We start from the raw sequence: 72,089 nt of genomic DNA, 5'->3' as shown, positions 1-72,089 counted from the left end.
TTAATTGAAGAATCTTGAAATCCACACAGAATTAATAGAGAATAAAACAATCCTGGTTTAAGTGGATGAGAGTTATTTTTTCCAAGTATTAGGACAGTGGTCTTTTTTGACTACTGGACATCTGGTAAGCTGTTTATTAAATCACAAAATAAATGCCAGCTTCAGCTTGGTAAGTAGGGAATGCCCCAAGATCCTGGCAAGTGACTTGCACTTGGCAGATTTTCATATTCATCAAGCCCAAATCAGGCAAATAAGAAAACAAACACCAAGCCTGCTTTTTCCCAAGTACCAACCAGACTTTCAGGAGACATAAGGTGTTATTATAAATTATGAGCCCTTATCTATAATGTTCAAAATACAGTTGCAACAAGAGATATGTGGTTGGACTGGCAAATACTCATTCAGTTTACATTTGAGAGCAGTGAGAAAACCCTATTTTCCTAAGTGTCAATAACCTCATAGCAAACTCTATAAATAAGCACCAAATGGATTTTGTGGGATGGTTCAATTTCCATTAGATTCCATTTTCAAGTATTAGTGATGTCTGATTTCCTTATTTTACTTCCAGAAAACGACATCTACTAAGAAACATAGACTTGTGTGAGTGCTGCACTTTAAATGAAAAATTAACTGAAGGTGAAACCCTAACAGCAGTTTTCAGCTTTTAGGTGACATTCAAAGCTGCATTCCAGCAAGGATCATTTTAACTTCTCTGCTGTAACAGGGACTAAAACTGTTTCCTGAAAGTCACACTATAAAGCATTTTAAATAATAACTTGACCCTTTATCTTCTGTAAATTTGCCAGGATGTAATTGGATTAGCCAAGAAAAAACCCAGCACTATTCCTGTCTATTGGAAAGATACAGGATTAAAAAACAAGCTAACAATTCTCAGAGTGGATCTGTGCAATTTCCGCTGCAACTCATAAAGCTTAATAGACAATTATTTAAGGAAAGAAGAGCATTGAATATCTACACAGAAGACACATTAAAAATTATCTTTAACATGGTCTTCTATAAATAGCATTTTTAAAAAATAGGTATATTAAATGGAGAAAATGTATTTCCATCACTTCTAATTACATTTCTTTAACTTCAAAGATGATATGCAGTATGCAATCTAACTTATTACAAAAGAAAACCGGTATATGCAATATTGAGCAGTTTTTCAGTATATACTGATTTACATGTAAAAAATTAAAATATCGATTCTGAAATATATTAAATTTCCAGTGGAGTACTTTAATAGCTTAACTACCATAACTACAGAAGATCCCTGTATGCATTACTGTCAAGCTAATTTATTTGAGTATTTTATATTGGGTAAATCCAGAACAAATAGTTAGCACTTTCAAGACCTAGACACGGTATTTTCACATCTCTTGTGGATTACCATTTGGATAAAACTGTGATTTTACACTGAAAGTGGTTGTGCAAAAATATGACTAATACTTTCACCTTATATTTCAGTTTGAGAAGAACAACATGATTTATCTTTTACTTCTCAAGTCTTCAAGTAATGCTGTGAGGCAGAACATCTGTAAATTATTTGCTTTCTTTTTTATTGTTTCCACTATAAACAATATTTTTTTGTGTATTTTACCATTTTGATAATGTAAATCCTACACAAATGTGGTTCCAGAGCCTTCATATCTTGAGTTCCTGAAATGGGTAATGTTATTACATGGAAAAAAATATCAGCAATACGAAATTTTCTAATTTTTTCCCAGATCAGTCTCCCCTAGTTGGAAACAGTTTACATATACAAAAACATATAAAAACTGAAGAAAGTATGTGGCATTTTCACTGACTACATATGTGTGCATCTCTATGTATGTACACAAACACATATGGAAATTTGCTGACAGAAACGGTTTTTCTGTTCACGAAGCTTAGGTTATGCTGCATTTGGGAAAAAGACCCCAATTGCTGTGTCCACATTATTTTGTTCAGAGATTGATGCTTCTTAAATGGATTAATTCATTCTATACAGGTAGGGGATGAAGACCACATTGCAATAATTCAAGGGAAATTAATATTAGAAACCTAACATTGGAAAGATAAGAAAGCATGTCTTAGGCTTAATATGATAAAATATTTTGCCACTTCTTATAAAGTAAATTTTAGTAGGTTGGGATGAAGCTGCCACACAGGTGTTTGGACAACAGCATTCACAGGTCTAACTTTCAGTTATGAATCACTATCTGTTGAAGTTTGGTGCAATTGACAAGAAACTCAACTCCTTCAGTGGCCAGGTAAGAAATGGATAGTCATTTAAGCTCGGGGTTTTGAGTTTTTTGGTTCACTGGTTGGTTTTTGTTTTTATGGATTTTGGGGGGGGTTTTATTTGTCAACTCTTTTACATTTATTTCTAGGTCTTAGTTTTCCTGCACAGGGTGTGCATTTGTTTTACATAATAAGATCTCAGAGTCATAGAATTTATAAATTTTTTTCTTTTTTTTTTTCTCTCTCACTACTAAAGTATGATGCATGTCACATATGCTGGAAACTGGATGAACATAACTAGATCAAAACATGAGTCACTGCATTAATAGCTTGCTTCCAGGCATTACAGCAGTATCTTGGAAATTTAAATGCATTCAATCAACCCTACCAACAGTCAAAACGTGTTTTCAGTCTAAACTGTGTTACTGTGATACTGTACTGTTAAAAGAGTCTTGAAGACAGATTAAAAATGAGAAATTTGAAAACTGCTTTTCCATATTTTATCAACAAGTCTACAGTAGTCTATATGATTACCTGTTATGGCCTACCTTGTGTATACAAAAACAAACCTTGCCATATTTACCAGTGACATTCCACATTCATGCTGGTGTAACATGAGAACAATATTTGACCCTTTAAGGAGACAGAGTAGGGCAGATGCTCTTATTTCAGAATAAATTAAAGCTACCCTACTCAAAGCTTTTTCAAACTTACACATGATTTTTAAGCTGCTCTTTGTGCTGGGTTTGCCTCGCAGTGCTTTGCATGGGTGGCTGGAAAGGTGCTGATAGCACACCAGTGCTCTGGCTGCAGCTGGGCAGCACTGGAACAGTGTCAGCCCCGCCTCTCCAGTGTTCCCCCATCACCAGTTGGAGGGGAGTGACAAAATCTTGGGAGAGGACACAACCAGGAAAACTCACCCAAACTGACCAAAGGGATGCTCCATACCACGCGATGTCTGCTCAGATATAAAAGGTAAGAGAAAAGAGGAGGAAAGGGGGGGGCAAATTCATTGTTTACAACATTTACCTTCTGGAGCAGCCACTTGTGGTTAAGTCCAGCTTCCCAGCAAGCAGCCACACATCACTTGTTGATGGGGAGCATAGACTAAATATTTTGACTTTTTTCCCTTTGCTTGCCTCACGTGACCTTCACTTTTGCTTTTTTAAGCTGCCTTTATCTACATCTACAAGGGGTTTTTCACCTTATTTTCTCTCACCCCACCCTGCATCCTGCTGAGGGAAGTGAGAGAATGTCTTGGTGGACACCTGGCATGCAGCCTAGGTCAACCCAACAACAGAGTCTCAAAAATCTGTTAACATTTGATAAGAATGGGATCTTCCCAATTGTAAGTTCCATCATGTAAGCTATTGAAAATACTACTTCCTGTTAGTGAAAGCAAAGAAACCTGAGATACATTAAGCTGAGGATAATTTTACTGTAGTCTGTGAAATGTTTACTTTTGTTTCAAAGCAATTTGATTGAAATTCTAAAGGTTCACTGTGGCTGGAGTGAAATGATCAATATTTTTACCCTCAAAAAGAAATTAAAAAATCGCTGTCCCAGCTAACAGTTAAAAAATGTTTAGAGAAAATAAAATTAGATAAAAAAACAAAGTCTGAAAAATCTTTTTGCAAAGAAAATTCCAAAACCAAGATTGGTTATTTATTTTTATGTCAAACCTGACTCTTGTATGAATATGTTTTAATCAAGTTGGCAAAAAAACATTGCAAAATCTAATCAATGCTGAATTTCAGGGGTAGTACCTGAGTGATAATCATAGGGAATTTCAAGATTTTCTGCATATATATTCAAAGTTTCGAGGACCATAGGACTAAAAATTGAGACCAAAGCAATCTTGATGAAAATAAGAAGTTCATGGAGTAAAAAGAGCTGTTTCCTCCGTGTTTTATTGGAGGATAATCTACCCAGGAGGTTACAATGTGCATCCCTCATTGTTATGGATATCTTCAGCAATTTTTCATAAAGACTGAAGTAAGAGAATAATGAAATTGTTAATGCACGAAAGTATTTAATGTGTGTAAATGTTTAATATTCATATTGATACATTTGTGTAATAATAATATTATATTATTTATTTATTTAACTGCTTTACTGGTGGACTCTACTATTTACCATGAAAAGGTTAATTGTTACAGATGATGGTCTCTTCTGCTTAGTTCTGGATTCTCTCTTGCAAAAAAGTGTTTTGATATATCAAATTGTATCTTACAAATAGATTTAATAATCTGATCAAAACATATTCCCAATTTAAACTCACTATGGCATAAGCACTGTGCATATGTGATCAGCTGTATTCCTCACCATTTAGTCTGTGCATGCATGCAGCCATCATATTCATAAGTATTCACAGCCAATGGCTTTGAATATGCAAGCAACTCTAAACTGAATAATTTATATTTCAGTTTTCTGAAACACAGAGAAAAAAGTATGTGAAAACTTAAAATCTGTAGGATATTAGGAGCAGATGTCTGATATAATGCCTCTTCTATAAATTAGATACTATATGGTATGACCAAAATTTGGGATGCTTCTCTGTTCCCACATCATACTGGTGAATTTATGGTATTTACAGTGATGAGGTATTTCCATTTATTTTTATTATGTGCCATTCCTTAGTGTTATTAATTTTTCAGTGTAAACTACATAGCTCCCTGGATTATTATACTAGTCATAAGAAACCTAGTCATGGAAAATCAATTTGCAATGTATTGACTTCTGCAGTAGAAATTGTATGCTGCTGTCACATCCTTTCTCAGCTGCTCTGTTAACACAGGCAGGATAAAATTATTTTAAAGTTTTTATTTGGATTTTAGCTGGATTTTTCTTTTAAATTCAGAAGAGACTGGACTTTCAGCAGACCTGAGAAACCAAGCATGGCCCACCTTCAGGAGCCAGAGCCAATAAATATTAGTGAGATACTGCAGCCCTCATTGGCCAGTGCTGTCTTAGAAGAGGAAGTGTCCTTGTTAATAGTGGGATGGATCAAACTGAGAGCCTAAGAAATTCCTATGTGGAATACAGGAAAACTAAAAAGAAAATGTATGTAAAAGAGTAAAAAAATATGAAGAGCAGAAGAGGGCATTTTTACACTCTTCAAGTTTCTTTTTTTTTTCCTTTCCTAAACTATCACAGCAAACTCCATTTTTAAAAGTATCATGCTGCCACATACATGATTACATGAGTACTGAAGCCCTTATCCTTTGTAAATACCAGCTGAAAGACCACTCTATGTAGGCCAGCCAATATTGAACTTAAGTTGATGTAAATTTTTGTTTGTTCACACCACAGAATCAGGGTACAGCTCAGGACATTTGGTGATCCCTGATCCATGAACAACCAAGAAGAGACAGCAGGTAGCAATCAAGGGCTGTAAGTTCACACAGACCTGTCACAAGCTTGGATGGTGGCTGTCTCCCCATTGCTTTTGGGAGAGTACATTCACTCAGGAGTAACTTAAGAACAAAACTCTCAAGCTTTCCTTTTGAAGCCAGTAGTATTTCTTGTCTTTTACATATTACCTTTCGTGAAAAACCCATTTTTTTTAAAATAAATAATCCTATTACTTTAATAGTTTCCATTTACATTCTGAATTTTCATTGTGTCAGTCTTCTGATCCCACTTCAATGGTGAAATTTGTGGGCCTCACGGCTATTTTCATGTGATGTCTTTCATGCCATAATTGATGCTTTCCGAGAAATCTCAAACCCTCAACAGACATCAGCTAAAATGTTAAGAGTGCCTCAAAGTCCCTCTGGTACTATATTTTATAGCCATGAAAGAAATGTCATTATTGTAAATTCTCAGCCTTTGTCTGAAAATCTTGTACCAGGTTCCCTTGAGCATCAGTTCAGTTAATTAATTCAAACAATTTCCCCTCTAATCTCTAAAACATTTTCATATTTAAGACAATAAATGGAACACTTAAGGGGCCCATTCGTTGTTGGTCATTAATATGCCATGGAATTAAAGGAATTATTGCTGGCCTTTGGTGACATGAATAATTTTCATATGGTTTGGACCCATACAAGGTTAAAATTATGACCTCTCAGTGCTCTGAGCAAATGAATATAATGAAATCCTTTGAATAGGATTTGCTACCCTTTTTCCTTTCTTGAAACCTAATTCGATGCTTAACCACATGATTTATGCCAATTTTGGAATCATATTATTTAATGATAACTTTAAAATTAGTAATTAATTTAGCAATGGATTGATTACATTTCTCTTGAACCAGTTCATAAGGTTAATGCAATAGGAGCCTGATGGGTCTGGTCACATTGACAGTAATTGGTTATTATGTTACATGTTAAGATAATGAGTCAGCAGTTGAGAATCCCCATGGGATTTGCAGGAGACAGAGCTGTATGCTTGCAAACCTCTTTTCCTCCCTTCAAACACTTGTTTTAAATAAATAACAGAATTATTTTTGACCTTCAGGGTGATGTTTCATAAGGCTTATTTCTAACTAATGTGCAATAGCAGATTATAGCAATGCAGCAAAATAATTCTCCCACAGGAAGCTCAACAAAGCCCCTACAGTCCGCTTGGTGCTTGAATGTGGTATTTCAGTGCAACTGTCAAAATAACATGCTGCCACCATAGAAAGCTATCAGTTTCTTGACACTATCTGATGTTCAGATTAAAAATCGTATACTAAAGTCCAAAACATATCTTAGTATCTTTCGTCATTACTTAATGGATTTTTTCTATAATTTTAAATTTTATTATTAATAATTATAAAATCCTGAATAATTGAACTTTTTGTGACTAGTAAGTTGCACTGACCAGCTTCTATCAAAGACTAAACTAAAGGACACAGAATGAATGAACTATGTGTGCTTACTATTTCATTTTATGAATAATATAGCTATTGACAATTTTATATTAAGTGACAGCACATGGGTTAACTTATATTTTCAAGATTACAAAATATTGAGAGGATAATAGATAAGCACAATACAGTGGAATCAAATATATTAACCAAGACTCTTTTCATTTAGTTTCCCTTTGAAGCCAAATCATTAGAAAGCTTTTACAGTTTATGAATTGATTTACCACACTCATTGAGATTTTTAAAGAACTCTTTAAAGTTATAACAACTTACAAGTATGCATGAAAGAAGACTATATGCAGAGTACACATTAATATCTTAATGATTATATGACCCTAGTTTATCACATCTAAACTTTTATAGTTCCAAAGAAAAAATTAAGAATTCCACTTCCAAATTTTTGAAATACTCAAGATAAATTGTTCAAGTTATTGCAACATGGAAAAATAATAAAATCCTGATTCAAAGACTGTGGAAATTAAAAGTTATTTCTGAAAAGGAATGACACCAAATACATTGTCATGAGGGACAAGCCCCTAAGAAAAGTCTGCAATCAGGTCAAGAGAAATTAAAGGAAAGGGTATATGAAAATATTGCACATCATATATCTCAAAGTACATCTTCTGAAGGTCATGTTTTCATGAATTGGATTAGGCACTGTCAGTTACTTCTGTTTCTGAGGCATAGCATCCGTCACATTCTCTTAGACAACGTGCTACAAAATGACTTGACATGATTCACTGGAATACATGGCACTTCAACCAGGAAATTTAGAAATAGTATTTGAGCATTTTCCACTTGTCTGAGTTACCAAACACCTAAAGATGACTGCCAGTCCTTACTTAAAGTTGGTCCCAAGTCTTCCAGTTGAGAGTGCAGGAAATTTGGTCTGGTTTTTACTGTCAGAGCTATGTGAGGAAAATTGCATACTAACTGCTTTAGAACAGTGCTTTCCTATAAGCCACAGACAGGCTCCATTCTAGTAGCATCTAATTGTACCACAAAATTGCAAACATACTTAAGATTAGTGGCTTAGGTACTTATCTGGATTTTCTCCCTTCTCCTTTTCTATTGAAGTTCTTCTGTGACTGAATACTGAGTACTGGTGAGCACATGTAGAAGTGAGTAGTTGAATTTTAATTTCCCTGGAATAGAAATTGCAACATAGTTGAAAGCAAAAGCCACAGTTCAGTTCTTCCAGAAATATCCCCAGGAGGATCTGAACTTCACTGCTTGCTTCTATCATGAACACCTGGCCTGAAATGAACAAAGGTAATATTACTGTGAAACACTGAGGAAAAAAAATCATCATGAAAAAATTCAAACTAGAATGGGATCACGTACCAATTTAAAGTGCATTTCTCAGGCATGTATATATAATTATAAGCATTAATATAGGACATGACTTGCCTATCCTGAACATGACTTATTACCCAAAAAGGGAATGCAAACTAAAAAGTTCTATTATATAACATATATAGTTCATAAACTATCTTTATATAGACAAATTTCCATACTATTTCTATCATGAAGACCACTGAAAAATTTAAGCACTTTAAATAAATTTGCTACCATTTCAAGTAAAATTACCCTCATATTTTCACGCCTACTTATTGAGGTCTGACAGCATGACAAGACACTTCCAGGTTCCTGACTTCATGTCTGAAAATCCTAGCACCAATGAACAAAAAGAAAACAGATTAAAAGGGCTATCTTAAGAAAAAAGAGGCTTCAATAACCCACCTTAAAGTATGCTATTGCTTTTCCTTAGATCAGGACTTTATTCTAAGTGCATAGATCTCTCACTATGTTCCAGAATATTAAAACTCTTGTGAAAGTAAATGTATTCTCATCCTTAGATCTTTTAATCCCTACAGTATTACATTTTATTTCCTGGCTTATGTCCCATGCTTTTCTGTAAAGGCATTAAGTAGAATTTGCAATCTCAGATCATATTTGCTGATCCAGAGGGTTGCCGCCAAAATATGGCAAAAAAGGAACTACCGCTTCTTCTCAGCAGTGTTTCAAAGGAATCTGTCATCATTAATTCTCTGAGACTGCAGATAACTGATAATCATAAATATTTTCCTTTCTCTTCCTCTGCCTCTCCTCTTATCTACTGGATGTTAATTTGGGGGATTTCTAAAATCATAGGATTTCTAAGACTGGTAGTCTTAGAAATATTAGTACCCCTGAGTTATCCTAGACTTTCTAAATGAAACTGAGTGCAGAAAATCTGGGCTAAATACCATAAAAAAAAAAAACCAAAATGTCCAGACTATTAAGCAGAAGACATCCTTTTAAAGGGAGAGTCAAAATCCCTATTACAGGATCATTTATTTTGCACTGGACAACATGCACAAGAATACAAAAAAATCTGAGTTGCGACAATATGCACTATTATAGTGTTTTCAACTCAAGTACCAATACATCAATGACAGAGAAATCCTGTCAAATTTTTTAAAGCAGAAATTACATCTTCATAGCTACTTCCAGGATGAAGGTTATATAAAGGTTATAGGTTATATTTGAGGTAATATATATTCATGCTGTAAACGAGAGTCAATCATTTGGGACAAAATCTCAAAACTAATTTTTTGTTTTTTCCATTAGTGTACAAAAAGAGGGCAAACCATCAGCTTTTGTACTCATGAATCCAGTCTGTTTCACTGTTTTGTTTGCTGCCTTTACCACTTCCTGTGAAACTTTCTGCGTAACAAGCTCTCAGTCATACACAACCTTCCTGCATTCCCATGACATTTCAAAATAAACCTTCTGCAAGACACTCATCTAATTTTAAAGATGATAGTCAGCTTCTGGTAAGGTTAAATGGAGAATAGTAAACTTGCATATTTATTCACCTATATTGATAATCAACATAATGAATTCCATAGGGAGACATCACAGACAGCAAACTGATAGGAGTAAGAGGAATAGGAGGAACCTGTCCACTGAAGGGCTGCTTTAGCTTGTGAGAAGTTATGGCTCAGTCTGCCTAAGTGTTTAGCAATGGCCACCAGAAGCAGCTATCTGTCCTGCAGCTGCAGCTGCTGAAAGGTTAGGCCAGTAATGCTGCCATAGCATCAGCCAGTCAGACCATAGGGCAGATGGGAAAATGAGGAAAACACTTGTGAAGAGAAGATCAGCATCATCAAAGGGATTTTGGCTCTGAAATCAAATGCAGTCATCAGCTCTCTTGCCTGTATGACCCCACATCTGCAGAGCTGTGCTTTCCCCAGCTCCTTTTTAACTGTGCTCCAACAAAGAAAGCTCTTCTATAGCCGAGTACTCACATGGGTGAAAGATGAGGTCGCTTCAAATCTTTTGGATTGACCCTGTTTGGAGCAATGGGCTGAAAATGCATCTCCTGCTTTTCCAGAGAATCAGACAGCTACTGGAATGCCAACATATTCCTGGATTAAGTTTCTGTTTCTTTATTTAATTTTAATTTTCTGGGTTTTATTTAAAATAAAAGAACAAGTTAATTGAAATGGGAGTGAAGTCAGACACAGGTGTTTATGCTAATTCCCTTTGTCCCTATCTTTGTAATTTCTGAATGACCCAAAAACCTTTATGATATCTTTAAAGCAGAAAAGCAAGTTGTGTTATGAACCTATCTTGGGATCAAAGGTCATAACTGCAAATAAAATCCTGAAATATGTACCTGATTATTATCTAATTACTAGTTCTGATTGAAGAAATCCTCTTGTGTGCTTTTTATTAGTTCCTGTTGCTTTGCAAGAGAACCCACATTGCTTTCCAGTGGAAACCCATATTGTGCTTCATATTATTATTACTTTGTCAAAGTACCAAATATTTCTTTCATATTCTAAACAAAGGAGGAAGAAGCTATTATTTACAATTCAGCAACTCTGAAAGTGCTTTTACAGGACAACAGAAAAGCAATTTTTGGCCTGAGGTCTTTCTTCCATAAATGTCCTCTGCTGTCCAACTGAGGAGAGTTTTTTTTTAGTAACAGTTTCAAACATCTTTTTACAGTGAAACTGTTTACTCAATTTATGTGTAAAAAATTGAGCCTTTCTCCTTTAGAAAACTCACTCATGGTCTCCATTTCTGTTTTATCAAGTTGACTATTGTTGAATTGTTCTTTGATTTGTCCGGTATCCCCAGTAGCAACTAGCAAATACACAGGTAAAGTGATAAAGGAGAAAGAACACTTATCCTCACCCTTGGAACTTCAGCAACACTCTCCCTTCTTATTCTGCATCTCACTGATTAATTTCTGTCATTTTTCAAGTTTCTATTTTTTATTGAGTATCTGCTTCACACATAGATTTTGCTATCACAAAAAACTTGTATATGGGAGCTTTGCACCTGGACTACAGCTATTTTTTCAACATTAGAATAATAATTAATATTATTTAATACCAGTGTTGGTTTTCCTTTACTATACTACTACATTAATGTGCTTTAGTGTATAATCTCCCTAAGAACAATGCTTGTTTACCAAATTATGTATATATTCATTTATGTTGTGCATTAGATACTGCATTCATCGTTTCTTTTCACACTTGCATTGCCCCTAACACAAAAGACCTTTTTTGGTCCAGAAGTGCTCTTTAATCATATCAGTGATTTATGTGTGAATCCTTCACTCACATTGCAAGTATTTTCTTTCAGACATCCAGAAGTATTACTGTGATATCATTTTGCTGATATGCTGAGGGCAGTATATTATTCCATTTCATAAATCTAGGAGTCAAACATCTACCTGCAATTAAGTAACTATAGTTAATTAGTTCCCTCATTCCTTCACTTCCTTCCTTTAAAGATTCAGCTTGTAGTCAGTTGTTCTTCTGAGTCTGCTGTGCACTTTTTAAATTGATTTCCACACTTTTTTTTATGGAACAAAATGGAGTTTGTAAATATCAGTGTTAAATTATTGTATACCTATTTCTTTATTCTTTTTCCTATCTCTTCATTTTAACATTACATCCTTTTCCATCTCTCTATCATTTCACATAGTGGTTCATTGTATCTCTCTGCTATCACTCTCCCTTTAGAGCAAAGATTCCTCTTGGGCATCTCTACAATGTCATTAGGATTCTTTTGTCTTTGGTGATTACATCTGCTATTCTGGCTTCTGTATCTTTCTTACAATGTAGAAAACACTTTAAACTAATTCTTGTGTTTTCTTCTGCATCCATAAATAGAAAATACATATACACTTCTTATGAAGCTCTTTCATTTTTTAATAGCAAACTTAAATATCTCCAGTGTTTTTCTGCATATTAGAAAGTGAGTAGGACAAAAGTTTGATAAGCCAAGACCTCCTGTAGTTTTAATCTACAACTCACTGTTAGATCATGTAGACACTATTCATGGAGCAAAACTTGAAGTGAACTCCTGTTTCTCTGGATGCATATCTTGATGGCAAAGTTGTGGGTTGCCATTAAGATAGTCATATCCCACCACACATCTCTGCAAGAGATTCAATTCTCTAATCCCTAACTATAACATTAAGTAGCTTAGTCCCAGAAGTACACAGGAAAACACTAATTTTATACCATCCCACCTACTGGAATATACTGTCCTCAGTAAATTCCTCCTTTCACCTCCCATTGACCAGCATTTATGGATTTCTCTTCAGGTTGCAGTTTTTTGTGAATTCCCCTTTCAATGAAATACCTGCGGGGTGAAAGCACCCCGCAGGTACATTTTGCAGAAAAGCACATTTCAGTCAAGCATCGCAAGAATTCTGTGCGCTTACCCCAAAATCATTATGCTTTATGCACTGGACAATGGGCCATGCCATGATTTCTGTCCAGACAGAAACTCTCTGGAAGAGAGAAAAGGCTAAAATTTTCTTTCCTATAGAGAATATTATGAATACACATGTCAAAGGGTCACATATCATAAAATATTCTCATTATCTGTACTACGTAAACCCACTGTATCTGTATAATGCTGAAGCATAATAGTGTGAGTTCTTAAGGAGATAAACGATGTCAAGCTTTATGTTTTCCTTGAGAAAATAAATGATATTCCGTCTTTCTTTGCCTAAGGTAATTCTGGATAAACCAGGGAAATGAAGAGAAGGATTGAAGATCTTAGTGATAAGAGAATGCAAAATGTTTACTAGTTCTTTATTTATTAATATTATTATTGTTATTGTCATTTATTATTGTTATTATTATTTATTTACTTATTTATTTATTTAAATTTATTTGACTTAACATACTATATTTCATTATAGTATGGTTCAGTCTTGAAAGCAACATTTTTGCTTACTGTTTCCTCTAAGGCTACTCATTTATTCAAGTTAAAATAGGAACATCTCAAAATATTTCTATCATCTAAGTAACTGCAAAAGGAGGAGATAACATTGTACTTTCACAAGGATTAACTACTAGTTGTCCAGTAATATATATTTATGTTTTGTCAGGGAGTCTTTAAAATTGACCCTTCTCTCATAAAACAAGATAATAGATGTGAGGAATAAGTTTTATGATGGCATCACAACAATGCATTGAACATTCTGTGAACATACTTTTTTCTTGTAATGTTGTAATGCCAACAATTTACTTATTAACAGGGAACAGGATCCATTAGATTTGGAGGAAAAGAGGAAAGGTGGAGGACAAATGATAACCACTGGAGTATGTCTGTACTTGTGAATCAGGCTGCACAATATACATTTGTAAATATAATTTTAGATACGTAATTTAGTTGTGGATACTTTTAGTTGTATTACACAAAAAAAATCTGATATATCTGAGAGTATAGCTCAAGGCAACATGGTAAATGTAGCTCTTGGCAAAGTACTAAATGAAATGCTAACACTTGTAGCATAAGGTGAGGTAACTCTGGTCTGAAATATGTGCTGCTATTTAATTTGTGTGATGATTCTTCTCTCAAAAACAAGGGCGATGGCCAACTCTTTACAGCAACTATACCTCTGACACACTTCCTTTTACGCTCAACTGAAAATAAACATAATATCCTATATATGGCAAAGCAGAACTATTGGTGCTTCGATGCCTGATGGGCAGGAAGAATGATGCGCAGAACTCCATGATGTCGGAAGGCTAATTAATTATTTTATTATACTATATTACACTAACACTAAACTATAACCTATAAACTATACACTAACACTAAACCCACTAACACTGTAACCTATAAACTATTAAGTATATTACACTATATTACACTAACAAGAACTATCACTAACTAACTAACTAGAAAAACCATGACTCTCTGCCCAGGAGTCCTGACACACAAATGGATCCAATTGGTCAATGAACCCAAAACACCATTACCAGAATGCAACCAAGTAACCACCTTGGCAAACAATCTCCAGAACACATTCCACATGGGCACAAACACAGGAGCAGCAAATGAGACAAGAATTGTTTTGATGATTCTTTTCTCTGCTTCTCTCACAGCTTCTCTCAGGAGCATCCTGAGAAAGCTAAATCTCTCTCTGCTCAGAGGGCATGTGGATGCCACACAGAAAACCAGTGAAGATTAACTTTTTACTTACAATTGTTGCAAGGAAGGTCTGTCATCTATAATGAAACTGTTGTATTGATAATCAAGCACTGAAGATTTCCGGATAAGCGTATCTGAAGAGTACACTGAAGTGATTTGCGAGGACAGCATCATGTTTTTATGATTTAATCATTCTTTACATGTGCAATTGTAATACTGTTAAATTTTCTCCACCATCCTTATCAAATTAAATGGCAGAAAACCATGGTCAATATCTTTTTTTCTGAGGACCAGGAACGAGTACCCATTCTGCACTCATTCTTTCAACATTAAAGAACTGACTCAATCGTAATAGATTACTTCAGCAATCAAAATTTTCTAAATTTTTCAGACTGTCTCTCTGAAACAAAGGATTTGGTTGAGACATGAAGTCCTAGTTAATACCATATACAAGATAAGATTAAAATTTCATTTGTGAAACTGTAGTGTGGAGATACCAATTTGCGTAAAGCACCAGCACACAGGCATTAAAATGTGCAGAAATTTGTTTTTGCAAATGCACTGGTTACAAATTACTGCATTTTTGAAACTATAGGTAGTACAGCTGTCCACTACCCTGTCCTGGCCATTATGATGCTACACCAAATCCTGCTATATGTCTTCTCCTTCCTACCCCATCATGATCTAAGATCTGATTTGAGCAGGATCTACCCAAAAATATTTATCTTCTATTATTACATGTTTTGCCAGAATCACCTCAATTTCAGAAAGTTTATTCTCCAAAGCTCTCACCAATAATCTCTGGTAAGGCAACATACCTCATACCCAAGGCACCTTTCAACTAACTTCCACCAGTAAGCAAAGGAAATTCTTTCAGAAAGGTTCATTTGTACCAGAAGGCATAATACCATGGAAATATGTCCCTGAAGAAAATAGGTATGACTTCTACATTATGGAACATATCCTGAGAAATTTCCCTTTGAAACTCCAGAAATAATTGCTTACATTATCAAGAGCACAAATCTAGACATTTTAGATAATTAATGTCTGGGAAAAAACCCAAACTTTAGGCAACAGTGGTAGAGGTTTTTTCCAATAAAAAAGTAGTTTATTTGAAGCTTCGCAGAAGAACCTAAAGTAAAAATCTTGGAAGCTGTTTTAACAAAGCAACTTCTGTATTTAAGTCACAAGGATGGAAATTCAAAATCTTTTTTTTGCATTTATCAAAAAAGCCTAAAGAAATCAAAAATAATGATTTCTACATCATGTTGCTTATAAATCTATGGAGAAAAGTTTTCACGTAAAAGCTGTCAAGGATTTGTGAATTTACCCATTATTCTGTAATTCTGACTAGAGTTATAGTTCAGCACTTACACTAATTGTAAGTATTGCTCCAAGTGAAGCGGTCCAGCTGGAGAAGGATTGTTGTTCTCAGAGGTCCCGGCTGGCTATCCAGCACTGCTAGCAGTACGGGGGCACTGTCCCAATCTCCGTGGTTCAGGACAGCACCTGATGCAAATGCTGTGCTATGACAGCAGCATGACCTTGTGGTAGGATGTGGCTTGGCTTGTGGCTACAGTCAGCAGAAAAAGAGAGTGCTCTCCAGCTGTGGTGAATCCAGCTTTATTGAACCCCACGGGAAACCAACAACCAAAGAGAATGAGGGAGGGGTTGCAGCAGCTTATAAGGAGGGAGGGAGACAGGGGAGGAGTCAGTCCTTGGACGAATAGAGTTTCAGAGGGGAGTAGGATACAAAAGATTGACTCAGGGAAAACCCCAATGGGGATAACTTGAGGGTGGGGCCCCAGCCCCTGAGCCAATCACTCGACGCTCAAGCTGGAAGTTTCTAGAGAGTTCTAGAGAGAAGGGTAGGAGCGACGAGTGACGAACAGGGCACCGGAGAAGGATTTGAGAAAGGGTACATTAGTCTCCAAGGCAACTGGGGAGGAGTTGGGATAACTGGCAGGACAAGGGAGGGAGGGGAGAAACAGGGCAGAACAATTGCATGATAGGGGGAACAGAACAGTCCAACCTATACAGACACAACACAACATCCAAGTATATATATTATTTTCCTTCATAAATTGGTCCTTTTTTTTTCTATATATGTTATAATTAAATGACAAGGATATTTTGTAGTAAAATAATGCAGTATATGCTTCTCCTTAAAAGGAGCAGTTATAGCAACTACAAAAGGGTAAGGGCTGATCATATAACATCCTCTGTAGTATTTGGGATCTCAGCTCCAGCTGGCAGAAGTGAAACTAAAGGCAATTAACACATCTTAAACACTGGACCCAAAAACCTTTACCTCTGCAATTATTCACAGAAGTCAATAATGTTACAAAGTACTCATCCAAGTACATCATAGTGAGTAAAGGTTCACAGTCTGCCCTGCATAAGAAGGTGATTGTCCCCTCTTAAGGAATATGAATGACCCATTTAATTAATCCTAGCTGTGCCATGAGTGGTACAACTCATGTTGTGGTGGTGTTATATACTAGCAAAACATTTATGTTCAGGTCAGGGTCGAGACCCAACAGCTTTGCACTTAATAATATATCTCTCTGCAGATTTTGCTGAGCACAGAAATATATAAAGATCTGTATTGCTCTAGCTGAGCAGGCACTTCTTTATGGTAAGAAGGACAGAGGAGTTTTCTGTGCAAAAGTATGTCCCCAGCACAAACTGGCTAAAGTGTGTGATTCCAGCACAGAGACCATTCCATTCCAGATTCAGGTGCTAAGGATCCCTCCTCTTCACTAAGATATCTAAGAAGAAATATGAGCCTGATTTTATAATCATAATTCAGTTAATTAATGAAAAAAATGTTTACTCAGTCTTCTTTTAAATTAATTTTTTTGTTAGTAAGGTAAAGGCACTTTCTGGCCCTGAGCTTTCTTGTACTTTGTTACTGCAGCTGATTCTTCTAATGCTTCCCTAAGCATAGAGTATGCTTCTTGTTAGTGTTAGCTTCCTGTGATAACAAGAAAAAGAAATAAGAATATATAGACAAGAGGTAGAGAACAAGTGGTATCAGTAGACAAGAGCAATATATGCTAGAATGAATATAATATTTACATTCCTCAGAACAGTATGAAACACTCAGTATCATGCTGTCTATGCTTTAGGACATAGTGAATCAAATAACTTTCAAGCTCACTACTGAAAGACCAGCTTGCCAGTCAAGCTGGCACATGAATGCTTCTAGAGTGAAAAGCAACTTTTTGTGCAGCAAATACACTATGTAGTCTCATGAATCCAGACAAAATCTAATACAGAAATCATTTAAGGTTTTGTAATTATGGTCTAAAAAGCTTTCAAAACCTCACAAAACTCAATACGTTAAGGTTACAACATGAAATTGCTTCCTAGAGCAAAACTGATATAAGCAAAGTATTTCCTTAAGAATTCTTTCGTTTAAGTCATTTATATTTCTGTCTCCAAAGAGAAAGAGTTGCAGAAAATCCAAATCAGCAGTGCTTAAAAATATGAATCCATCTTAGGCACCTGCATTCCCATTGAAATCACTGTGTGGTGTCACAAATGGCACAATTGGCTGTAAAGCTAAACAAAATGGACTTGCTCATTCTGCTCAAATAAAATGAATGTTCATTCCTAGTTCTCTTAAATTCTCACTTCTAAATTTACTTCTCAATTAGAAGGACCTAATGTGCAAGAAACAAGTTAAAGCAATAAAAGAAAAATGACTGAATCTCATTACTTTCTTATGCTCTTAATTTCCCATATTGCAAAGAGCTGTTTCCAAAATACATACGTATCAAAGCTTTCATATATGTCCTGGCAAATCTACCATCTCTTGCATAAAAAGAATCATCAAATTACAGAAATGCTGGTTATGAAACCCATGCAAATTCAAACAGGGATTGGTGTACACATAAGTTTCTATCGCCCCAAAGAGGACCCTGTAGCATAAGATTTAATGGAAAAAAGGAAAAAAACCTACCCAAAACTACCAAAAAAACCAAAAAAAACCCCACCCAGCTACACCGCAAAAAAGCCAACAAAACCCCAATTGGGATAAAGCCTTTTACTACCTGGCAACAATTTTCCAGACAATTGATGGTGAGATGTCCTGTGTGCCAAAACTCTGTCCCCTACAAATCTGCTCCCTGTGCTAAATGACTGCTATTGTCAGTTTCTTTCAGTTACTTTCCCCATAAGTGAATTTCAGCTGGCAACAAGGAAAAATGTCTATTATTTTTTTTTTATGAAGCTGATGGCATCTTTAGTACAATTGCACACAGCTGCTGGGGATGAGTGGTGCTTTGCCAAGTGCATCCCATGATGTCTTGTTTCCCTCTTTTTGTGCATTGTTTCCTTTCCATTTTCTCTGCAATAAAAGAGAAATCACCAAAGTTGAATAGAGAAAACTTGTTCTCATTTTTTGCTTATGAAGCAAGAGAATGAGCCCACCACTGAGAAGGGATGGCTGCAGACGCAGCTTTTATTAGAAGGGCCTTTTTAGGAAAGACAATGAAAATAAGGGACACAAACTTTTTAATACCAAGCCAGGTGAGGATGGTCAGGAGCTTATGGCATTGCAATAGACTTCCCAGGAAACTATATGCAACAGCAGACTGCAGCTATGGCCAGTTTGCTGTCATTTTAGGATGGATATATGTTTCATAAAGTCAAAAACTGAAATAAGATGGATGTTGATACAACCAGAATAGTGGCTCAGTATGAGTTTTTTAATGTCTGAATAAAGAAAGGGAAGGCTGCAATGGTAGTAATGAAGATGGATAGCTACAATAACCTTGGTTAAGTCAGTGTTTCCTATAAACCCATCATAAAACCACCTTTCCATTTGCAAAATCACTTCTGGTTTCTTTTATGAGTTTAGCTTCCTCAGGCCAGTTCTATGTGCCAGCTCTCCATCTTTGATATAATTTTCTACTTTCATTAGTTTATGAGGGAATAATATATATCATTAGTTTTGTCCCTAATATTGTCCTCTCAGAAAAAGCAAGCAATAAATTAAAAATAATAATGAATAAAAATCCAACCCGCATTACTTTAAATTTGCTAGAATAGGACATGTGCATTCATGTTTTTAAAAAGCAAGATGAGAAGTTTCAGTGAGTACACTACAGACTGGCAGTACTACAATATTTTCTCAAGCCTAAAGGTGCTTTTTTAAATGTAATCCAAGCCATTATGTGCATGTGAGAAATTTAAAGTTCCTTCCTAATAGAATGCATGTATGATATCTCCATCTTGTTTCAAATCCATGAAGGACTGATAGACCCAGAAGTAGTGGAAAAAATAAAATCTGAAGCTAAGAGTTTTTTGCAAAATTCTTTATTTTCTTAATAAAGTTAATACACATCTCAATCTGCAGTCCTTGACTTTCCATAATATTCAAATTTCTATCTGACCCAGATTTAAGTTTGCAATTTTGTATATCAAATGTTTTGAGAAACATCCCAAGAACAATCAGTTTTATACTCACAAGAAACATGGGGTTCATACTCTGCTCTGCCCAAGAAACTCAGTGATAAGAAAATATCTCTCTATCCCCCAGGTTTTAAAACCAACAACATTTCTTCTTTTGTTTGAGAAAAATTGAATTAAGCTTCTTCTTTCAGAGGTTTGTGCTATTTACTCAGCAAGTACTGAAATGATTAACAAGTATATAAACTTGTAAGGATGTGTGAGTTGATGCAGGAAGCCAGAACAACCACAAACCACAGCTGAAATGCAAAGAATAAATATATTTCATTACCTCATTAACCAGAGGATCCTGAGGCAGTACCTGTGCGGAGACAAGAAAATGGGAACACTGGAACTGTCAGGCTCAGTATTTTTTTCTCAGGAGCTGTTACAGTGCTGTGTTTTGGATTCAGAGTAAAAATGGTATTGACAACACACTGAACATTTGGTTTCTTGCTAAGTTGTGTTTATCCTAATACAAGAAATTTTTTCTTGCCTCATGCTCTGCCAGTGAGGAGGTACAGAATGAAAACTGGGAGTGAGCAAAGCTGGGACAGGTGACCCAAAGGGAACTGACCAAAGGGATATTCCACAGCATAGAAAGTCATGCTGCTCTGTACATAAACTGAGGGGGAATTACCCATAAAGGGCAGTTGATCTGGATCAGGAGGGGAGGTCTGGTACTGGTCAGTGGGTGGTGAGCAATTGCATTGAGCATCACTGTTTTTTTCCCTTTTCAATACCATTATTATTATAATTAACCATTGTTATTTTATCTTACTTTATTTTTCAATCATTAAACTGTTCTTATATACATATAGGTTTTATTTTAATTCCCCTCCCCATTCCACCAGGGTAGCAGGGGAAGAGAGGGTAGGGTGGAGGGAGCAGCTGCATGGGGCTTCATCTCCAGCTAAGCTTAAAACAATGACACATCTTGTCATATGTGGAAACCTAAATTGGTTGGGCTATACCTCTGTAGAACAAGCAAGTGGTAGCCTGGAAGTCAGGTTTCCATAACTGTTCTCTTTAGCACCAATATATGTGCATAATCACCCAGGTGTGCACAGACACATAGAAAAAGAGTCCTAGTGGTAATTCTGATATCATGCAAGTAGATCATTTCACATTTCATTAAAAACAGAAGAGGGATGTACTAAAGAAACTTTGCATTACCTACAGTTTTGGTCTTCTTTTTTAGTAAGTCAGAAGTACACAGGCATTTTCATATATTGAATATTTAAAATAAATAAGTGACAAAATTATTCCCTTAGGCACACTTAGAAAATATAAGCATGATTATACACAAAAGAACGTGGTCTTCTATTGACCTCCCATGCTCTTCCCAAAAGGAGCATTTTTAATTTCTCGAACAAACCATTATGTAATTAAGAAATCCTGTTATTGTACTTAAGCATGATTTCCCTTTAAAATACTCTATTTTAGTTGCTTTGAAGCTGAATTCTGACATTCTTTTCTTGTGTAATTTTCAGAAATCTAGTACATTTGTTCCAAAAACCTATTAATGTCTTTAACTAAAGGCTTCTTCACAGTCTGCTAAAGCTTTGGGAAGTTTTCATGTCGAGACATATCTATTTCAGGGAAATACAGTAAGAATATGTCCAAACAGGAAACAACAGCTAGCCTAGGAGAAAATTGATTTTTAATGTCCATAATTCACAGAAAGAGACTGTGTTATGCAGTGACTACAGGAAAAGCTTACATGGATGCTAAATCATTGTAATAGTTGCACATACAACTGTTCCAAGAGATATAAAAGGTGGTGCTTTAAAATACAGCTTCCTCCTGTTGCAAGTCTCTAGTCTAAACAGCTGCCACTTTTACATCCACATTCACTCTCCTCCATGGGGTTTTAAAGGTGATGGTAGAATATTCAACAGTCACAAACTCTCAGTATAAAAATGGTGGCTAACAAAGGCTGACTAGTGCCTCCTAAATATAGTCAGTGTTTTCATAGCATGAAAAAAGATTTTCTACAACACTTGTAAATGATACATCCTCATACTGCCTGAAAAATAACCACCATAAATGTTGATGCTCCTTTCATCTCTGAATGCCCATCATCTGTGGTACAGCTGCCAGTACCACAGTCCAAAGGCTCCCAGGCTGGAAGGTGACAGACCTGAATGCAACTGGTTGGACAAAACCCCCTCACTCTCCCTTCCCTCAAAGCATATTTCAGACACTCATATTGCATCACTGCTTTTACCTTTTTCTACAATTTGAAATGGAAATTAATATCCTTCTTTGTGGTATTCTATAGGTAGAATCCCACTATTAAGTATAATGTAAATAAGACATGTGAAATATAAACCCAAACCATCTCTTTTCTGTCTTGATTAATTGTTCTCTTTTCAACTTCTCCATTTGGCAAGGACACTGCACCTAGCCCTTATCTCCTCAAATGAATATTAACAGTTTTTTTTCCTGTTAATATTAATTTCAGGATATTTTTACTTGAGCAGGAAAACAAATGTGCAAAATGTCATGGAAAGTAATAACCCTATAAAATATTTTTGTCACCAAAAGTAATGAAATAAGTTTTTTGGTTTGGTTTTTGTTGTTGTTGTTGTTGTTGTTGTTGTTTTTGGTTTTGGTTTTGGTTTTTTTTTCAGAAAGTCATGGCACTCCAAATCTTTCCAGTAGTAGGGTAAAGGAAAGCTTAGCCACAGTAGTGACCAGCCAGCACAAGTCAGAAACAGTGATAACATCTCCAGGGGATTGTACCATCTTGTGAAAGTGGATACAGCCACACACATGGAGTTACAGGATGGATATTGTCGTATCAGCAAAATGTCAGCCATCTGCTCCTGGCTCTTCAGTCCTTGTGGCAGCCTAAGTGCCAGAGCTGGCCAGCCTGGCTTAGAAGAGCAGCAGTTTGAGGGGGACTTCTTCTCAGGGCTTTCTGGGAGACCTTTGACAGGTGCAGTGCTCACTGCTCCTGTAAAAGAGCTATACATCCATCCCTTTAGATACACCATGAAGTTCTTTTTGATGCAAGAACAGTTTGCTTTTAATATTTATACTTTTAAATATTACTTACTTTAATTTAAAGACTTAAATAACACAATAACCACATTCCTCAATGTCCCTTTAGACCAGAGATTTCTTCTTTTAAATTGAAAAAAAGCATCTAGTTTTTAAATTCTCCCTTTAGCCCCTTCTTTGCAAAGAATCCTTAAATTCCCTAATAAATCACCTGCTGTTGCAAAAGCTCCAGACATTGACTGTGGCTTGATTGTTCCTGTTCTCATTCTGGAATTTTTTTTTCTTCCCTTGCTTAATGGAGGATGGAAGACTTAATTATTTGAATTTAATTTTATATTCAAGCCTGATATAATTTTATCACTGTCACAGGAGCTCCAGCTAATGTTTAAAGGACTCCTTATAGCCTTATTATGTACTGAATTTTAAAACACATCTATATTTGCACACATCCATCTCCTTTGAAAAATAGGAATGCTGCAAGCCTTCCTGCTCACAGTTTATTCATTGTTACAAAAATTAGTGGTTTGGCATGTCAATTTATATTTTCTCTTTAGAATGAGAAATATAAAAATCCAAGATTGTGATCTGAAACTATGTCATAAGACCATCTGCTATTTGATAGCAATTCATTAATGCTTGGTCTCATACTTCCTTAGCTACTACTTTTCTGGCTCAGAACCCATTCCCAGCTACATGACAAGTGACTTCTAGTTCCAGTGCATCTTCCTCTTTCAAACAGAGTAAGATCGCTTGGAGAAACATCATTCTTTCAACTACCAACACTCCTGCTTGATTAAAAAGATGGAAATGTTAGGCATCATAACAGGCTTCCTGTCACTTTTGAGTTTTGTCTCCTTTAGCCTGAAATCCAGCTCTATTTTTGACCTCTGCTGTATATCCACTGCCACTACCAGCTCTGGATTTTTGGCAGCCCTTATTCACACTTAATGACGGTACAATGATCTTCTCCTCATCTGCTGTGATAACTGCTTTATGGAATCCAGGAAAAGTTCCTCATCACTGAATTTTTCCCTAGATTCCTTTGCTGCATTTAATGTTCTATTTCTCCTGGACTGAATGACAAAATGTCTGTGCAGCACTCACCTTTAGCTGCTTTATTCAAATCTTGGAGTGTAGCTCCATTATATTCATTTTCCTACCCTGCAGAATCAGGAGGGCTCTTTCTTTCAGAATTTTGTCACTATTCCTCTCCATTCCTGCTGTGCCTTTTCTCTATATTCTCTGATCAGTGGATACATAGTTCATGACTCAATGATTACCTTACACCATTTCCTGGCACTTTATTTTCATATATATTAGAAATATTTTTTGTAAGAAAACAATTGAAGGAATAAAAAGAAGGATCAGACAAGCTGGCACTGTTGGACAACATTTGAGCTTCAACAGATTTCAAAATAAAATGTACTGTTGTGAAATTTTGTGACAATATTATAAATACTGACAAAGCCATGTTAGTCTTTACTAAAGCACAAGATGATTCTGAGAAATGACCTCTCTCTGTTTTGTATTCACCAGCAGAGTTTGCTGAGTGCGTTGCTCCTGAGGAGCGTCACGCATCGGCAGGAGCTGCATGGAGAGCACAGTGAGGCACCCACCCCTCTCAAGCACACCCGATCAGAGCTCCCCTGCGCCAATGGCGCTGCCAACATTGATGAGAATTTGTAACACACGACAAAACCAGATTTTAGGAAATACATACACTTACATATTCAAGCTTTGTGTCCAAAAAGATTGCAGCAAATATACAGTAGGTCTGTATTTATTAGACATAGGGTCTAATGAATGAATTGACATATGAGGTTTTTGTATTGTTATTTTAAAGAGTTAAGAAGACAATTGTTACATATCCACATAGTATTCATTAATGGAATATAGATTTTCATTAATTTGTTTAGGAAAAATGAATATTATTCATCATCTAAATATTCTATAGCTAAAATTAGATGGTAAACTTTTAAAAGCTATACTTTTACTTTGGGCAGTTAGTTGTGACTACCTAGAAATAAAAGGCAAAATTCATTACACTGGTTATATAAATCAGAGATTTATAAATTCTGAACATCTTAATATTCACATTTTTTCCCAGAGTTTTTAATGCCTAATATCATAAGTATCTGAAAAATTACTTTTTGCATATGTAGATGGTAAGGTCCGTTCCCCAAGGATCTAAAACTGAATTATTCAGTGCTCTCTGACAACACTCAAGACAAATTAAATAAAATCAAAATGAATCCCGATGACTTTCCCCTTATATTCACACTTTAAAATAATAAGCCCAGACAAAAAGGGCATTATCATCTCATATGGCCCAATTAGGGAAACTAAAGGCTTGAGGCTGTATTATTTGCTATGGCAATTTCATAATGAACTGTATTGGAATGATCTGCCAGAAGTCTGGCTATATTCCCAGCCTTAAAATTTATGCACAGGGATTTGTAGCCTAAGAAGAAAAAAGGACTTCATTGGGGAAAAAAAAAAAGGTGTTTCAGAAATAGTTGATAGCAAAATTGTGGAGGTGAGTTGTCACATTTAGCACACAGAATAATAGGACACACAATGTGCCCTATTTTCTTACAAGTTTAGTGACAGATGTGGTATGAGGAAGCCCAGACTTTTCCAAGGTGACAGCTAGCCAGTAATCACCTGGGATTAAACTAGAAATATTTTTGGTTTACCCATTTCTGTTCTGATGCTATTTATAATCCTTTTTAAAAATCTTTATCTGTACTAGAACTTTATCCAATTCAATACTTATAAAAAAATTCAATTTTTACATGGGATAAGTACAAGGGAACTGTTTAGTATTTCAAATCTTGTCTATAGAAAGATATCTGTTAATTAATTGATCAAAACAGAGTACTGCAAGGCCTTGTCAACAACACACTCGTGTTCATAACACTTAATCATATACTTGAATGTCGAGTCTTTTGATTGGTCTAATGTTTTCTAAATATTTATCAGTAGAAATCATAAGGTAAGAGACACATATAACTTTCTCTTTTTATGGTTTAGACAATTTGAGTGATACAGCCAACTGTTGGTTGTTTTTTGAAATATTTTTTCCACACCTTTTAATCATAGAAGAAAAAGATATGAACATTTTCTCATGTCACTCTATTCACATATTTAACCATTTGCAGCAAAGTGCAAATATAACTTTAATTTTAGAGAATTTGCAATGAAGAAGTGAATCCACCCTGGCACTATAAAACCCTGTCACATAAATATCAGACATTCTCATAATGTAGTGTGTAACAAATGAATGCTAAAAATCAGACAGAAAACCTGAAACAATGAAATGCACATGGTGATGGTTTAGATATTAACTTAAAAGGGTAAAAAAATGTTGCCTTTAATAATTATTCTTTTTTTTCTTACATGCTTATATCTTAAAACCTTCATCCTGGTGAATGCTGACAGTAAATTCTATTATTTGTCACTCATCCTGATACAGCATCTTCATGACTTTACGTGTCATATAAAATCATAAGTACACTTTCCTCCTCAGAGTCTCCAACATAGAAAGGCAAAACAAAGATGAAGGCAGAAAATAAAGGACGCATCACAAAATAACACAAAATGCGCTCCATTTCATCTCTAACATGTATGATTACAGAGGCTACCATTTTTCCAGAGCTCTAAGTTAAATTTCTATGGATCTGCAGCAAACTAGCTGTCAGTATGGAATTAAACTTGTCAGTATGGGACTATATTGTCAGTATGAAACTAAAGTTTCTTAACTCAAAACTGCTATGTGCAATAAGGGAACCCAGTAGGTTAATAAAAAATTTGCATTCTGTGATTTGAGATTTGTGGTTTGTGTTTTGCCCTTGCTAAAATTCTAAAATGGAGAGACCAGTCACAAATTTCTCTTGATAGAATCAATTGATAGCATTTTATATCTCATACCATAGCTTCAAAAATTAGAGCAGTAAAAGACAGCTGTTTAAGGAAATGTAGCAATCTGATATGAAGAAACAATTAAAAGAAACATTTAATTAGTTTGTGTTAAAATATTTAATTCAATCAAATTAAAATAGTATTATAAAGTTAGAGTTTATAAATAAAGTTTCTCTTTTACTTTTTCTTAAGCAACAATGGTAAATGTTCTAAATGCATGAATTTAAAAGCTGAGGACTCAAGCTACTCAAGGACAGCTCAATGTTGATAAAAAGATATATATGCCTCATGGCGTTTTTTAGTTTTTCAGAACATATATTACAGGAAAAAAATATTTCCCAATGCTTATAGAAATCAGAAAAACTAATTTACAGATTTTTCCTTAGATTATCTGAATCACTGTGAAGACAAAAAATAGAAATCATGTGTAATCCTCCTTCACTATTATGCCTTAACAGCTTAATTCACCATTAGTTTTATACAGAGTTTTTTGACAATTAACTGTAGCACTAAGAGTAATGCTACTAATAGCACTAGAAGAAATTGCAATGTTCCAGTCCTGTTTACATACTAAGATTTTAACGGTTTGTACTTTATATACACAATGTCAGATGACTCTTGTGCTTTAAATCTACATGTGCTATGCAGTCCCATGTCAATTGTTCTGTAGGGAAACAGATCTTCTCCAGGTTGATCATACTTAATATGTAAATAATATTACAAACACTCCTTCTGTACATATTTAAGAATTCATTGTGGTTTAGAATGCACTTCTGTTATGCTGCCCTAACTTGGCATTGGGATGGGAGAATATCATGAGATAATCCCTCCACCCACCATGCAACTCTGTCTTACCCCTCATTAAACCTCATGCCTTGAAAAATAGATACAGCTTGCCAAGCTTTGCCTTTCCTTAATAAGTTATTTGCATACAAAATCAGAGCAGTAAACTCTGAATTTGGCGCTGTTACTGAACATGGCAAACAAGGAAATAAATTGATGGGTGAACACCTGTCAGAGTTGATACATTTAAAAAATGCATGGCCAAAATCTACATAAGACATCCTAAACACCCTAAAGAGAAGGCTGCTTGGAATACTAATTTAATGAAAAAAAAAATTAAAATTGCTTTAAAATAATCATCTCACAGATTGCCTGTAGCTGTCTCCATCATCTTATGAGATCCATAAAGGGCAACCTTTGTTTAATAGCAACATCTGACATTTATTGCTATGCCTCAGATAGACAATGTCCCTTTCAATTTATGAAGTCATAAGAGCACCATATCTCTTTTTGGGAAAACAATGTATGGTAACTGGGTTTGTTTTTCAAATATCAAAACAATGTTTAAGCCACATCTATGTAGCTACACAGCAACTGTCACACAGGATTTTTATGTAATAAAAATACTTTTTGGTATAACATATCTGAATTTGACAAGAACAAAGTACTCTCTGCAAAATAAATCCAAATTATAGAAGAATGTAATCAAAGTTTTCATAAAGGCAAAAACCCAATTACTCTATTGATTATACTGCTGCTTTTTAAAGCTAGTTGTATCTAAGATATGGAACTCCAGATGGACTCATCAGAAAGTTCTTTATATGGGTTTCTATCAGAGAATTTTTTCAAAGCAATATTTCATCTTGTGTTTCAATACAATTTTGAAAGCTCCATGCATTCAAAAGTTATATGGAGGCTTACAGCTGCCCTAAAAGTCATAGGATTTTATCAAATAGTAACTTTTCCATTTGATTTACTCTATGATTTCTGCGTTCTTAGGGTTTATTGAAATATTGTTTTCAATATTTCCAGGAAGGAATCTTTTTCTCCAAATTAATCTATATTTTAAGATGTCTAAATAGTCTTTTGTACATTAAATTATTAAGAACTGGCAATACTGAATGGATAGTAGCACCTGTTGAACCCACAGCAGGGCATTAAAGCTTGCACAGAAATGTTAGCAGACCTGGTCTTGATCCTGCCATGAATGTCACAGAGGAGGAATGTTAGGGAGTCCTAAATGTAAATGTGATCACAGAAAGCCCCACCCTGCATATCACACCAAGTGCTCTTCAGCAGCAGTCCTTGCTCTGCACAGCTTCTGCCTTCAGGCACCCCTGCTGCTACAGGCATGGAAGAGGCTCCTGAGAACCTCACCCTTCTCAGCAAGTTACTCTACATTATGTTAATAAGTTTATTTCATTTTATGAAATAGGGATTGTTTTACATTATCTCTTTCACAGCACCATCCATTTCCCAGCCCACACTTTAGTTGATTGTGTAGGTTTAAGCTTACCTCCTTGATAACATTGTACTAGGAATGTGAAGTGTCAAGTATTCCAGCTGGTCCTGTAATGAGGTCTTGAAGATGAAATCACTGTGAATAAATACAAAGTGCTTTTTCCATTTAGTTTTCTTTCTCCAGAATTCAGAAAGAAACTGAAATTAGAATGAATCATTTTTCAGCAACAATTTCAAATTGTGCAATGTCTCATGCCAAAACAATTTTGGGGTGATGTTCATCAGCTTCAGCAAGATCAGCACTGTAATGGGAACATTGCCTTTAGATAACCTTGACTTTCCTGTGAGCAGAGAGGGCACTAACCTTTACCCATTCAAAATAGGGTAGATAGACACCATCACTGTTTTTTCTTCTTTAAGCAATGCACAGAGATGAGTACAGCATGAAGTGGCTCTGGGAGTTGGGAGATTACTGCACACAGAAAATGCAAAAATTCACATGGGCACAGACAGACAGGCAGGCACCAAACCACAATAGGACTGTGGTATTTGGGTTCACTTCTGTGTATACTTCATATCAAGTATCTGTATGCATTTTTGACTAATGTTTTATTCTAATCTAGGTGTTGTAAATCAATCATAAAACTAGGTGAAGATAGAATGCTATATTTTAAACAGAACTAAATTAGGAATGTAACTTTATCTTAGTGACTAACTCCCAAAATACAGGTTCAAGAACAGAAAATATCACCTCATTTTATCTGATATTAATAAATATAGAGAATGTTTTCGTGTTTTCCACTCCATAGGAGTTGAAGGCCTCAGAATATACTTAGTATACTTATCACTTCTGCAGATCACATTTATGGATATAAGCAGCATAGCTGTTTATCTTCTGATTTTTTCCAAATTCACCATAATTCTTTCTGGCATATATATGCCAATACTACCAGACTGAACAAGCAGCTGTCTCAAACCTCCTTTAGGAAATCTCTATGATATCTCTACACCTGTTCATTGTCACACTGGTTACACACAACATCCTTCATACATGGGACAGACTGCACAAGCACACCTCAGTGATTTGCTTTTGTTTGCTGTTAATCTCATGTTTCATACCTTCCATTTGGTTCCATATCTCCTCCTACCTCCTCATGCCCTTAACCAACCAATGATTTGAATGAGGCCAAATGTATTTCTTGGAAACATCTTTCAAATTTTTTCATACTTTCTGCCTTCTCTTTCTTTCAGCTTCTTTCAGCCTCAGACATATTGCCTTGGAATACAACTTTCTAAAATACCCTGATATCTTTGTTATTCATCCTTAGTATGGCATTCATGACTGCAAAAATATCCACTCTTTGTATCAGATATAAAAATGGATAACAATTCAAATTAAAAAGGGCTGCTGTCAAGCTTTGGTAGGATTCACAGTATATTTACACTCTTACAGTCTGAATCACTTAAAAGCATATGAACCAGAGGTTTTGCTTGTTTTTTTTTTCTTCTTTTCAGTTTTTTTTTATCCAGATGCTAACCTGAAGACAGAGGAAAAAGCCAATGATATGAACATGTGTTGTAACAGGCAACAGTCTGAAAATGCTAATCTTATACTGTGCGACTGCAACATCATAAGCAATGAGACAAGATGAAAAAACTAAAAAAAAAGACCAATAAACTATATATTAATTTTTCATTTAATGTATTGATTAGTATTTAGCATTTCGGTTAAAATTTTAAAAAAGCATCAGCAGAAGAGTGGATCCAAAACATTACCCTCTTGCCTGCCTAACATGCAGACTTGTACACACCAGAGTCCCGGCCAGTCTGGGTGCTGGATTCCAGGCATGTGATTTTTTAAGAAAGAAACAGCTCTGTCATTATAGAGCGTTTCCTTCTCTTCTTCCTTGAAAAGGTCAGTAATGACAGGTCGTCCTCCAATTGCATAGTCTATTTCCCCTCTTGACCTTTTCAGAGGCAGAATCCATGCAAAACTTCTGAAATACCATGTAAGTTTGAAGAAAGGGTTAGAATAGGTTTGGAAGAAAGTGTTGGTTATCAGAGTCTTTCAAGTGAAACATCATTGTGAGACAAAAGCTATTATAAAAACCTTTTCAGTGAAGTTTATCTTTTTTAATCCACAGTGGGTTTCCTTTTAAACATTTAAGTCAAATTCTCAATATGTGTAAATCATCAGAGAAACAGAAACAAGAGTTATTTCAAATTTCCTTTTTTTTATATCTAATTATTTTGTATAAATCCACATTTTCAACACTGTTTTCAAATGAATGTTAATGAAAGGAGAGGAAGCAATATCACCTCAACAGGAAGGAAATGGCATAATCAGCATACGATTTAACTTTTACACAAGCAGTGTTAATGATAGAGTAGAAAATAAAAAGTATAAATTAAATCTAGGAGGGGAGTTCTGAACTAACACTAAACTTTGTCCAAAGGCAGGCAGTCATCCTGAGAATATTTACAAATAAATAAAAAGGTCAGAAGTATGAAGAGAGAACTTACTGTTTGCCCTATTTCTAAGGTATTCCTCAGTAGAGAAGCCAGAAAAGGATAGATTCAGGTGAAATGGAAAGATATAAAGATGTAATGTAAGGTTGTTACATAGACACAGAGAACCCAACCTGTATTATTATGCACATCACATGGCTTGTAAAGGCAAATATTCATTTTTTTCCCTCATGTACACCAGGAAAGAACAAGGAGCCCTGATTTCCTGCTTAACTTCTGCCCTTTTTATTAATTACAGAGTGATTTTTTTTTCTGGGTGGCAGGGGTGGAGAGAGAAATATTCCTAGTTTGTAAAGGGATAATAGAATTTAAATCAGGTTCAGTGGAGAATATCACTCTCTGCTCAATAATGTCACCTATTTTGGCAAAGGCATCTAGCTATTAACATCCCAGACAAGATGTCATTTGTCTGATGGACTTACTTCTTTTTTTAATAAACTGGAAGATACATGTTTGGCTAACAATATACAGATGAACTTTATAAAAATGTAATTAAAATTAGTGTTATTGAATTAGGAAAAAAAATTCTAATTTAACTGGCAGTGGATGCAACAGATCTAAATGTCAGCAACTGTTCAGAGCAACATGATCAGTGCATCAAAACTGCATATAAAATGATTTCAATATGCATGCAAAACTAGTGAGATTGTAGACACTCCTAAAGGCAAGGTAGGAATGAGGAAGGCATGATAAAAAGCTGCAATGCATTTTTTAAAAATTTCATATTCCCCAAAAATAAAACAAAGAAAGGAAATAATGAGAACATTTAGACAGGCAGATGTAAAGAAAATGATTATTTTGTTTCTTCATCCCCAATTAAGGTATAAAGGAAACATGAACTCATTATTCATTTAGAATGTTTACCACATGCTGCCAAAAGCTTCCTATTTTCACCACTGACAACATTTATTTAATTGACACATAGGCCTATAACTTGTAAAAATCTTCAACTCATGTCTCAGAAGACTTCTGGCACAGGAGCTAGTGGGACTCTGACAGAACTATAAACCAGCTCAGAAGGGGGAAAGGGACAAAACCAGGCTCACCAGTGATGATTAAGGTGACACTGTGCCAAAACTTGAGGTAACAAGTGCTAACAGGATCCCTCAATATGCTTCAGGAGGTGGTGGCTAGAAAGTGCCACATCTGAAATGTTTTTACATTAATGCAAACCACATGAGGAAAGAACAAGAGGAGATTGAGGCTTTGGTCAAGTCCCAGAGATCTGACATCAGTGGTATAAATGAAACCTGGTGGGATGATGACCTGTGACTGGAGTGCCCTGATGGATGGTTATATTCTCTCCAGGAGGTTAGGGAGGGGAGAAGAGAGGGAGAGGTGGCATTGTGAGTAATAGAGGGATGTATGGGGCTCACAGAATGCATGGAGCTCACAGCTGACTATGGCACAGTTGAGAGACTCTGGATGAAGAATCAAGGGACAAACAAATAATGCTGATATCATCATCAGGGAATCTGCTATAGACCTCCTAGCCAGGATAATGACACTGATGAATGATTCTTTGAGGGATTAAGGGATGCTTCCCAGTCAACTGCCCTTGTTCTTACTGTAGACCTGCCAGAAAAATTAACTGAGGGCATCATACAGCTGGTACAACCCAGGACAGAAGATTCCTAAGAAACCTGGATAACTTTATGGAACAAGTCCTAAGGGAGCTCACTTGGAAAGATTCCCACTTTGATCTACTTATCAACAGAGGGATTTCATGAGAGAAATGGAGACTGGTGTTTGTCTTGACCCCAGTGACCACAAAGCAATCAAGTTTAAAATCTCTGTTAGCCAGAAGAGTGCCAGCAAAAAACCTCATCTCTGGACATGAGGAGAGCAGACTTCAGTCTGCTCAGGGAATCAGTGAGTGAGTGAGGTCCTCTGGGAAAATGTTTGGCATGTGCTGGGGTCCAGCAATGCTGGTCACTACTTAAACATCACCTCCCAAGGGCACAGAAGCAGGCAATTCCCAAATATCAGAAGCCACACAGGCAAGGCAGAAGGCCAACTTGGATGAGCAGGATTCTTCTCTTGGAAAAAGGAGAAAGAGAAAGGTGTATGTTCAGTGAAATCAAAGTCAGGTGACATGGGAAGAATACAGAGATGCTGCTTGCCACTGTAGGGACAAAGCTCGTGCAGCCAAGGCTCAACTGGAGTTGAAGCTGGCCAGAATTGTAAAAAGAGTTTTTCCAAATATATTAATGGCAATGGGCTGTTGGGCTGTTACAGAGGCCACCTGCCCTCTGTAGAGTGAGAATGGTCACCTCATAAGCAGAACTGTCATTCTCTGATCTGTTCTCAGCTCCATAATAGGAGAGTTATCTCTTCATGAGGTATCCCTGGGTGAGTCTGAGACTCTTACTTTAACTTGAATCTATTTCTTCATATTGACAAAAAAAAGACCACTCTATTATAAATTTCAGGTGCCTACATTCAGGTAAGTAACTCCCATTGTAATTAATCTTGTTCCTGTTTGAAATGGGCCAAATATCCAGATCAGACAAGCTCCTGTCTCTTACCTTTCTGGAGGGGGACTCACATGAGCAGTGAGTGGTCTGAGTTTGGTCCCTCAGAGAGTGATCTCAAGGATCAAATCCAAGACAATACACTACTTTTCAGCAGAAAAAAGGTTTGTCAGGCTGTTTGAATTCTATATTATATGGATATTAAAAAGCCTTCTACATTACAGAGACCTCACAACTTTTTGAAACAATATGTTTATCCTTCTTTTTAGTACAAAGGAAATACAAAGCAACTTCTATTTATTTTTGTGTGGTTGTTTTTCATTATTCATAGTTTGCATCATAGAGCTTGATAGTCTGAATATAAATAAGAAGTAAAATCAGCAGATATGTACCAACACTTATCATATGAAAGTTTATTGCATACATTTATAACCTTCCAATTGTCTCTTCTAAGGAGACAATGCATACTGACTCAGATTATACTCATTTGTATTCTCTAAATTTCTAAAGTATTTTATGTAATTCTTTTTGCAATACAATACTTATATATATATTTTTCATTGTTTAGGAATGGTCTTCCCTAATTTAATGCTCCACCAAAACTACACTAGCACTTGCTTCCCCCTCCCATCCCAGTAGGAAGCACAAAAGGCAAAGATCACAGGTTGAGACGAGAACAATTTACTGGAAACAGCAAAGAAATAAGAAAATGAACAGCAGTAGCAACAATAGTAATAAAAAAAAAAGTACACAAAGTAAGGCTGGTTTACATGCAAAATGCTCACCAAGCCTGGTACAATAAAACACATTAACGGACCCTCTGCCTTCCAAGCATTCCCCTGGCCAGAAAAAGATCACCCTTTTTTTTGTCAGGAGTCCTTTTTCCCCACCCCAGCGATGACATAAAATGGTATTGAATATCACAATGGCTTGGCCATGACCCCTCCCCCAAACTTGGCCAGAACCAGCACATTGATACAAGACTAGTTTATTATATAATTTAATAACTTTACTGCTCTGAGATTTCTGCATTTATTCTACTATTGATAGCTACATAGTAATTCTCCACATGTCATTTATTCAGCTTTGTGACAGATCAGGAAGTAAGGGTATGTAGGGATAAATGGCAATACTGAGGGAAATCTGAAAGTGAGAAATTTATCTTACATAGATCTCTCAACCATGGTTAAATATTCAGAACCTCTGCCAGTTTCTCTGTATCATGAGTCCTATACAGCTCAAAAATTTACCTCGTATGCTCCAATAATAAATATTTTTGTTTTTCTTTTCAACATTGATGACACTTTGTGCTACATGAAAAGGTTTGTTGAGAAAAAATACTGTAACTGCTTGTATAGCAAAAAACAAAAAAAAAAAGTTTTCCCTTCAATTAGCAACTAGAATTTTTAGTTTGCTTTCCTGGCTTTACAGTCCCTGATATGTTTAGTTTTATCTGTTAGTGGCAACTGTGCTGTGCTTGTAATCAGGCAGGACTCAGAATCACTTGGGTGATAGAGAGAAAATATGATAACCCTAGAGGCAGTGTCAGTGCTGCCACAGCATAGTGCTCTCCCTTTCTGAAGGGAAACAAAACATTGCTCCATAGATGCAGAGGGTACTGCAGTGGGACTCTGCATCTGTCAGTATTCACTTCTCATTTCATGCTAGAATTAGTTTAGAAAGAAAATAACAAGTCATAAGGCAAGACAGCTAATTTTACTAGCCTGTGCTAGGTCTTATTTTCCTTTTTGGTTGTTTGCTTGATAAAACACTAATACTTAGATTCCACAGTGTCTCAGAGAAGACATAGAGGTTATAAGGAATGGGCTATTCCAAAAAGTAGTTTAATATTTAAACATTAGTTACAGTTTAAGTCCCATCTCATGGAATAGATTTGAAATGTTTTCATAAAATTTCAAATAAATAGATATCATCAGAAAAATGCCACAGAATACTTGCTTTCTGAGATGACAATTAATCCCCCCCCCAAAAAAAGACATTTTCTGACATATTTTATTAAAATAGGTACCACATAGGAAGAAAATATTCTCAATTAATACAATAAGTAGAGTACTGTCTTCCCTGTGCAATCAAAGCATGTGGAAAATGCTCATTTGACACGTCATTTTATTTTGAATGAAATTATTTGCTATTAGAAATATCAGGCAGAAGATTAGGACATTTTATAGGGGCTATCAGTCCTTGTCAATTTTACATGGCAGGGTGAATGAAGGGATAAAATCTTCCAGGCATATCAGCATTGTGGAAAATGTTTGCAAAAATTTGACCTCCTGTAACAGACAGAAAATTAAAGTTTGCTATTGCTCTATGCATATAGTCACACATAGTCATTGTTTACAGCTCTCTCTTGTTTTCACTATTTCAAAAACTAATTTATATTTAAGTGACATGTTCTTTCCACTTCCTCATAGACACAAAAAACACTAAAGAAAACCTACAAGAGCCAGAAAGGCAAACTTACTGAGTGACCCTTCAGTCTGAGAGCTGGATTTGTTTCCAAATCACAGTTCCAAAAGAAAAACCAAGTTGATAAAGGCTAACCCTCTTCTGTGTCCCAGAACTCTTTATTTCTAATGCATGGAGAAAAAGAGACCTTCACAGCTTGTCTTAGAGTCCTGCCCAGGAGAGGCAGATAGTGTCTCAGAGAAGCAGTAAAAACTTGAAAATTTCCTTTGCCAGGGGCTGCCAAAGATTCCAAAGGGGAGCCCATACCCTGTTCCAGGTGGTGGGGCTGCCTGGTGGCTCCCAGATGGCTGTCCTACAACTTGAGGGGAGCTGGGGAGGGATAAGTTTACTCTGAGTGGCCCAACATGCCCATGACCCAGTACTATCTACCAATGCCCAGATGCCGGAGAATCCCAGAGGATCTTCATTCCTTCGATGCCTACCAAATCCATTCTGTCACTCCCCTCACCAGCTGGGCAGCATAGAAAAAATGTAAGGAAAGGCTGGTTGGTCAAGATAAAGACAGGGAGAGATTCCTTATCAATTACCATCAAAGGCAAAACAGACTCAGCTTGGGGAAGTTAGTTTATTTTGTTAATAATCAAATCAGAGCAGGATAATTAGAAACAAACCAATCAAGTTATGGTAACTTTCTCTCTCCCTCTTACAAATTATACATTATAATTTGGTTTTACATCACAGGGCCAGATAATATGTGATTGGCTTACATATGATTTTACAAAAGCAATAGTATAAGATAAACACGAACAATACAAATGTCATTTCTATAACCTAGATAGTGATAGATGAAATAAATCAACATAACATTCTTTTATATGTTCAGCATGGGAGAAATTTTCTTCCCAATTGAGATGTTTGTGACTGACAGTGTAAAATGTTTTGAGCCATCATTTAATAAAAATACATATGAAATTCAGAAGAGGTGTGGCTTCAGAAAACTCAGTTATCTGGGTTCTTTTTAATTAAAGGTACAACACTAACTGTCTTTGGCTCAAACCTAGCACAAATATATAGGCAGAACTAGAATTACCATGTAAGGAAAATGTGATTTAACAGTGAAAAGAGTATATTAAAGGAAACTTTAGTTCTCACAGGAGACAGGAAAATGATAACCTGAGGAAACACTGCAGTTTAGTCTGGGAGATCTATAGTATGTCAGTTTATCCATGTAAATCAAGAGAGACTGGAGGGTGGTTTTGTGTAAAAATAACTATTTGCTATTGAAACTTGAGAAAGGAATTGGAATGCCAGTAAAACTATTGATTTATGTTCTGCAGCCTTCACACTACTAAAAAGATGACTTTTTTCATAGAGAAAATACTAAACTTCTCTTTTAAAGCCATGGAAAAGGAAGGGCTGTGCTCTTTGATTCACCTTGGCAGATAGGTATCTATCCCCAAGCTCCCATTCTGCCCAGTCAACTTGGCAGAGTTTCTTCCACTCAAGAGGCCTTTAAAGACAGTTAAGGAACTTGGCAAAGCACATGGAGATGAAGTGCATAGAGACCAAGAATAATAGAGTGGACAAGACTCCTAACATAATTTCATTGACTTTATATAGATTCCCTCTAAAAGTAATTATAGAGTGACCTTTGGCAGTCTCGTGCTAAGCAGCAGGCACCAAGCTTGTAAAATCATACGAAAATGGTGGGAAAACCTCATGGCAGTGGCACTGCAAGAAGTGGTTAAAACTGAATTGCTTCATTACTGGTTTTAGTCTCACACTCAGAATATATGACATAACCAGAAGTGAAGAGATTTCCATGACAGTAGCTAAGCATTACATTTCAGAACAAGGTCCCATTTTTAGCTACACACTAATTTCTGCCTCTGAAGGATGCAGAGAAATACTTGTACATGTGAACTGTATAATTTTATAATTTGTGTTGTCTTCTCCTGAGAGTCTAAAACCCACAGACTGAAACACTGCCCAATTCATATTAAGTCCTAAAGTTTTCACAACCCAATGAAGAATGTGTCTATAGCATAAGGGTTCCCATACACCACGCTGTCTTAATCTCACTGTGCTGGTTTTGCACAGGGTTAAGGAACATTTTCATCTGGTCCATTTTTTTATGGTATTTCAAGAGGTAGAAATCTCTAGGAGGATTGAAAGTGTATGAACAATTTAGCAAAGTATTCAATTAATATCTAGAGATTTGTTTCACTCAAAAGGCTATTAAAAATTTAGTGCACGCTTAAGCACTTTTGCTTAAATGGGACAGAAGGTAAGCTTATACCTTGGAGATAAGCTCTGAGACACTTTGATTCCTTAACTAACACATTTGGAGCAGCAGGATATTTAAGAAGTGGCAAGCTCATTTAACTTTCTTTTGGAAACAAGAAAAACACACTGCTTACTTTTGGTAACATTTTTAAAACTAATTTTATCTCTGCATTCACAGAAAATTTACAAGTGGTACTGAGGGACCAGTGATTGCACCAGTAATTATTGATCTATTACTATTAAAATATAAATCAGGTGTACTCTGCTGTTTGAGAAAGTGTAAGATAGGAAGAAATAATATTTGTTAGATAATCTTTAACAGGCTTACTAAAAGACTGCATATCTTTCCATTCTCATTGCAAATACACTTATCCTAACCCAAACTGTTAATACAAGATGTAGCATTTTAATAATTTTAGTAGCTGCATATTCTGGTTGATCATGAAAGAGTGTCTGACCTCAGATAAAGATTAAAAAAATAATGTTCATACTTTAAGATAAAACAGCCATCAGTGTCTCACTGCTCTTTATTTAAGGCTCAGTTTAGTTAATATTTACTTGCTCTATTTATTTCTATGCAAAGTATAAAATAAAATCACAATTTAATGCATTAATGTAGTTATATCACAATGGGTGGCAAGCAGCTTGTGGAGATTAAATAACATGCTTTATGCAGCAAGGCTTAGTTTAATTTGTTTGACAGCTGAGTTTTTGTACTTGTAATTGCAAATATTGCAAGTGGAGTTAACAATGTGCTGCAGTCCATGTATGTGAGACTCAAAATCGATGTGAAGTGTCAAGTCCTGAGGATTCTGAAAATCATGTTGGCTTTTTTTAATCTTCATAAATAAGATTACATTTGGATGCAGTAATTAAGAGTTAACACTACAGAAACAATCACATGAACTTCCTTGAATGGGTTCTTGTTTCATTTGGACAAATAGTATTACTATGGATTTGTGCCCAATTTTAAGCCTGCATGATCTAGTCCCAGTAAAAACTTTACTACTGATCTCATTAAAATAAGAAAAAAAAAATATTAATTGAATCATGCAGAAAGTCACTATAGAGGTAGTCTTCCTTAGAAGACTTAAAAGACAAATTTTTTAATTAATGCAGCTTTTTTAGAAACAAATCTTAGGCTAGAGGCAAACAATTGCCAATGGTTGAGCTTTCAGTGGGGTAAATAAGGGATGGAGTGAACTACATGATGATTCTCACATCAGGAAGAACTTAATAATTTATTCCCAAAGGAAGCTACTCCAGAGAGAATCCCAGACACAAATTTACAAGCACTGAGTATGTATACTGAGGATCCTGGGAAAAAAAAGAAAAGGTAGTAAGCTAAAGTGACAGTGGGGACACACAATGGGAAACACATCTGCAGCTGTTCAGTAGAAAGATACTAAAGTTCCAGGAAGCAGAAGCTACAAAATTGAGCTGCATTTTGTAGGCACTGCAGAAGTTTCCATTAAGAAGCTGATCATTAAAAACTTGCTCCTTTTTTCTTATAAAACTTATATTTCTTGAAGGTCCCTGCTTGAAAATCACCAATCAGTTAAGGAAGGCAGAGAGGGATATAGTTATTCCTTTAAAAATTACCGGTGTAAAGGAACAAACATTGTTTTATTTAATGAAAAAAAAGCAGCTGCAGGGAATATCAATATGTGGTGCCCCATTCAGAGGTTAGATAGCATGTAGCTTTAGCTTTTTGTGTTAGTCACAGCATCTGACATCCCTACTGTCTTTTCAGTTCAATAGGTATAAAGAAGATATTAGGAACGTGTCTTTCCACATCAGCATAGCACTAGTGATAGGAACAGTCAGCTCTAAATGTTTTGCTTGTCGCCTGAGCCCAGATATACCCCTGCTGAGAAGAATTTGTGATTTTATTCTTGCTGTATTAGATGAGTAGACATGGCTCATTCACTGTGAAAACTACGAATATTGTAAGGCAGAAAATACAGAACATGAACGGGGAAGATTCTTCAATTGCAAAGCAAAGAAAGGAAAAAGGAATCAGTAATTAGGTCATTGGTGGAAGTTAGGAAAACATAGCTGAATTCCTTCCTTTACATGTTCAAAAGTAGTCTTCCAGATACTCTGCAACTCTCTACAGATGCTCAAGAATAAATTTCCCTTTAGGGATAATGTTGATTCATTACAAAGGTAGTATAGCTGACCAGTTTAAATCAGTTATCATATTTTATGCTTTAGAGGCCAAGTGAGATGAATACCTGTAAGGATTTAAGGACTTCTACAATAAGGTATGAAATTTCAATACAAGTAAGAGTAAAGTTGGGAGGCTAAGCAATGTATAAATGCCTGAAAACAGATACCTAAAAATGGATGCAGTTCTTCAGTGTAGGCTATCCAAAATGCTTTAACTCTTCTCAGGCTGCTGGGAGAACACAAGATAAAAAAGAGTAGTTAGTGATCATAGAAAGATCTCTTTAATTATCCTGTGGAACAATATTTGTAACAATAATGAAAGGAAAAAAGCTTTTGGATTTTTAGATAGCTCAGTCAGCTCTCAGTAAGCAGTATCCCACAAAAACAAGTGTCAGAAATACTGAAGAGATTTTGTTCCCCTAAGACTTCATGAACATAGATGAAGATCCTTTTTTAGTTATTTTATACTGCAATGTTCAAGAGCCTGTGACTTAATAAATAGACAGCTATAGGGGGCTGTACTTACAAAAGATCTGTCTGCAGTAAAATTCTGGGATTATGCTAAGAAAACAATAGATCCTGTACTTGTCTGTGCTAAATCATAACACAAGTATTTTGTTTTAATTAGTCTTTCTCTCTTGCTGCTGGAATTTTACAGATTGCCATGGTCAATGAGCTGCAAAGAACCCTCTGAGGGCAAAGCTTTCATTTTTGTTTAGAATTTTCCACTCAAGTTAAGAATAAGCTTTGAGACAGAAGCTTATTACAAAGAGACAGAGAAGGGACATAACAGATGAGAAACGTTTTGGGGGGTTGCTTTATTTTAATTAAACATTTGCTAATTTGCTGCTTTTTTTCCTTTTTTTTTTTTTTTCTTGAAGGTTCAATACAAAGTCCTGGCTTCTCCCCTGGTTACAAAGTTCAACATTTTTAGCTTTTCTGTGCCTTTAACATAACTGTCAGTTTGTTCTTTGCCATGTTGAAGACAAGGCAGAGTCCAAGAGTATTCTCACAAAGTGAAGGCACCCATCTCACTTTTAAAAACTTTTTTACAAGCAAACAATCTGCCTAGGCAGCCACCAGCTTTTGGGTGGCTCCAGCAGCAGGCTCCCCCAGCTCTGGAGCCTCTTGGTAGTGTAGATGCCCAGTCCCAGCTGGGTACAACCCTTCAGATGCTGTGAGACTATGCTGTGACTGGAGGTTTCCAGTCTTGTAGGGCACCTGACAGATGTCAGATACCTTCAGCACCCTTGCATTGCCCAAGGGACAGTATAAATGCTAACACATCAATATAAGCTAGAGCAAGGTGGCTGCAAAAGTGAGAGTGTAGCTCTATCATCCTCTATCAAAATCCTACCTCAATGGTGATTTGAACTGGATAATTAGCAGAGCAAAATGGATTAACAGTTTCTACACCAAGAAAATATTAGGAAGAATAAGTTATAGAATTGTTATTTCTATATCAGCATGACAGAAAGTCCTTGAACTTGTGTGCTTTTTACTTTACGGTACTTCCATATACAGCCTATTAAATATCAATCTCATCTATAGAAGAAATTGTTTTTCTGGAAATTAAATGAAATTATAGTTAACCTGTGAAGCACTAAAAAAATACCAATTAGTCACTTTTTTATCTTCACTAGGAAACAAGAAAAAAAACTTCATGAATTCTTATCTCCTAAAAATTGTGATTTCTACAGCAACTTATCTTCTAATTCATTGTTATGAGCAGCAGATATCTCAAAGTTAGGTATCTAGTCTAAGAAAGGCATCTAATTTTTTATATAACACACCTTACTTAGTTATTAATCATCATACGACAATCCCTTTGTTCTTTTTTATTCAGTTTGACATTAAACTTCTTTCTACTCTTATTAACCTTACCAGAGTCAACACCTCTGCCTGGATGCTGATTCTATCCTCAGTGTGCTTACTCCCTGCACTACACTAATGTTATTCTGACATGGTGACCTGTTAATTCAAGGATTCAATCTTCCTTCCCTAGAAAAGAAAGTGTTTTTAAATGGTCTTGCAATAGAATCAACTTTTCACAGTTAAATGAGAAAAGTGCACCACAGACATTTACAAGACTTTGAAAGGAAGTTGACAATAATTTATAAAGGTAGGTGTAAATCTTTTTCTTGTGTTGCACCACATTTACAAGCAGCAGTTTGGAGGACCCCTAGATCCTATTCAGGCTTGTGAGAATATTAGTCCTGGAAGGCAAAACAGCCAGGAGCTACAGAATTTTCAATGGGGGAAAAATTACTGAAGTCACTCTGAAAAATGCAAAACTTATATGAACTATTCTTCTAGACAGAAAGTGCTTCCCAAGGGCTGCCATGGGACACTGGCAGGCCAAGAGAATGATGAATATGAAAATGTTCATGCTCCACCTGCCTCCCTTTAGCAGCCAGACCTTCAGGTTGGCTTTGGACTATGGATGAGCAGGATGTGATTAGTGACCACCTTAATAGTGAACTATTGAGATATTGGTGACTGTGGCTTGCTGCTTGCTCTCACTTTTTTCATGCTACAAAATGCTTTAAAAATCCTGGGTATGTACATCCTTTAGCTCCTACTTCACTTTATAAAGTAAAGTCTTTATAAAAAGTCATTTTATGCGAAATAATTTGGTATCACTGAAAGGAGGAGAAAGAACTAAACTTTCAATTAAAGTCTCAATCAAACTTTACTGTTTTTGAAGTCATCTAAATTGATTCCTTTATAGTACAGGGCTTTGATGCCATTTTAAATAACTTCATAGGAGACTGAATTTGAAAAAAGAATCATGTTCAGTGCAGTTGAATGCACCTAAGGCATTAGCTGCACCAAGTAAGGATATTCAATGGGTTTTAACAGACCAGAAACCTTAGACTGACTTCCAAGTATCTGCACTTTTTAAAAACTCTCTTGTAATTTTAGAAAGCTGTGGTTTCAGGTTAGATCCCACTATATTACACTGGTTTATGTTATTAAGCACAGCCAATGGGTGAAAATTCAGCAATTTAACTGTGTGCTTCTCAATACTGAAAAATTCATTAACCAGTTAAACAATGCCATAATCTACACATATTAAAAGATACAGAATTTGCCATCATTAGGAGCCCAGATGCGAATTATTGAAATCTATGGGAGGAATTTCCAGATTTCAGAAGATTGTGAAAGAGAAGTCACAAAATTTTGATGTTTTTTCCTGCCAGAACAGGAAAACTGTGCAACAATATCTTTCTTTTTGGTGAGAAAGCCTTCAAAGTTCAGAAATAAATGTCTTCTTCATCCCCCCTTGTCTTTGAAGGGGTGACCACTTTGCTGGGGCTTTACTCTCTGTCCATTGGTTTTCAGGAGCTTCTTGGATAGCAACAATACCACCGACGCTTCTCCAAATGGTAGGGAAATTTCCTTCTCCCCATAATTTCTGAAGCTAATCTTCTCTCCTTTGAATTCTGTTAATACCTCAAGACTCTTTTCTAGGCCTGTTTACCATCTGCCCTGATAGCTGTCTATTGCAAGCAGGAAAAAAATGTATGTAGCAATGTTTTGTTAAAGGAGGCATGGGAGATGATGTTGAGAAGCTATTTTTCTGCAGGGCCTGGCAAGGCAAGCTGCTTAAATGAGACTTGAGGAGGAGGAGGACTTCAAATGATGTTGGTGAGCAGGAACATGCTCAATTAAAATTAAAATATCTGTAGCTTTTTCTCCCACTGTATTTAGGTACAGCAGAATTCCCCTGATGATTTAAAAAAAAAAAAAATCACATCAAAACCCCAAAAATTAGAGAAAAAGCCTAGATTATTGTTAGTCTTTTATAGCTCTTTTAAGTGTCCACAGTGAGACAGGTGTTTAGCATGTCAAAATTACCATAAAAGAACCTAGAACTGCACCAAGGAAATCCATATTAATATTATATCTCATATAGAGCTTTATATCCAGACAACCTAGTGCAACGATATCTATCAGAAGCCCTGAGTCAAGTCAAATTTATGAAAAAAATAGTGAAAATCCAAAGTATTTTTTTTTCAGGAAGCCAAAATCTCTTTAAAAGCAAGATTTACTAGTGTAACTGTTTTAAATACAGTGTGTTTGGTTGAAAAATCTAGAGAAAAATAATCTCAGCTAAGTACATCTGAATTAAAAGAAATCTCTATCTAAACTGAAGCAAATTATAAAGAAAAAGAATCACAGGTTTATCACAGAAAGCATTTTCCAAAGAGGTTTCTAAACTTCATAAATAAATATGACAAAAGAGAGGCTGTTTTGCAAAAATGTTGAATTACAGCATTTTAATCTTTTTAAACTTGATTAAAAAAAGAGCCTGATCTTTATTCTAGGAGATTACAAATTAATTAATACAAAAACTATCATTTGGCCCTCATTTGCACACACAGCTGCTATTGGAGAAATGAATTGCAGCATAGAACTTTATATTTATTGGCATTTAATCTCTCTAGCAATAAAAAGTGCTGCTTGGAACAGAAATGCAGAATAATTCAATAAATCATAATTTAAATTGTTTTATAAGTTGATACTTATAAATTTCCACTTCGTTGAAAGTCATGGGATATTATTTAATTGGTTAGAGGACAATGCTAATGACACCAAGGGTGAGGGTTCAACCCCCATCTGGGCCATTCACTTAAGACTTGGACTTGATGGTCTTTGTGTGTCCCTTCCAACCCAGAATATTCTGTCATTATGGTAGAGACTTGAAACGTAGAGTAAGAAGCTGTATAACAGTATTCTATTCTATGGTAGAAAGGGATATTAATTCAGGAGGTGTAGCCAAGTACATTGATCTTTGCTGCCATCCAGAAATGGAATGTCACGTGCAGCAACTTCGTCATTTCTGTTCTGATGTATTGCATGTTCTGTGGTTCTTCCTTTTGGATTTTACAAGGGAAATCCTTGGTGATCTCTGTAAGAATTTGGATTGTTATAGATCTCCCCAGTACTTCATTGTGATGAATTTCCATTTTTCTCTTGCATGATGACATTCCATGAGAGGCACATAGCAGTAATCTCCCTTTGGACTGAAAATATTTTCTGTTTATATCATAGAAGGCTCAAACATATGGAACTCCACTCAGCATCATCAGGACTCCCAGAAACGCTGGAACTGAACAAGGTGTCTTAAATTTCATAATATAATTTATTTTCCACCCATATAATATGGTTTCATAATATAATACATTTTCCACTCATTCAGAATCTGCTGAGGTTTCCTAGAAATATAAGTTTCCACTTAAAAATGCCTGCTAAAAACATATTAAAGAATGCAGTCAGTATGGCTGTAATAATAACAGTACATTGGGTGGCTCCACCCACACTTATCCAGCTTCCTGCAAAAAACTGCTGCAGGTGAAAAAGGTTAAGGATAATATAGAAGGTGACATGGAAAATAATAATACTTAGTGGATGCAATTCAGTCCACCTAGCTTCAGCTATCTATGCCAGACTAGAACCTAATATCATCTGAATGAACAAAACATAAGTGTTTAAACATATTGAATTGCCCTCTGAAGTTATTTTCTTTATTAAACGTATTTTCTTTATCAAACATAGAACTTCTATCAATAGTTTTCAATAAATAGCTAACTTCCAGAGGACAGGATAATAAATTTTCCATTTCATCTATTAAAAAGGAATTTAAAAAATTACCTCAGGCATGTGTACATGCCTTCCAGTGATCATGTTCAAAATATTCCCTGTTATTTCCTTGCACTGACACACAGCCAGACAGACTTCCAAATTTCATCATAAGAACCTGGTCCTAGTCCTTATTATGGTCCTTTTTTATAGTCTGACACAGAGGAACTTCCACCACTTGCTGTAGCAATCAGCAACTAAGCAACCAAACCTTGCAAGGGTGCAATCTTATGAAACTATATTCTGCTTTTGTGTGTGCAGGTATATCTGAGCATCTGCCTCCCTCCTACACATCCCTCAAACACTTTTAAATCTTTCAATCCACTAAAATCAGAACTTCAAATATATTAAATTTCATTTAATTTCATTAAATTATTTGAAAATGTGTGTTTCTTATTAGCATGTGCACCGATGAATAGGTTGCAGTCTGAGCTCACTTTTTAAGAAATATAAGAGTAAACTTAGGAAAGGTGCAATCAAGGCAAATACCCTTAAGAAACAGAGATACTGGTTTCAGACTGGATGGGACAGGTTCCCAGCTAAAGAGGACAAGACTAAAATATTTCCCAAAATTCTGTTTCATAGGAAATTTGCCAACTGAATTAATGATTTGCCAGTAACATTATTACTATATTTCTGAAGTTCTCCATTGCATGTGGTCAGCAAAGGTACTTGAGATAAAATGAATAATGGGTCCTAACAATACAATTAGTTTAACTGTTGGCAACTGCAGTGTCACCTTATTCATTCAGGTGGAAGAAATAAAGCACAGGAAAGGATCAAGAAACCAGTAAATTTAGATACTTGAGACTATTTTGGGATGGGCTTTCTAATCACACACCAAACCTGCTATTTGTGCAATCAGAATCCCAAGAGAAGGACAAAGAGAAGCAGTGCAATGGGTAAAATTATGTTTGTCTTTCAGCTATGCCATATAAACATTCTGTTTCATTATTTCAATATAGGGAAAAATTAATAAAATTAAATTCAAGACACCCACACCAATTCTGTAGTAAAATAAAATAAAATAAAATAAAATAAAATAAAATAAAATAAAATAAAATACAGAGGGAATCCTAGCTTGCAACCATTTTACAAGCCAAGGAGGACAAATTTGTTCGGTCTACCATTTAATGCAGATTATTCCTCAAGTCCTGATGGAGAGGTAATGATCCAAAATGAAATCCTAACTGTACTTATAGATTGGGTGCTCCTGTAGTTTTCTACATGCACTGCTTTCTGTGTTCCTAAGAGAAATCTCCTATAATATTTTTAGAATTCAAAGTCAGAAAGATTACTATAGAATCATTTAAATAAGGTCTAGATTTCAACAGCAAATGTTTTCTATGACTCTTTATTTGTTTTCAATAAAAGTTAATGATATTTAATTGTACTGCTACAGAAACACCTGAAATTTTTTTTAGTTCTGTAGTAAAGTAGTGTTCTACTTAATAAAATGAGATCCATCCCATAAAGAACTAGGAGATTCTGCATAACTCACTGCACAGTTATAAGTTGTGCCTGACCTAGGTGATGTGCTAAGTTAGATGACAGCAAGACCTGTGGTGAAGGTGAGGTATAGTTTCTTATTAAAAAGGACAAAAAGATTATTATACAGTACAGGAAAAAACATTTCCAGGCACCAAGATAGCTAATAAGTATGCAGAGAAGGCAATCATTCTTCAAGAATGTGGCCTTTTAGTAGTGTAGCTGTGCAAAGCAGCTTGAATTAGAATTAGGTGGCCAGGAGGATTGCTTTTGTCTGTTTGCATATGTGAATTTGATGAGCCTGCAAGCTTCTTACAGGGAAGAGAGAGAACGAGGAGAAAAAATGGAATGAACCCCTGTGTCTTGCTTTAGAAGAAAAATATGAAAGTGAAATACTATTCTCACTTGGTGTTGAATCCGCTGAAATATATTAATAGAGAATTATATCCAATCTTTAGTTCTCTATCTTCATGTGTTTTCTAGCTATTTTTATGCAACCTGACTATAGCTCTACAAAAGTCTTCAGAATAATCCTTACAGAGATTTCAACTATGAGCATAAGTCCTTTTTTTTAATAATGAGTCCTTTTTTAAAAAAGTTTGTTAGATATGTAAATCAGTTCTTGTCTAAGTGCTCTAATGAACAGCTATCCACTTCCTTTCAGGCTCACAGCTGAGCATATTATAAAACTTTTGGGGTTCAATTCCTCACACCTGACTATCGCTTTTATAATAGTGATGTAAAATAGAAAAGAAAATTACATAGGATCCATTTATGTCTTCAGATAGGTTCCTATTCTAGTCCTAACACCAGTTTAGAGTAGCTGTTCAACTTTTAGTTAATATCACTCTGGGATAAAATTGTACAGTGTTCCATTCTATGAATTAAAACTTCTAAAAGATGTACTAAACCAGAAAATGCTTGGATACTACCTGTGCTGTACCAAACATTGGCTTGTCTTACATTATTGTCTAAGAAGCAGAAAATAATTTTTACCTAATTTTATAAATGAGGCATACACAATTCTTAAGATGCAGTTAAATATGCATGGCATCCCTCTGAATGTTTGCTTTTCAATCCACAAGTGGTTTTTTCCCCTCCAGGATGCCCAATTAGAAGAACCAGTATGTTCCCACCAACTTGGAAAGCCGTTTGTCTGTCTATCCCTCACAGACAAAACAATGCCAGATGTAATTAGCTGAACTTCTCATTGTGGGTGTCTTCTTCCATTTTTGTCCCATATCCAAAGTTCATAAACCAGCAAGACAAAGAACTGTCTACCTATTTCTAAAATAATCTGTCTTTCTCAAAGCAATCAGTAGGTCCTACTTGTTCTTGATAAAATAGCAGTTCAAAATTGCAATGATTCCAGCTAAATTCTGCCTGAAGATCCTGACAAATGGAAGGTAGTTTCTCTCTCATGCTACATGATGAGTAGTAATGAACATTATAATGAACAGATACCTGTCTTACATGAACTACATGTAAGACAGGAATCTGCTTCTTAGACAGAAAGCTGGATCATCCCTCTGAATTGTGGCAAAGCTGATTCAGGAGGCAGATGTCCTGCTGTACAGGTAAGGATGTGTTCACCTTGCACAGATGTTTGTGGCTTTTTTGGAACAAAAATGGGTTTGATTGAACAAAAATGGGTTTGAAGTACTATCAGAAAATTGACTAGAGCATTAAAACACTATTTCTTTTCAACCTGAGATTCTATATTCTACCTCTGTCCATAATCATTTTCAATGAATGTGACCTGTTCAAAGTCATATTGGCTCTGGGTTCATAAGAGAAAGACAAATTCATATAAGATTACACAAAGCAAAAAATAATACAGGAAAAAATAAATTAGCTTTTCTGATTCATCTGTTCTCAAAATGCAAGTTACAAGATTTAACAGAATTGAATGATAGCATAAGTAAAATCAATAAAATAATAAATAATTCTATACCTAATACATATAAGACTATACATGTAAATTATATTTATGTATGGGTGTAATTTCTGAGTACAAAATATTACTTTGGAAAAATATTAAAAGAAAGCAAAACAGATGTTAAATTATGCAGCAGTTGAATTATGGAGGGTAGTTACTATGAAAAGCAATAAGATAATCTGCAGAAGTTTCATACTTTACAGGAAAGCTGGAGGAAACTTATGAATGTTGGGTAGAAATATCTGTCAGAGTGGGCTTTTGCATAATCTTTAACTCTAGGGAATATAAAGATCTTTGGTTCTTCAGTATCTTATGCCAATATTTGGTAGACAGAGTTCTGCTGATAGAATGCTAACTCAAAAAAAAATTGTTGTATTCATGTGTTATATTCTTACCATGTGTTGAAATTATATCACCAAAAGCTCCTGGGTTTTTACATGTATTATCTTTTTAAAAAATTAATTCTTAGTGAAATATGTAAGAGGGATTTTTTTCACATCTCACTAAAAAAATCTCACTAAAGTGTATGGGCTTTTGAATAAATGTCTGCCAACTTTTGTATAATAGACTTCTCCTTTGCTGGTTACAAAACGAGTTAATTTAAATTACTTTAGGAACTTCAAATATGCAGAGCTCTTCTAACAAAACAAAGTCTGTTCTCTACGTTGCCATCCATGCAGGTATTTTTATATGAAAGGATACATTTTCAAAGTACTGCAAGGGTGGTATGTGCTAAAATCTGTTCATGTATAACAGGATTTGTGCTAATACTGCCTACACACTACTTTGAAACTATACTCCTCTCTGGTTTCACTAGTTTACCACCATGGAAGGACTGTGACTTGAAAGAAGCTGACATTTGTGGAACAAAAAACTCACTAAGAAAACAAAACTAAAATGAAATTCATAAATCTGAAATAAAATGGACACAGTAATGATATTTTTTTTTTCTTTTTTAACTTAGGGAAGTCTCTTTTAAATAAAGATCACATTAGCTAAAAAGGATTTTCCTGTTCTATAACCTCCTTTGCACATGTAACAAATCAGGTTGATGAAATTTGTTCTGGAAAATGATACAGATTCTCAGTGTATGGGAAGCAAAGTAATGGTATTGAATTTGATAAAACTACATGGATTTAAGAGAATTTGAGATTTGGTCCAAAGCCTTAAAAGCATTTACTTTCATAGCTGTTCAGAAGAAGAAAAAGGTCTGGATTTAGCACATACTAGATAAGAGTACAAACAATTTCCTTTAAAGTCCTTTCTAGTTTCTATTATTGTTGTTGTTCTATATGCCATACAGTTAAGTTTATAAAATTACAAGATTATAGAAGATAAACTATATATGCACATATACTTGAATGCATATCTTATCTATAAAAATAGATAAGATTGCACAGATCACCCTAACTTAAATTTATGAATTATGGGCTCTACATTCTGACTCATCAAGGGAACCAAAAGTCATCAGCATTTTAGGAAAAGATGCAATGACTCCTTCCATATGGCAGTTTCTAAGCAGAACTGGAATTCTGGTCTGCAGCTCAGCCTGGAAGCTGAGTGGAGAAACCTTGTCACACTTAAAGTAGAAGCTCAATCAGCTTTTTGATTTTTTGTTCAGGAAAAGAGGACCAGGTTTTGTGTAAATGCCAACTACATAAGTAAGCAGGTTATTGGATACTACCCTAATATTCCTTTAAATGTGAGTCAGTCTTTACAGAAGAGTCCTCCATTTGTAACAGTATAAGGGAAAGGTGAGAATTAAATGGTCAGGGAGTGGTACTGAACAACATATGCACTGTCACCACACGTCTTCATCTTTTGGTATGTATGCAACTGTCCCTTCAAAGACATGCAGGTGAAAAAAAATTTGGTGTAACAACACTACTAAATCCTATACAGAAATATCACCATCAAAGTCACATCAGATTGCTGGCTGGAACACAGTGCTAAAAAAAATGTGTATTTTATAGCTCATAACTCATGTATGCAATAGAAAATGAAAAGTATTTTGAAACAAAAAAGTATTCTGACACATTAAAAACAGATTTTCATCATAAGAAACAGAAATTGGTTTATCACATCCAACACATCACCATAACTTGTTGCATCCAACACCCATTACTTATGTTCAGCAATGACTACCAGTTACCTGAGGGAGCTATGTTTTTCCTTGTAAAATCTAAGGGAGAAAAAAAAAAAAGTAGGAGTTTTAAAACCTTTGTTGTTGTTAAGTTAATAAAGCATTTCTGCTCAGATCAGTTGTAAAACCTGTCAAGTGTGTATTTCCCTTTTGGACAAGAGCTCTAAAAGTTTTAGTCTGTTTCTGTATGTATGTATGTACGGTTTTTTTCATGTTTCTCCTTCTTATATCCCAGAATGCAGTTGGCATTTTTGTCTTCTTGCCACTTCTAGGTCTTACCATGGTCTGCACCATGGGCTGCAGGGGAATCCCTACCTCAGCACCTGGAGCACCTCCTCTCCCTCCTGCTTTACTAGCTGTGGTGTCTGCAGAGCTGTTCCTCTCACATATTCTCACCCCTCTCTCTAGCTGAAATAGCTCCTGCACAGCAGTTTTTACCCTTCTTAAATTCTTTATCTCAAGTGCTACCACTGCGACTGACGGGATTGGCCTTGGCCAGTGGTGGAATTTTACACTAGCCTAAGTTCTGTGCCCAGCCTATAAGATTTGGTTTATAAGTATGCCGCTACTTTGATCATTATCTGGTGAACCCCATGCTTGAATACTTCAGGGCATGTCCCCTGATCACTCAATCCTACCCAGAGCACAGCACAATCTCTCTTGGGCTGTGCAACCCGCCTACGCTCCCAAAACCTTAAGGGAATGAGCAGAGAAAGCAGCACATGTGATGCTCAGCCTGTGGAAGTGCTCCTGTGGCCCACAGATCAGGCAGAGGTGTACCCTTACCCTCTTCATTATCCTGAGAAATAATTCACAGATCCAAAAGATTAGTTCTAAGTAGGTAGAGTGAATCCACCTGTACTCAGTCATCTGTTGTAGCTCCGCAGGTTGTCCAATTTCATGTCATTACCAGGCTGTGCCATTACCTGAAAGGAACATTTAAACATTAAGTAGAACATTTGTGAATATGAAAACCAGAGGCATGGGAGAATATTTGAGATTAATTATTAAGAAATTACGAGTTTTACACCAAGCTCAGAGTTATTTCACTTTACTAATTTCTAGATTGCTAGGTATCTAGTATAAATTAGAAACCCCCTTATATTCAGTAAGACATACAGGCACACAGTGAGAAGATTCACTTGTCTTAAATACCTGTTTTAGAATATGATTAGAACTTAAGAAATTATGACCTAAATTGTAGTCTAAAATGTGGCTGGTTAAATCAGATCTGAGATCAACACAGACTTCCCAGGAAGCACAGACTTGAACAATATTTAAACAATGGTCATAAATTTATACTTGCTTCACCTTAAAAGCTAAGAAATTATTTGATTCCAAATCAGAATGAAAGCAGTTTGATTTTTACAATCAATTTTGTAATTCTGTAAATTCTTATGATTATTTCAGATAACATCTGTAATTAAAGCCACCTTCGAATTCTCCAGGAAAAAAATCTTAAACCATATCTTAGAATTGTTCTGAAAGCCTCATTTCTGGACTTGACAGATTAATTTATTTATTTGTGTCAAGTCCTTTATTCACTTTTTAATGGACTAAAACCTCATTCAGATGATGCATTTAAGCATCAAGCTAGCTGACATGAATATCAATATTTCCTTCAATACAATTAGTTAAACTAGATTAAGTTACATTGAAGTAGTGTCAATTTTATCACACCACTATGGATCATACTATCAGTGTTGTCAAAAGTTTTCAACCTTGCCTATTTTCATTAAATGATAGAATAAAAAGAAGATTGCATTAATAAAGGCCAGTGGGCCATGATGTTCTGCTGCTCTCATTTAACAGAGCAGCAGAGCCTCATGCACTGTTAATATGTTATAGGGGTGGGACACACAAATGAAGAAAGCAAAGCCACACACCAGACCCATCCAGTAACATCCTCTACAGCAGTCAAAATAAGCATGCTGAGATTTTTGTTGTGTTTCCCACTGCATGATTAAGCTATTCCTCCCATTTACATGCAAGCTAATCACCCAACAAAACTGAAAAAAGGGTCATAGAAACAGATGGGAAGCTTTCAACACTTCCTGGCTTCTGACCACAACTTTCTTGTTTTCTGATTTAAATTCAAACACTTCTCATTTTCGTTAAACTCATCTTCTGGAATTTTAAAGATAGAAAATTCATAGATGTGGTGGGGGATGCCTTCCCCCGGCCCTTTTCCAGGCCTGCTTTACAATTTCAGAACCTCCTGATAAGCCTTGACTGAACCAGCTGGGTGTGAAGTGGCCCTTGACCATATGAAATGAGCCATGAGTTGGGTCTGATCATACCTTCCATGATAGAGGTGGGATCAACCAGAAACATCAGCTGTCCAACCAATGAAACAAAGGACCAACAATTATCCTTCGTAGCCACAGTAAACCATTTACCTGGATCATTGCTCAAGTGGAGTAGCATTACTGGAAGTTGTAGCTTGAGTGGTACTGTGCCATTGTTACTGTGCTCTGGGCAAAAGGGTACATTGTTTGCACTCCGGGCCAAAGGTGCAGTAGTTATTGGCTTGGATTATGGCCAGGATGGAAACTTACTGGTGACCAAAGTTAATCATCCTGTGACACTACAAACAGCAGTGCTTAGTGAGGCCCTTTTCATTCTCCTGGACAGCAGCAGGCTGCACCAGTACCTCCCTCTCACTAGGACACCTCTCAGAGCTCCCAGGCCCCCAAGATTACAATATTGGAAGGACCATCATTGATGGTGAGACCTAGGCTGATAACCCTCCACATACAATTCTTCAAGGGGCAATCCTTGCCTATTGGGAAACACAAAAGGATTTGATGTAAGTATTTCCCTGAAACTGACTGGAACTTTTAATAGGTATCTTTACACTCGCAAAAATAGGTGTACATATTGTTTTACCTCTGTGTATGTGAATTGATTATGGTATGAATGGTAGTATCCCAAAGCTATAGTTAAATCATTGTTAATTGTAATGAATCCTATCAAATCTCTTTGTAAACAGTATTCAATAATTTAGTGTTGATAAAGCATTTTGCACCCTTATCTTTTCATTCATATCCTTTGCACTCTTACCTCTTTTTGCATTCCTGGCTTCAATGCAAGTCATACCAAATTGCTTCTAATTGAGTCTTACTTTGTATGCTTTCATTTGTGTAGTAACTAACAGAGTGAGCCTTTCCATCTAACTCTGTAAAGCTGTGGTTTCACAAATTCACATGAAACCCTACTTTTGCCAATACATTTGACAGTGGTTCTTTAAGCAGTCAAACCACTCATTTGTGACAGTAGACTGGCAATATGCAGTGAAGATACAGTGAGGCAAAGTCAACACATATCTAAACTGCCTTGAGCTCCTGTGGTTTTTCACATCATCTTCTGTGTCTCAGAGTCTGTGTCCAATATATATTCTTTGTTTTCTACCAGGACCATAGCTTCTCTCTTAGGAGGATAGGCTGGGAGAGTTGGGTCTGTTCACTCTTGAGAAGAGGCAACAGAGAGGGGACCACACCAATGTCTGTATCTGAAAGGAGCATTTCAAGGAGATGGAGCCAGGCTCTTCTCAGTCACCTCCAGCAAGAGGGCAAGAGGCAAGGGGCAGACACCGATGCACAGGGAGTTCCACCTGAACATGAGGAAGAACTTCTTTAATGTATGGCTGACCGAGCAGTGGAACAGACTATCCAGAGAGGGTGTGGGGTCTTCCTCATTGGAGATACTCAAGAATAGTCTGAGTGCAGTCCTGTGCAATGTGCTCCAGGATGACCCTGCCTGTGCAGGGAGGTTGGATCAAATGACCCACTGTGGTCCCTTCCAACCTTATACTTTCTGCAATTCTGAGCACAGGCACAGCTTTTTTTGCACAGTGATAGTAAACAAAGTAAGCACAAATAATGAGACAGAAAAAGAAGGTTAGGGTTTCTGCTACTTTACATCTTGAAACAAAATATTATTTCTATTTAAATTTAAGTTTTAAATTAAGATCCTTATTAGGAGCAATAAGAAATTCTTCTTCAAATTTAGTGCACTCAAATTAACCTAAGGAATGGGAAAAGAAATACACTAGGACACCAAAAAACTTCCACATAACTTTGGTGAAGATTGCAGAAATAATGTTCACAGAACACCCATTTCTATAAGTATTATTCACTTTTACAGATATCCAAAACTTCTTTCTCTCCATTCAGATGTGCATATAATCACAATGAATTTTTTTGGAAATTAATAGCTAGACAGTTTCACAGGAGCTCTGACATATTCCAAGTTTTCTAATTCATCCAAAAGTTTCAGACAACAGTTCTGCTAGACCAAATATATTTAATCACATCATTTAAGCTTATTTTGCCTTAATAAATATATATAACTTTTCACTTTCTTCCTTCCTTAGTACAGAGAAGTTTTCATTTATATATCTAAAAGAATAGAATTTATAGGAGGATTTTATCAATCCTCATTGAAACTAATAGGACTCAAGGTAAATCAGTTTTTTTAATATTTAGATCTGCACAGCTGGATTTTGTAAGAGATATCATTGAATTAAAGACAATGTTTGACCAAGATAGATAAGAGAAAAAAAGAAAAAAGCCACAGGAGCTGAGACAAGTGAGGTGACAACCAAAAGACACAATAAGACACAGAGAAATGATGACAAGAAAGGGATCTTGATTTTTACTGCTTTTATCTGTGCACTGCTTACAGCAGCAAAAAGCAAACAGCTAAGCAATGAAGAAAGCAGCAGCAAGAAGTGAAAGCAGTGAATACAAGCATCAATTTACTGTGGTGTATTCTGCTGACTAATAAAGGGAACAACTAATTTCATTTGGAATTTGCTGTGAAACTCTCGAATGGACTTCTCATTTTCAATGTACTCCAATCTTTAAAAAAAAGAATAGTCTTTGTTTTTAGACCAATGTATTTGTTCATTTCACTGGAAAGAAAAAACTGATCCTAAATGCTGGTCTCATAGAGGAAAACTAGAGGACCATTTTTCTAATTAGAAGCTATAAATGACACACAGATCTGTATAATAGATTAATTCAGGTCATATTGTTTTAAACAGGGATTTCATAAATATCATTATTTAAACCTCTTGAACAATAAGCCTAAAAGGAAAGATTCTTCTTTTCTAAACTACCTCCTCAGAACAAAATTAGAATAAAAGTTAATGCAGTTATCCTCTGGGCAGCTTTGCTGGCAAGCTTTATGGTTTGTGATCATAAAACATCTCAGTAAACTGAATTTTAAGTAGCTGAATTCTAGTCAAGAATTTTTTATCCCACTTAGGAATTGGTTCATAGTGACAGAATTTATTCCCCTTGTGAACTCAAACATTGTCAGAGAGAAAAGGCATTTTACTTTCTGCTGATCTGCTTTTGAATATAAAAAGGCATTTACTAAAAATGATTTTCGGAGTCATTTAAGATATATAGTCCTGAGTGCTAGAATTTCCTCTGGTTTTCTCTCTAAATAAAAACAATTGGAGAGCTGCTCTGGTCCCAAAAAATCCATAAATATTCCTGGCAAAAATAAAGCTTAGGAAAAGGGAGGGGGAAAACATGCTTGTTCTATTTTGGAGAGTAAAAAATGAAAATTCAGGGCAGAGACTTTAAATATCCTCTTCTTTTCCCAGTAGAAGGAAAATCTCAGTCTTTTTTTATACTGTTCTCTCTCATTTTTTTTCCTAAGGCTGAAAATAATACATACAAAAACTTTTGTGTAATGGTTTCTTTCCATATAAAAGCCCCACCAAAAATGCAAATTAATCTCTGGGTAAATATATCTTTAAAACAGGAGAAACAGTCTTAAATTAAAGAGAATGAATATTTATGAAGTAATGTCCTAGGGCTTCCAATTTATCACCTTTTTTTTTTTTTTTGGTCCAAAAACCTCAAAAGTCTGATGAAGTTTACTGGATGGGGAGTAATTTATTTATATATTTGTTGTCAAAGGTTGGACCTGAACGAAGAATCAATACAAATAGCAACTCTAACCAGCACCAAACAAAGATTTCTGGCATATTCTATCTTCTTTCACTATATCTGAGGGTGAGTGGTCAGAAAAGTGATTTATGGTAATGTTTTGCACTGGAGGAACCTGCCAGCTACACTGAGTAAAATGAGCTTCATGACATTTCTCACACAGCCTTGACTTTCTGTGTTGGGTTAACCCTATTGGGAAGCCAGATTCCCACCAAGCCAGTCTACCACTTCCATCCTCAGCAGCACAGGGAAGAGGAAATAAGGAAAAAAACCCCTCATGGCCCAAGACAAAGGCAGCTTAATAAAATAAAAGCAAACTTCGTGCATGAAAACAAAGGAGAAAATACTTTTTATTCTGTACTTCCCATCAGCAGGCAGGCAATGCCCAGTCACATCCTAGGAAGCTGGGCTTCAGTACGTGGTTACTTTGGATAGCAAACACTGTAATAACAAATGTTTTCTCTTCCTCCTCGTTTCTCTAAGCTTTTATGGTGAGCAGATGTCATATGGTGTGGAATATTCCTTTGGTCAGTTTGGGTGGGTTATCCTGGCTGTGTTCCCACCCAGGATCTTACCCATCCCCAGGCTACTGGTGATGTGTGAATATTGGAGAGACAATGCTGATTCTGGGTCAGGGCTGCTCAGCTGTAGCCAAAACATGGATTGTTATCAGCACCTTTCTTGCCACCGATGCAAGGCTCAGCAATGTGAGGGTTGCTACAGGGGAAAAAAACTTCATCTCAGCCAGACTCAGTACATTTTCAGGTAAGAAATAACTCCTTTGGCACAGGACTGCAGCAGCTGGCAGGAGGCAAGTAACTCTTTGGGAAGACACAGGAAAACATCAAGAATGCAGACATTATTGAAGTACAGTGAGAGTGAATCTACACACAACCTGAGAAAAATACAATTATGGCATTGAACTGAAAGTTATCTTCTCTTTAATGTGTTCACTTTTCTCCTCTTTCCTTTCTTTTTTTTTCCTTCACTTTAATTGATTGGGTTGTGCAGTGCTATGAGCAAGCTCTCATTTAAAACAGATTTCCTACAAAGCAAGGTCAAGCTTTGCTGCACTGATAACCCTGAAGCAAGCTTGGCTGGAAGCCCTCAATCATGGTGCAGTTTTTATTATTGTGTAACAGGATATCAAAAAAGAAAACTGAAAATCAGAAAAGAAACTTCTGAGAAGCAAAACTATTGGGATTTTCAGGACTGATTTTATTGTCTGCAACTCTGTTTTGAGACATGTTCTGCATGTATATACAGTTAGACGGACATAACCTTTTTGCATACTTTACTTACATATTTTACTTTACTTACATATTTTTCAATGTACACATGCACACCTATGCAAGTATATTTGAAAACAGAAGAAATATGCTTGTGCCTTTGCACACTTATATAAAGCTATAATGCGGACATTTTTACGCATAGGAGAGAGGGGAAATCCTAATATCCTACAGTCCTATCTCACTTTGTCTCCAGGCAAAGTGGCACAATTTCTTAACATTCCAACAAAAATATGTGCCTGAATGTGTTCCCAGATTTTTTCATATATTTATTTTTATATGTCCATATATGTACATGCATAATGAATTATGAGTATTGATCTCACTTCTTTGACTTCCCCAAACTGCTCTATTATAATTATCATCCTACAGTTCAACACTTGAAAAAGAGCAATTATCTATTGGCTATTTTATATTCTGCCTCATATTCAAATCAGCAGTTCATCAATTAATTTTGTGGGAAGCAATTATAGCATTCTACTGTTCCAGACTCAGTCCGAATCTTTTACATTGAGTATTGCCTTTGCTGCAAGATGGAAAAGTTTAATATTACAAAGTAATCATTCTTGCTGAGTGATAGATAGAAAAAATTTATGTTAAAAGATGTGGTAACTAGAGATTTTACTGAAACAAAATACTGAGATGGGCAATAAATTATTTCAATGCAAAAATTGTGAGAATACTTTTGCCAAATTCGAATTTTATCTTTCAGAGTCACAGGCATGACTCCAACACATACTTTCAGTGATTTTCACAATATTTTTCAGAAACAATCATAAAAAGCCTGCAAAAAACAAAACAAAGCTAAACCTCCATACAAATATGTTTGTACCCAGGAAAAATGAGCCACAGAGAAGAGCTAAACTTGTAACAGCATTACTTAAGAGTTTGGCTAGACAGAGCACAAGTAGGTGCTCTTCACTGAAAGAGCCTTATATGGGAAAATACCAATTACTAAAACCAAACTGTCCTTAGAAAGCATAAATAGCAGGGGCACAGAAAACATAAAAAACAGAAGACTGAGACTGCATTTTCAAACAAAGGGGGTTCAGATCCAGAAAATTTCTCGGTAGTTGCTCTGATACCATTTCTAGATCAGCATATTCTTAGCTATTCTGCCTAGGAGTTTGAAACACAGTGGAGAGTTTCTCTTAGCTTTTCCTGTTGGAGAATTTTATAAATAATAATCATTGTGACAGGCACATGAACATCAATTTTTTCTACTGTAATGTTATATCTTCCAGGCTGCTCTTTCTTTCTTGAGATGAAAAATGGTGTAGAAAGTCTTAGGACCTTTTTTGTCCAATTGTTTCTAATACTTATTTTTCTTTCCATTCAGAATTCATTTTAGCTCATTTTTTCTCTCACTTTTCTCTCAAACCCGCATACTGTCGGTTAATTAAAGCAAACACCTTTAGTTATTTGGCATAAAAGAAATTTTTACAAAATCTGTAATCATTTTATTTAACAGACACATCAAAGTGTCTGTTATGAATAAGTCCAAACTGTGACATTCTCCCCAGGTGTTTTGAGCATTTGTGAAACTTCACAGAAATCTCAGATGAGGAATGGCTGTCAAGATTTCTTAGATTTTAACATCAGATTTTAAAAAAAATCTTAGTATTTCAGCCACTTTTACTTCCTGGAGTGTCCAGAGGGCCTTTAGAAACAACCAAATCCCCAAATGAATGAGCCTGAGAAATGGCACTGTGTTTTATGCTGGAAAATGTTCTTGAACATTGACTCATCAGTTTTTTCCAGATTCACTTCCCATATTTGCTGAGAGAGAATCTTAAGCCTGAAACTTATGTCTTCACTCATTCTGCTCCATACTCAAAACTATCTAAAGAGAAGCCCACTATCACAATGTGGCTGAAGTCTACAAGATTAAAAAAAAGACATAGATGTTCCCAAATGGTTTGAAGCCTGAAAGGTGTCTCCAGTAAATGAATGACTGGACACTAGATGATAGGATGAAATTATGTGATTTAGAGGTCTCACCTTAAAGTTCTCTCCCTTCAGAAAACAAAATTGGCAGACAAGATCAGGCTAAAAAACTCACTGTCTATCATGGATATGAGTAAAAGTTCCCTCTACAGGATACTATTTATTTTCTTTGAGGTGGACTTAGAATTACTTTATGTCACATACAGTTACTGGATTTGAATCCTAATCAACACACAAGAAGACAGATACCTTTCTGCCTTCCACAGTTCCTTTTATGAGTTCTCATCTTTATCTACACGTTTCATAGAATTCATTTTAATTAGCAATGAAACTCTCTCATGTTTCTTTTTGGCACATATAAATGAAAACTACTGGTCTATAACAGAAATAACTATTCAAAGTCAATGTTTGTTCAAAAGTTAAGAAACCTTAATATTAGCCAAAAATACTGAAATCTATACTATTTTTGCATTCACCTAGATGTACAGAACTCAGAGATCTTAAGCTTCTTTCCTACACCTACAATAAAATACTCAGAGGTACTAAGCCCACAGAATCAGCTTTTCTGAGTCATTAAAAAAAAGGTAGAAAACACTCCATGTGGCATAATTAATGTCTTGGAGGCTGGTGAAAAGGATCATTTGTAGACTAAATGAAAGCATCCAAACCAGAGAAGAGTGTTGCTGTTGATATGATGGTGATTCTCTGCTAAATTTGAGTGGAATGTGTCCTAGGAAATGGGGAGTAGGTTAAAACAGCTGTGAAAGTGGCTTAATTGATGTCTAGGGCAGTGCAAAGTAGCTCTAAAAACATTTCAATTCCCACTTCTGTTCTAAGACCAGTACAAGATTAGCAAAAAAAAAAAAATTTGAGCTTTGTGATTTCAACCCGAACAAACTGAAAAACAAACAAAAAAAAAATCAAAAAACAGACCAAAAAATCAAACTCAAAACAACAAAAAAACAATTGTTTCTTCAAAGATCACAAATAGTTAAATCCTCTGCTCTCATACCAGGTCATAAATTCATCCTTTAGGCCTTTTTGGGCAGTAGCTTGAGTCTGAAATCACAGCAGCTATGGATAAAGATTCGGCAGTGAGCTTATTACAAACAAATTTGCATTCAAGTCCTTCATTTAGATTTCTCAAACCCAATAACTGAACACCCCAGGCTACAGACAGTAACTACCCTGTTTTAACCAACAAGCAAAAGGCATTAAAAAAAAAAATCTTTATCCATCCACATGGAACCAAAAACAGGAAAAGCAAAACATCAGGACATATACCCCAGGGGGATTTAGTGGACTACTTCACCAAAGCAGACTTAAAATAAAAAATTGACAGAACAAAAACAACATCCAAGAAAACAACCAAACAAAAAATATAAAAGAGACTACAGATATTTATCTATTTTTCAAACTATGTAAATATCAAGTCTTTTTGGATCTCAGTTGAAATTAAGTTCCAAGAGCCACAAAAGCAATGGTAGCAACAGGTGCAGGATATTGAAAGGGATAAGTCATTCCTCTGAAAAATACCTACTTTAACATGAGTAGCAGTTGTAATCACACTGATTATTTTGTTTGTTTGGTTGATTGGGTTTTTTTCCTAGGAAATCTTTCATCACCTTGAGAGGGCTTGTGTGTAGAAAAGTACAAAAATATTTTTTCTTTGCCTGTCCATTTTCTGTGACTATTTGTACAAAGAGGAACACCTCAAAAGAGTGTTTCAGATTACTACTTATTATTCAGAGGAAATACAACATGGATGATTAAGTATTAATATTTCTCCTGGAAACCTAAGGGAATAATATCATTGTACTGGGACTCTAGAAGCAATTACAGCTTTGTTTCTTGTGTCTGCCTGTCCATGTCTCCCTTGTGGTGTGGTGTCAGTGTGTCCTTATCCCAGCATAATCTTTGGGAGGGAGATTGGGTGGCAGGTAGTTGAATTCCAGGATGTTTAGTTTATGAGGGATTAAGAATAAAGTACAAGTCTCAAAAAAGTAGGAAGATACAACTAAGTAGTAGACAGTGCATCTTCAACAGAAGATGCTCTGTTACCAGCACACTAGGAAGTCCTTACAGTTTTAATGAAAATGTGGCTTAATTTGACAGCAAAAGAGAGAGGGAACGAAAAGAGAAGGATCTTTCCTCTGAATTCTATTTTTCTTGCCCTCATCACTACTGGATGAGGATGGTATAATCAGTGTCATATTATGCATACAAAGAGAAGTAAATACCTTACTGACTTTTGGTGATTAATTGCCTGATTCTGAAATTGAATTACCATTGGCTAGCAAATTTTATTACGCACATTTATGCTGCTCTGCATCTTTTCTGCATTTTACAACAATTCTTAAATTAAATTACAATTTTTTTACAGGTACATAGGTTACATAACTCAATATAGTACTTGCAGCATTAAGTTACAATAGCAAACAATGGTGATAATCAAGAAAAAGAAATTTATAGTACTGTGATGTAAAGTATATCACAGCACAAGAACAGCATAGTAAAATCATTAACTAAATTCAACATTAAACCATATTTTATTTTTTATTAAAAATAAAATTTCACTGACTTCAGTGTTCTGAGTGACAAGAGCTGCATCAATGAAAAGTTAACATGTTTAAGTTTACTTTGAAGATCAATCATGAAATCAGTCACTGAAGATTAGAAGTGACAATGACTTCCCTATTAAGAGAATCACATTAGTTCAAAACAGATAACAGGCACAAGGGTTTTAATTCTGTATTTTAGTGTGATTCTTCAAAGTATTGCTGGTAATTTTAATGAATCATATGCTATCAAGCTCAAGCAGAATGTTCATCTTAGCAGTGTTAGTATATTTCCTGGATGGAGTCAGTTCCATTCAACTTAATAATTGGTCTCTGAAAGCATTAGTGAAAAGAAGGAATAAAATATTTTTTAAGGTCTTATATGTGTCAACTTGCCTTTGCAATCCTTCAGTTAAATTATACACATCTCTTTCCTCAGTTACTTTGAGCACATTCTATTCCCATTAATTTCACTCCTAGCACTCCTAGTATCTTACAGCCATATCTACTCTCTATATACATCCAAGTATTGCATAATGTCATATTTGTATTTGAACCCTGAAGTTCTAGTTATTCTATGAAAAATATCAAACGCAAATTATGAAGATAAATAATGTCAAAATTTTGGCATAGCTAGACCTTGGTGTAATTGAACACCGGCTGACTCTATGTCATTTTTTCTTTTAGAACAAGGGTTAGCATTCTGTGCCAGCATCAGCCAGCCCTGGCCAGAAATGAAAACCATTGCATCCGGCACTGTGCAAAATGAGAATTAAAAAAGTTGGGTGTTGAACAAGTAGATACCTTCACTTACTGCTTGGTAGATTCCACAGTCTTAGAGTCAAATATGTAAATGTGTAATTTTTAAAAAGAGAGCAATTTATTTTTGAAAGCTCCAACATTTAACGAAGCAGTAGTCAGTGATAAACTGCTCACAAGGACTGCCAGCAGGCGACTTCACACACTGTAAGCATTTACTACTGAGTGATTAATACTTATCACAAGGGAAAATAATATGCCATCCTTTCTTGCTAAGAACATAAAAGAAGCTGCTTAGGTCACCAGGAGCAGAGCTGTGGACATGGCCACAGTAGTTACAGCTACACTGAGATGCTCAGGTCAGGAATGGGACATGATTATTGAAAACGCTAGATAAAATGTAATGCTCAAAGGCCATACAGGTGTTAGCTGAGTAAATGAATAGTCAAACTACTTATGAACTTCATATTGATTAGAATGCAAATGTCAGCTGGAATGAGACTGCATGAGAAATGTTTTATGTGCCTGTTATGCAAATGGTGCCTTGACAAGTCATTCAAACACTTGCTCAGCGTCTGGACAATTCAAACACGCTGAATTGAGTTCTGGACCCCTTGTTCCTAGGGTGACTCCCTAAATCTCAGTAGCTGACGTAGCTTTTGGGAGACATCAATAAAAACCACTGGATACATATTTGCATTGTTTCAATTCAGACCAAGGGCCATGTGAAATGCAGCAATGAAATGTCCTTGCTAGCTCACTGTCCTGCTCATGCAGAGAAATTAAATCCCTCAGCCAACAGTATTTCCTTTGATTCTTTACTTCAATTGGTGATAATTGTATCTGTGTATATATATATATATATATATATATATATATATCTCCTCATAATAATATCTTGCAATCTTTACATTATTAACCTTGCTAGCAAATGGTCTTTCCTTTTTAACAGGTGAGCAAATTGAAGACTAGATTGTAGCAAATATTGGGCTGCTTTAAGAACAGGTAGGTATTAGGAGTGTGGGTATATGTGGCAATTTGAAAGTAAAAAGAAAGTTCCTGCTCTTTGGCAGAGAAGGAACTGAATCAAAGCCCACTAATATTAATTCTAGAACACATTTCCTTTTCTGTTGCATTATGAAAGGAAGGCTCTGCCACATTATCTGTACAAGCAACCTGCTGTACCATTACCAGTTATCTTAAGTTAAGGCTGCTATTTGTGTTGTCACTGCCTGCACAGAATAAAGACAAATCCTATCATCAAACTCAATTCCAGCCCTGTATGAATGTAAAACTTGAAGGGTATTTTCTGGGCATATCAATGCTTTTGTCTGACGTTTAATAGGTTCATATTATCTTCATTTCTCAGTTGTAATTAAATGTAATGATTGCATATTTATTTTTATTTACAAAGGCAGTTGCTTCTACAATAAAATTTGATTTAATCGATTGAAGACTCATTTAATGGACTTTTGAGGACCAAATGCATGTAAACAATGCTCTAATCAGACATCAAAACATGCATAAATCAAAGTAATTAAATCAATGTAACACTAAGAAAATTGTGAACCAGACAGATACTTTAAAAAATAAGCAATAAAAGATATGATTTAAGGCCTCAGTTAAGAGAATGGCTGCAATACTGGTTGCTGTATCCATTGTTACTCTCATTAAATACCTGTCCCTGATCAGAGCCCTGTGATCAAGGTATCATAATTAGGAACTGAGAACAATATCCTCCCCATAAGAATTCTTCAGTATAAAATGGATAAGACCATGGAGGAAACCAGAAATAGCTGTAATGGTGGAAAATTATAATTTCTCTATATTTTCAAAATATTAAAGCCATAAACATTTCCTACATCTTACAAATGACACAAAAAGAAGTAGTTGAAAGTTCAATCTTTCAACTAGGACAGCCAGTGAAAAGCTTAACAATCGTCTTCCATGTGTGCTTAATCATAGTGCTTTGTGAAAAGAAATCTCCAAATCTCCAAATTGAATATTCATTTTCTCTTTTTTTTTTGAAAAGAGTATTTCACCTCTCATGCATATCCTCACACAAGACAGATGAGAAAATATATGCTTTTCTCATAGATTTTTGTCAGTATGTTTGCATAAACTCTGCATCCAGGTGGCTCCAGGCACGGCCAGCATCTGGAACTAAGGTCTGCATGTGTAACCAGCTTAAATGCCCTTTGATGCATACACAATGTAAAAAACTTGAGATGCAGCTGCCAGAAATAAACCACTATGATGGGTTCTCCCCCCTGATTCTCATAGTGTCTGGTTGTTCACAGCACAGTTTCATTTGTACAGTGACATGTCAGTACGCGTGGAGGGCAGGTAACAAGAGCTTTCTGCTGGTCATGTGGACAGAAGGACATGCAGTTATTTGTCCAGATGATGAAAATCTGATATAAATAAGCAGTCAACACTACAACTGAAAATAATCCGATCCCCCAGGCTATGTCCTCTTTCCTCCAGTAACCCTTTCTCTCAGTTTCTATCACAAAAGAGAGGGAAACTACAGTCAGATTAAGGCCAAGATTTATCTCTTCTAGCTTTAGGTATCTAACAACTAAGGCCAATTTAGAAGCCTCCTTGGCTGCAAGGTGTCTTCTACAGTCAGTGGAAATAGGCATCTACTGAGGGCTATTTAGCACATATAAGATAAACTGGTTTTAATCCTTCATCAACTAGTGAAAAAGATGGGAAAACACCAGCTACCTGACAAAGGATACAATGGGTATAAATCCATGTCGTACTTCCTATCCCAATTCATTCCAAGAACCCATGTGGGAATAGAAAAACTGGTGTGTGTTTGCAAATTAGAGGATGGCACCCAAGAGTGCATTTTCAGGACTGCATGTCTAGATGGCGATGCTCTTACCAATGAAGATTCTTTTGACTTTATGCCCATAAAAATGTTTCTACCCAGGTTAATCCCAATGCAAATGTGCTTTGAGTCACAGTTTTGTCAATCCTGCCCTGATGTATCCTTCCTCCACTGTCAGCTCCTATGTTTCCCAGTCTTTGCTGATAATCTCTGCCAGCTTAATGTATTTCTTCATTCCCCTGCCCCCAACAGCTTCTCTCCTACTTTATCTCTGAAAAAAGGAGCTTCCTCAGCACCTCCACTCCTAAACTGTGCCTTACTCAGGAATGCATGCCACTCATCCTTTTTCAATCTGGATGGCAATGCTCTACAATAGCAGCTTCTTTACTTGCTCCAAATGTGTCTACCTGTTTTTCACCTGAAAGTTCTGTCATCTTTTCCCTGACAGTTAGCATCCAATTCTTTCTCTTTTCTCTACTGTTTTTTCACTCCTTGCTGATTTTTTCCATAAACATAAGTGAGGTTTCAACAGGCCTGTACAATATAATTATCATTTGACATGAGGCTAGATTTCACAAACAAATAGGCAATGCACCAGTTCACAATAGTAAACCTAAGATAAAATTCTCTTTTCAAATAAACTGACATGGATTGGTTGATGTCAAACCTGAGAATTTAGACCTTTATCAGGTTAAAAATGAAAGCTTAACAGATTGCTTGTTGAAAGTTATCTTACTCAAGACAAAATGTCAGTATATTGTGATGAATCTTTAATATAAGCCAGAAGATTCCTGGAAATTTTTGCAGGTATTTGCCAAAATAACCTTAGGTCTTTCGTGTATTTTCAATTTTTTTACTCAATGCAAAAAATATGGACTATGTGAGTGTTTTTCAAAAGTAAAAATAGGAGAAAAACACTTTTTAGCAAGCAACTTCTCTTACTAACAGTAAAACATGAAGGGATTCTGCACCTGATACCACTTAATGATTTTATGGAAGCAATAAAATAGCTTCAGGTGTTTCTCGAGGAATGAGTTTTAAAACTGGTGGGGAGAAGATCCATCAAAAATAAATCAAGGCTTGTTTTGCTTGTGCCACAAGAAGTGTGTGTAATAGAAAGTTATTAAGACCAAAGCTACCTGCTGCATTGCCTCAGAACCCCGTCCAATTGCCAAAGCATTCTCCAATCAATCAACCATCAGCCCCATTTCTCCTTGCCAGCACTGACAAGTCACCGTCTGACTGTAGATTATGAGATAAAAGGGAGCCAGTAGCTTTGTTTCCTTCTTTATTAAATTATTTGCAACACTCTGTTCTGTCTCCAAGACAGGTGTGAGCTGATAAGGAAGACCTGCACTTTCTGGAAAATTATTTCAAAACATAGATGAAAATACAGTCTCATGTCTTGGCAAGGTGTTAATTAAAAATGTATAAAAATATAATGGGATTTGAATTGTCAGATACGTAATCGATGAAATAATAACATTCAGCCTTAGAAGAAATCTCATTTTTAAGATAGCTACAGGTATCTCTGTTCTTTATTGGAAACCACATATGAAATTTTTTTTGCTCTATACTTCTTTCCGAAATTCACTAAAAATTGCTTGTTTTCCCTCTTATTTATAAATGAACTACCCTGTTTGACCCTGAGATTAGCTCAGTTTGTTAGAGCATGGTGCTAACAACTACAAGGTTCAATCCCCATACAGGCCATTCTAATCCTTAAACATCAGGAGTGTAAGGATTGTCAGAATAACTGGTGTAATTTAGGTTTTATAATACAAATCTGGAGTCATACCACAAAAAAAAAACCACATAGAAAAATAGATTTCCAGATTAAAGTGACTGCATTTTATTAGCTCCTCCTTCACCAATTAGTCCTGTAGCGATACATGCCATGGTCTTCCAGTGAGCAGGTGCACAAGAAGCCTGGAGGGACCATAGGCAGGACAGCTGACCTGGAATTCTGAAGGGATATTCCATACCACAGAATGTCACATTCGGTGGGCAGTTAGCTAGGAATCTCTGATCTCTGCTGGGGAATGGGCTGGGTGTCTGTCCTCAGGTGATGACCAACTGTGTTGTGCATTGCTTGTTTCTCTTCAGTCTTGTTCCCCTCTCTCTCTTTTTCATTACAAGTACTATTATCAGTATTATTAGTTCTGTATTATATTTTAATAAAAATATGAAATCATTCTTACCTCAATCCACAACTTCTATTTTCTTTTCTGATTCCCTGTCCCACTGGGGTAGGGAGAAGGGGCAAGTGGATGAGTGGCTTCATGGTGCTTGGCTACTGGCTGGGGTTAAACCATGACACCTGTACATTTTCATCAAATACAGCTGTGACTCTGCCAAAGGTATTGGTCTTACACTTGTTCATTAAGGAAATGTCTATCAACACAAAGATACACTCTGCCTTTGTTCTGCTGGACAGCCTAGGCACCAGCAATACCTTAAATTGTTAAGGTGTCATAAAGAGCTTATCCTAGATCTCTATTTTACACACAAATGTGCTTTTCAGTACTTCTTTTTGTCAAGAGTGAGATTTGAACAGCATTTTGTGTAACTGAGTTAAAAGAAATTTCTAACTGCAGTCTTTGCCTGCAGAAATTTATGAAACTTTTTTTCTTTTCATGGCTGTATTTATTTTTATTCATTTTGAATGTCATCTGGTCAAATAGCTCACTGGGTGCACAAAGAAACATTTGAATTCACAGAAAATTTCACGCATGCTGCAAACTCTTTACAGGAAAAAATACCAGAAAATTAGGAGAAAAAATAATCCTAGTTCATCAGCAAAGTGTTGTGATGAATGTAGTTCCACTCATGTACGGTATACGCACAGGACTGTTCTGATAAATCAGTAATATCAAGACTCTGTGGGAGTTTTTGGAACACAGAGAGGATGCTTGTTAGAGGATTCTCACTCTCTCTATTTGAAATGCATCAGAAGTTCATTTCAGCTACTCAGCACATCCTTATTTAGCATGGACCTGCCAGCTTGGGCTTAGTGTGTCAGGGTGCATCAGTGTGTTCAGAAAAGTGATTTATTGTGGCAGCATGAATGTCTAATTATGTGCATAGTTTACAGTTTTTCAACAGTAAAGAGCCCAAACAAGTGAAAAGCTGAAATGAAATTTATTGTTACCAGCATTTGCTTGCATATGCCTGTTGTTTTTTCCTTTAAATTAAATTATTTTCCGTCCCTCTCTCCTCCTGCCTTATCAAAGCTATATTACATTACAAAGTCTTCCTTAGCTGGATATGTTTTTAAAAGCATCTCTATGCCTCCTTCCCACAAAACATCATCTCAATAATTTTTCTCATGTGTGCTGGCTGACAGTCATTTTCAGTATCTACAATGCTATTAGTTTCACAGACATTAAACTTAAAGGAGAACTATTATTAAATCAAACCATTACAGCATATAAAACACCGGGTTTAAATTGCCTTTAACCTTGGGTTATTTCCAGAATTATACAATTTTTAGTTTAACTCCAGCCTTTCCAGGATTTCAGTCACTGCTTCCCATGGGCAAGACAGGTGCTCAGCCATCTCCAGGAGAGCAGGGCCCCATCTCATGTAATGGCTACTCAGAAAGACAAACACCATCACTCCAAATGTCTCCACCTTCCTCCTCCTTTCCTCCACTTTATGTGCTGAGCATGATATCATATATCTGGAATGCACCTTTGATCATTTGGGATCACCTGTCCCAGCTGTGTCTCCTCCCAGCCCACTGTCTTGTCCCCAGCATGGAAATATGAAAAGCAGAAAAGACCTTGACTCTCTACAAGAACCTCTTAGCAAAATCAAAAACATCTCAGTATTACAAGCCCTGCATTCACCACAAATTTAAAACTTAACCCCATACTAGCCACTGTGAAGAAAATTCACTCTACCCCAGGTGAAAACAGCACAGTTCTGAAGACAGAATTATTAATTCCCATATAGCATCTTACTGCTGTCCTCACTGAAGTAGCTCACAAATGTGAATTCATTTATCTTCACAGTACTCATGTAAGATAAGTGATTATTAATACCTCCATTTTATAGGGCCAGGGGGGAAAAATTTAAGACAAAATTTTTCATTTAATATGCCCAGTTTGAGATTTTGTAATTCCTTTTCACTCTGCACAGAACATTTACAAAGCCCAGTTCTCAGTAATTTCAGTGAATGATCAGCAATTATGTAGATCCAGGTGGAGGATGCTAAGTTGAAAACACAGCTAATGCCTAAACAAAAAATTAGTGCCTGCCTTTTTAGAGTTTGATTCAAGCAACTTACCTGTAGGAACGCTCTCACAGCAGCAGGACAGAAAATAATTCTATTTTGAGCAACCAAGTGCCTTGCCTCTCCCATCTCTTCTTACAGTCCCCTTCCTTACTTAATATTTAGTTTTCAGTAATAGAAACAAAAGTGCAAGCAATTGAAGATATTCTGGGGTTTTTTTGGT

The sequence above is a fragment of the Agelaius tricolor genome, unplaced genomic scaffold (genome assembly GCF_023055355.1).
Source record: "Agelaius tricolor isolate 1412-34295 unplaced genomic scaffold, bAgeTri1.0.p SCAF_3, whole genome shotgun sequence".
NCBI classification, from domain to species: Eukaryota; Metazoa; Chordata; class Aves; order Passeriformes; family Icteridae; genus Agelaius; species Agelaius tricolor.
This window is presented reverse-complemented; position numbering follows the sequence as displayed.